Raw genomic sequence first — 72,089 nt, forward strand, 5'->3', positions numbered from 1 at the left:
TGGCCTAGCTTATTTAACCAAGCTTATAGGCTTTTTTTTTTTTTTTTTTTTTTACAAAATAAGCTTAGTTTGGTGTTTGTTTTAACTTTTTAAGCTTATGTTTATAAGCTTATTTAAGCTAATTTGAAGAAGCTTATTTGAAGATGGTTTTTTAGCTTATTTGAAGAAGCTTATTTGTGTTAGGGTGTAAGTTACTCATTTGACCTCAAATGATGGTGGATTAATAATTATTGAAGCAACTTATTACTTTTAACAAATTAAAGAATAAAGAATTTAACAACTTATTACCAACTTGTAGAATATATGTTAATTCAAACATTTAAAAGAAGCTTATCAAATAAGCTAAACATAAGCCAAAAAATAAAAGGCAAACACCCCTAAACTGTTGATGATGACTAGTTGCAATAATAATAATAATAATAATAATAACAACAACAATGAAGACCTCCAAAAGCAAATCCAAACACACACCATTCCATCTTCATCTTCATCTTCATCTTCATCTTCAGTTGAGTTAGCCTTCCTTCCGATCTGCAACCAACAGAGAGTGGTGAAAATGATAAAAATACCGTACATAACCGCTTTAACAACCTACTTCAGTTACGGTTTGCTCTTCGCTTTCGGTCAATTCCGTGATTTCTTCCGTAACCTCTTCGATTGGTGGAACAAGGATAACAATCTCCAGGTACTGAATCAATCACATCTTAATTCTTTTATTTCTCCACTCTTACCTGTTATTATAATGCGTTAATTAACTATATTATATGCCGTGTATTGTTAGGGCTATGCACCGATCTGCCTAGGGCTTGAAGATTTTTATATTCGCCGCCTATATCTTCGTATTCAGGTATAATAATAATAATAATAATAATAATAATAATAATTTCCCGCTGTTTCTGTTCGGTGTGCTTTGTTTATGTAAATGATGTAGAGGTGCAAACAAGCCGAGCCGAGCTTAGCCTGAGCTCGACCAGGCTCGAGCTCGGCTCGTTTAACTTACACAGAGCTAGAGCTCGGCTCGTTTCAACCTCTATTATCAAAGCTCTAGCTCGGCTCGTGTTAGTATCAAAAGTATAAGTCAAAGGGTTATATTGTCATAGTTAGTAAGTCAAGGGACTAAAAGTACAATAGTTGTAATAGTTAGTTAGAACAAGTCAGTTAGCAAAGTCTGTTACGATCGTTGTATAACTACTGAATTGATGAGTAATGAAAACTAGCTATTGATTGTGGTATTCTTCTTCTCTCTTGATTCTTTATCTCAATTTCTAGCTAACAAACTGGTGTCAAAGCAATTCTTTCCTCGGAACCCGCTTGATTTCTTCACCAAATTCGATTCGTCATTCAATCTGTTATTCTTTTTCGTTTCAATTCGTTGAAATTGATCATTGCTCGATCAATTTCAATCTCTGTTACATTCAATTTCATTTCAATTCTTTAAGAATAGATGATTGTTCGATCAATTCATTTTTTCCCCAATTTCAATCAATTTTGCCCTAATTTCAATTCAGTTTCAATCAGTAATGACTACTCGTAATATGTCAATGGATCAGCGAGTACAAGAACACGACGTAGTCTTGAATCGTTTGGAGTTGGCTATCACAAAGAATGCCGAGAACATTGCTTCAATGAAGACACAAAGGAGAATCAAATGAACGAGCTTATCAGCGCTGAGCAACAATAAAACAGCAATCATCATCACCATGGCATAAGTGTGAATGGACCGACTGATAATTCACATCTACATCCTTTCCATAACAGCCGTAATCGTTTGACAAAGATAGATTTTCCAAAATTCAATGGTGATAATATAGAGGGTTGGTTAATTAGAGCAGAGCACTTCTTTGATATTGATGTCACTCCTGAAAATCTCAAGGTTCGTCATGCTGTAGTTCATTTAGAGGATACAACTTTATTTTGGCATCAATCATTTGTTAGATCGAGGGGTGGTAGTATTGATGGCATGATGTGGTATGAGTATAAGGGATTTATAGTTTCAAGATTTGGTTTTGGCCTTAATCAATATGCTATGGGTTCTTTAGCAGATTTGAAACAAACTAATCAATCTCTTGATGAATTTTGTAAAGAGTTTGATATAGCATTGACTAGGGTTGACATTTGTGATGATTATGCTGTGAGCATGTTTCTTAGAGCCATTAAGCCTGAAATTGGAAATCCGGTGAAGTTGATTAGGCCAAGAACTTTACCAGAAGCTTGCATGCTGGCTAGAGTTCAAAATGATAACAATATGTCCCTGGTACAACCCATTAGATCCTTTAAACCATCCTATTCTGCATCTACTTCAAGAACCACCGATTATAGCAATAGAGGTGGTGGTGTGAACCTGCCCTTGTTACCTACTCCATCTTTGAAATCTAAGTCTCTTAATGCTAGAAGATTAAGCCATAAAGAGATAGAAGAAAAAAGGGCCAAGGGTGAATGTTTTGGATGTACTGAAAAGTACACTCCAAACCACATTTGTAAGAATAAACAATTATTCTCTATTGAAATAGTAGAAATAAAGGAAGATTGTAGTGATTCTGTGGAGCTCTTAAGGCAAGAGTTACAAGATCCATGTATTTCTTTGAATGCTATAATGGGAGTGAAATCATTTTCTACCATGATGGTGAAAGGATCAATAGGCACTAAACCCATGCAGATTCTCATCGACTCGGGGTCAACTCATAATTTTCTTAATAAGGATTTGGCTTTGAAGATGAAATGTCCTATTAAACCCATCAGTGAGTTAAGTATTACCATTGCTGATGGTAACAAGTTGGCTTGTACTCACTTATGTGAGCACTTTAAGTGGAGTATGCCAGGTAACTGGTTTACTACTGATGTTATGCTCATTCCATTAAGTAATTACGATATGGTATTAGGAGTGCAATGGTTACAAACTCTCAATGACATTATGTGGAATTTTAAAGAGTTGACTATGAGGTTTAAAGTGGCTAACCAGTTGTTTGAATTGAAGGGAATTGATGCAAAAGATATGCAATTATGTTCTACAGAAAAGTTGGGAAGTTTATTGACACAAGATGTTGCTACTGCACAACTTTATAGCCTGCAAGCTGTGGGGTCAAGTTCCTTTCAACATGATACCAGCATTGTCAATTTTACCCCTAGTCAGCAATTAGATGCATTACTTCACCAATTTCAACACATTTTTGAGGTACCTATTACTTTACCTCCTAAAAGAGACTGTGATCATAGAATCTTGTTAAAAGACGAAAATGTCACAATCAACCAAAGAGCTTATAGGTATCCTGTTGGTCAAAAAGATGTTTTGGAGAAATTGACTCAAGAATTATTAGATGTTGGTACTGTTCGAAATAGCAAAAGTACCTTTGCGTTACCTATAGTTTTAGTAAAAAAAAGGATGGAACTTGGCGATTTTGTGTTGACTATAGACAGTTAAATGAGGCTACTATTAAAAACAGATTTCCCATTCCACTTATTGAAGAATTATTAGATGAGTTGGGGGGTGCTACTGTGTTTTCTAAGCTTGACTTAAGGGTTGGTTACCATCAGATAAGAATGGACGAAAGAGATATTCATAAAACAGCTTTTAGAACCCACCAGGGCTTGTTTGAATTTGTAGTGATGCCCTTTGGTCTCACTAATGCACCTGCTACATTTCAATCTTTAATGAATGAAACATTCAAGGCTTTATTAAGAAAGACCACTCTAGTATTCTTTGATGACATACTAGTTTACAGCCCAACTATGACTCAACATGTGACTGATCTTGAACAAGTGTTGCTACTTATGAGAGAGAATTCACTCATGGCTAAGAAGTCCAAATGCTCTTTTGGAGGGGCTGCTGTAGAATACTTGGGCCATATTATCTCTGGTCAAGGGGTACAAACTGATCCCAAGAAAATCATAGCCATTCAAGAATGGCCAATTCCTCAAAATCTTAAGCAATTAAGGGGTTTTTTGGGATTGGCAGGCTATTATAGAAGGTTCATCAAATCCTTTGGAATTCATGCAAGACTTCTAACAGAATTATTAAAGAAGGAAGAATCTTTTGTTTGGACAAAGTACAGGAAGCATTTGAAAAGTTAAAGGCTGCTCTGACCGTTGCACCAGTGTTGGCTCTCCCTGACTTTACAAAAACATTTATCATCGAGACAGATGCTTCTTCTAAAGGAATGGGTGTAGTTTTGATGCAGGAAAATCATCCTATAGCTTTTATCAGTAAAGCATTTTCTGTAAGACAGCTTACTCTGTTAGTATATGAAAAGGAACTCTTGGCAATCATGATGGTTGTAAAGCAATAGCACCATTATTTGGTTGCTAAGAAGTTTATAATAAAAACGGATCACAAGAGTTTGAAGTTCTTATTAACTCTAGAAAATCACTACTTCTTTACAACAGTCTTGGTTAGCTAAATTGATGGGGTACACTTATGAGATAGTGTACAAGAAGGGCACTGAAAATGTGGTAGCTGATGGGCTGTCTAGAATGCCTGGATTAGCACTATTTGAGATAGGTATGACTGCTATTGATCCTTTGTTACTAAACAGGATTAAAGCTTCATGGGAGCATGATGTTTATCTTCAATCTGCCATACAAAAGTTAGTTCAAGGGCAAAAGATTCCTCATGTTACTTGGAATGATGGTTTGTTGAGGAGAAAAAACAAGTTGTGGATTGGAGATGATAGTCAGTTAAAACAAGACATAATTGAGCTGTTTCATTCTTCTGCAATGGGAGGTCACTCTGGTTATGTGCCCACATTAAAAAAGGTAAAGAATTTTTGCTATTGGAAGGGGTGTGCTAAACAAGTATATAAGTGTGTAAAAGAATGCTCCCAATGTCAGCAGTCAAAGTATGAACCTTTGGCTATTCCTGGCCCATTGCAACCTTTGCCAGTCCCTACTCATATCTTTACCGATATTTCAATGGATTTTATCTCAGGTTTGCCCAAAATTCAAGGTAAAGATACCATCTTGGTTATTGTAGATAGGTTAACCAAGTATGTCCATTTTACCCCTCTAGCCCATCCCTATAATGCCCCTCAAGTTGCACAAGTTTTTCTTGATACAATATTCAAATTACATGGTAATCCTCTTATCATTGTATCTGACCGCGATCCACTCTTTGTGAGTCGATTCTGGAAAGAATTTATGAAACTCCAAGGTATTCAACTGGCATATTCTACTGCATGTCATTCCCAGAGTGATGATGGGCAGACTGAGGTATTAAATAGGTGTTTAGAGACCTATCTGAGGTGTATGTGTATGCAGGCACCTAATCAATGGTTAAAATGGTTAAGTTTGGCAGAGTGGTGGTACAATACTACCTATCATTCCTCTATCAAGACCACCCGTTTTGAAGCATTATATGGGTACCCTCCTCCTTTACATATTCCGTACATACCGAACGATACTAAGGTAGAGGCTGTGGAGATATTGCATAGAAATAGGGAGGCTATGATTACCAGTCTTAAACAAAATCTAAACCAAACCAGGAACCGTATGAAACAGTTTGCTGAGAAGCACAGAAGTGAAAGAAATTTTGATTTAGGGGACTGGGTTTATCTAAAGTTGAGGCCTTTTGTGCAGACTTCGTTAAAAACTCGGAAATATTCAAAGCTTGGTCCTAAATATTATGGGCCTTTTTTAGTTTTGGAAAAGATTGGTTCAGTTGCTTATAAACTGTATTTACCCTCTGATGCCCAACTCCATCCAGTTTTTCATGTCTCCTTATTAAAGAAAGCTCATGGGCAACACTTGCCTGTTATTCCTTTGCCCACGAATCCCAGATTCATGTTTCAACCGCGTGCAATTGTTGATCACGGATTGGTTCGTAAAGGTAGTCGCTCTGTTTCTCAAGTGTTAGTGCATTGGCAAGGTGTTCCTCTTTCGGATGCTACATGGGAATTCGAGGAGGAGTTTAAGATGAGATTTCTGGACTTTAATTCTTGAGGACAAGAATGTTTTTCTACGCGGGGAGTTGTGTTAGTATCAAAAGTATAAGTCAAAGGGTTATATTGTTTTAGCTAGTAAGTCAAGGGACTAAAAGTACAATAGTTGTAATAGTTAGTTAGAACAAGTCAGTTAGCAAAGTCTGTTACGATCGTTGTATAACTACTGAATTGATGAGTAATGAAAACTAGCTATTGATTGTGGTATTCTTCTTCTCCCTTGATTCTTTATCTCAATTTCTAGCTAACAGCTCGTGAGTAGATTTTCAAGCTCGAGCTCGGCTCGTTTACTATTTATCAATTAATTTTATATAATTATAATTATTTTTATATATATTTTTCTATTATAAGTTTATGTATAAAATAATATAAATTATTTAGTTATTTTTATTTATTTTTATAACATTTTATATATTAATTAATAATTATTAAATATATGTTTAAAAAAAATTATATAAATGGCAGGCTCGTTTAGGCTCGCGAGCCAGCTCGAGCTCGACAGTGAGGCTCGGGCTCGGGCTCGTTTAATAAACGAGCTTACTTTTAGGCTCGAGCTCGGGCTCGATTAAGCTTGGCTCGATCAAGCTTTTTAACGAGCCGATCTCGAGTAGCTCGTGAACAGCTCGGCTCGTTTGCACCCCTAGACGCAGGGCTCTAAACGAACTGAACGTTTGGCGAATTGTTAGTGAACGGTTTGGCGGAAATTTGTTTATGTTCCTTCGCTTAATAAATGAACGAATATGAACAAGGAATTTGTTTGGTAATATAATGAACGAACATGAACACATGTTCGTTCAGTTGTGTTTGTGAAGGTTCGATAAAGTGTTCGTTTATGTTCATAAATGTTTGTTTTTCAAAGGTTTTTAATACTTCTTATTGACCTTTTTAATCATATCATATAGACTAAGGAATTTTTTTAGCTATAAAACAAGAATATATATGAGTATTATGTGATTTATATATATGTAAAATTAACATACGAATATGAATGTTAAATAGCCGGGCCGAATCGTTGACACTGACCATTCTCGGTTAGCCAAATCAAATAAAACATTGTTTGTGTTCATTTGTATTCGTGAACTGTTCATGAACAAGTGTGTTTCCTCAAATCCTTAATGAACAAACACAAACAAGAATTTGCATCCGGTTAGCTGTGCATGAACCGTTTGATTGCCTGATAACAGCTTAACGGATAAACATGAACTAGGCCTTGTTCGGTTCGGTTCGGTTCGTTTGCAGCCCTATGTGCACTGAAACTTGCCTCTGTAACTTTTACTCAACCAAGTTCACTGTACATGTAGGATTGTTTTGGACGACCTATATCGAGTCCACCTGATGCTTGGTTTGATGTGCTGGAGCGTGTTTCCAAAGATAATAACAAGACACTCAAGTGAGTGAGTGGATATGCATCCTGAGTTTGCAGTTGAAATTTACCATATTGATTTGGTTCCCCCTTAATATCCAAATGTTAGAACATGTTATGACTTATGATGCATCCCATTTCAGTCTACAAGGTGTCCTCAACATTCGTTTTAAACTAAAAAATTTATATATATTCGCAGGCGGACTACAAAAGTAAACAGGTGCCTTAACTTGGGATCATATAACTACCTTGGATTTGCAGCTGCAGATGAATACTGCACGCCCCGTGTAATTCAGTCTTTGAAGAAATACTTTGCAAGCACGTGCAGTTCTCGTGCTGATGCAGGTAGTTTTCTAGTTCCATATCCTGTCTATAATAGAAAAGATTACACAAATGGTCCCTGTGGTATGTTAAAGTTTCACTTTTGGTCTTCAAGTATGGGAGAGTACACCACTGATCCAAACGTAGGTAAGAGCGTAACACCGATGGCCCCTGGTATGGATGGAGTTAATTACATTTAAAAAGTGTAAGGGAATTTGATAAAAATTAAAGATTATCGAAATGCCTCCAGCGCCACAATCACATGTCACAACGAGATTGCTTTTTCGACTTCTTAGGCTATCTCTACTTTGTTAATGAACCCTCCTCTCTCTCTCTCTCACACACATAAGTTTTGACTAGTGGTATACTTTCACATAGACCAAAACTGAAATTTAAACATACCATAGGGACCGTTCGTGTAATTTTTTTAACGCATGTAAATGGAATTTAAGTTCTGATCTGTTACCTTTATTTGTAATTATAAATTCAGGAACTACAGCACTGCATTCTGAATTAGAGGAGGCGGTGGCTCGTTTTATTGGGAAACCAGCTGCTTTAGTTACTGGAATGGGTTATGTCACTAACTCTGCTATCCTTCCTGTCTTAATTGGAAAAGTATGCACCGCTACTTGAATATTAATACGAATGAGACGTTTTGTTTCTCACTATTTTCATGAATGTTCACAGGGAGGGTTAATAATCAGTGATTCTTTGAATCACAACTCTATTGTCAATGGCGCTCGAGGGTCCGGTGCTACAATTAGAGTATTTCAACATAACAGTAAGTTCATGCGCATTTTTTGTTAAAATTCGTTTAGGCATATTTATTTTGTTATTGACTTGCATACTTTTATATGTAGCACCTTCTCATTTAGAGAGTGTATTGAGAGAAAACATTGCACATGGTCAACCGAGAACACATAGACCTTGGAAGAAAATCATGGTTGTTGTGGAGGGGATATACAGCATGGAAGGAGAAATTTGCAAGCTTCCTGAGATTGTTTCAATATGTAAAAAGTACAAGGTAATTCATTTCAGTGATAAGACTCTTTAACTGTACTTTTGTTGACCACATGTGTTGTATATGTAACAGGCATACGTGTATTTGGATGAAGCTCATAGTATTGGAGCAATTGGGAAAACTGGAAGAGGTGTGTGTGAGCTTTTGGGTGTCGATACTGCTGATGTGGATATTATGATGGGAACTTTCACGAAATCATTCGGTTCATGTGGTGGTTACATAGCAGGATCCGAGGTCTCTTATTATTATTATTATTGTTGTTGTTGTTGTTAAAATTATGATCATCATCGTCATTATCATTTATATGTATTTACATTTCTTTTTGCATGACAGGAACTTATTCAGTATTTAAAATACACTTGTCCGGCTCATCTATACGCCACATCAATATCACCGCCTGCTGCTCAGCAAATTATATCTGCCATAAAGGTTATTCTCGGAGAAGACGGCTCTAGTCGAGGTTCATATTTCTTATTTCTATAAATTTACTCTCTAAACAGCATTTTGACCATGTTGATCATAATTAGCCGATATTTAATTGTTATTCTTACTTTTTCTATATAGGTGCTCAGAAGCTGGCTCAAATTCGTGACAACAGCAATTATTTTAGATCAGAGTTGCTGAAAATGGGATTTGAAGTTTTAGGCGATGATGACTCGCCTATAATGCCTATAATGCTTTATAATCCTGGAAAAATCCCTGCCTTTTCAAGAGAGTGTCTCAAACGGAATGTATGTCTTTTCTAATAATGTCTATTTCTTAAAACATATTTAATATATACATGTTTTTTTTTTAGTTTTTTAATTTGTGACAACAGGTGGCGGTTGTTATGGTTGGTTTTCCAGCTAGCCCTTTACTGTTATCTAGAACGCGTATATGCATTTCTGCTGCTCATACACACGAAGACATGGTTAAAGCGTTAGAGGTTATAAGTACAGTTGGAGACATGGTGGGGATTAAATACTTTCCAGCTGAACCGAATAAGCCACAACTTGAAGGAAACAGAGTAAAGGTGGAGTAGATTTTATCATCATTATTATTCTTTTTAATATTTTGGGTCGGGTAAAAATTCATCGAGTCGTTAAAAAACCACGTATGTTGGTGGTTGGAGAACAAGATACATGTAAATACTTGTATGCTTTTCTTTATAGAATCTTGGTTGGGTTTCTTGTATCATGTTTATATGTATCAAGTTTTTAAGTGGAATTTTGGGCTAGGGCCGGTATTCATGGTCTGTCGGTCTGGTTTGGTCGACAGTCATGATTTAATATGTAGTATGAGGTTGCATTATATGAACATGACTAGAAAACTAGATCATTTGCAATGTACATACCAATTGCAAAGAATTCAAACTCGTGAAGCTCTTACATTCTTGCATCTGGCAACCTAGAGATGAATTTATACGAGGTTAACGTTGTGAATTGTTTTCGTGGTGGTTTCTATGTTTCCGGACTTAGAAGTCGTTGAACGGGTTGGTGTAATAAGTTTGTATTACATAACATTATTCATAAAAATGAGCTGATTCGTGTATATTAGTTTAAATTAAAAAAAAAATTATTAAGCCCCGTATGCGCATTTTTGACTAAATCATTCACATAAAATAAAAATTTAAGTGCTGATTATAAATGGATAAAATAATAGGAAAAAAAAGGGTGGTGGATTTTGATAATTAAAATAATAGAAAAAGGATGATGGATTAAAAATATTGCTAGCAAATATTAAAATCCACTTACCAAAGATACCAATAAACAATTCATTCTTATTTCGGTTCGATTAATGTTTTGGTTGGGCAAATGAACTGGTGATGAAGTGGTATGTGACCCAGATTCGATTCCTATTTCTAACATTTAGTTTCAGACGCATCATAGTGATGACGAGAGACTAGGCGAGTAGATGGTTTTCATTAGTTGGATACTTGAACTGAACGGGTTTTTTTCTCACCGCACTGTCGTGCCTTAGGCGAGTGTTCATCGGCATTGGCCTTAGGTGATGGTTTTTCCTGGATCGAAAGACCAGTGTATCCCGATGTGGTAAATTTAGCCAGTATTCCATTTGGAGTGGATTCGTTAGCCGTTAAAAAAATGTTTTGGTCGGAGAGAGATGTTTTTAATAAATTTACCTTCTAGCCCCTGTAAATCAAGAATCTGCAAGCTGCAACCACCCCCCCTAAAAGTTTCATTTCGAAACAACTTCTCCATTTCCAAGTAACTATTTTAACGTATACTTCTTTTAAAAATAATTTAAAATTTTAAATATAAATTCTCCATTATGGTTTTTAATTCTAACTAACTAATAATTAGTGGTGTTAAAATCGTGTCTAAAACAAGATATTATCAAACTTTTAATTATTGTAATTTTGTTTAAAGTTCAGATTCATTGCATATTTTCTATGTATTGCCTTAGATATGTATTAATTTCAGATTTGGTATTAATTTTCAAACAAGGTGTAGCACTGTAGATAGCCTAAGAAGCTCAAGAAGATTTGTAGGCCATTGATTAAAGAAAGTTGAGGGTAAGAAACTTTTTAGTATTTGAATACTTAAAACCTGTTTACTTAGAAAAAATCAAATAATGAAACCCACCAAAATCATTTTAATATAACTAGATTTATTATGTTACACCCAAAGCTCTAACTTTTTTTTTATATATCATACAAGAACTTCTTAAACAGCTTCATATGCTCAGTTTGTAGCGAAATGACTATTGACAAGCTCCCGTCTTTGATCGGGCTCGGTAACAAGGTGCATACTCCTTCATCGCTGATCATAACGGGGCCCATGAATATCGGTCGACCCCATCCGAAGTCCACATCATGAATTGGAAACCAAGCCCATGTAGTTAGAAAAATATTCGAGCTTTTAAAAGTTTCCACTGTGTCACCAACCAGAGACGTCATATCAGGCTGAAGTTCCAAGTAGTCGATTGCTGACCTTATGTAATTGTTGGTCCTCCTCACTACCGCGTCGTGGATATTACTAGCGGCGTACCAACTAGGTTTTGATAGAATATCACCCACAAGTATTGATGCCATATTTGTGAAGACAACATTCCCAAAATAGCCTGGTGGTAGTGCGGGCTCAAGATGGGCCCGCACATCGGAAGGAAAGTAGAGCTTCGTTTCCTCCTCATCAGGAAGGGAACGAGCTCTACACATGCACTTCCAAATATGACCTGAGATAATCTCAAATGTACTATAGTTGATGGGACTGCCATCCTCACTCGATTTTGCTTTAAGCGCATTGCTTTGGTCTCGTGTTACCTTGAAAATTGAGAATGCTATTTCGCGTGGTTGGGCTTTGAGTGGCAGTTTCGTTGGCGGACCAAGGTGGTATTCGATGTGGTCATATACTGGCTGTGGTGGGACCCGAGCACGAAGGAGGGTTCGATCTATGAAGGGCGGCGTGATGAGGTCAAGGCCATGAGCCATATCGGCCCAAGCGTTCATGAAATGAAGCGCAGAGATCCCGTCACAAACGTAATGGTGCATCCCAACTCCCAGAGAAACTCCTCCACATTTGAAGAATGTGACCTGCTCAAATTTGCATATAAAAGATAAGTTAGAGCATTCTCAACCGATCCTCAGTCTCAACTTTCATATTATGTCTACTCCAAGTTATATTTTTGTTAACATTATAGAAATTAAATATTTTATTACAAGTTAGAATGTCACTAAAGGATAAAGTACTTTGATTAAGTTAGTTAAGTCTATTTATATATTTTAAAATTTTAAATATTTCTAGTTAGCGGAATTCCCACATGTTGTGACGGGAATTCCATGTTGAAACCCATAGTAAAAAATACCGAAAAATACCATGTTGAAAATCAAAACCACAAAAGTTACACGAAAGTTTTGCGTAACACATAAAATAAAGTCGTAATATGCTCAAAATGATAACGACTTAAAAATCATAAAAACGGATACCGATACCGATAATCGATAATGTTGACACCGACATAGATGTTGTTAGGTCAGTTTAAATTAACGAACATAAGTTATTAGAGAAAAATAAAATTATTTAAAAATTAAATGAGTTAAAACTTATGGTTAGCACTTGGCATTGAATTGAAGTTACATAAAATCCATACATAATCATGCATGGAAATGTTTTTAATCACCTGTAACACCAATAACGGATACGATTCAATTCCTCGTGAGTAATCAACGGCTGGGATAAGCTCCTGGAGCTCGGGTGTAGGCGTAAAGTCCCCAAAATCATCAATCACACCATCATATTCCGCCTCCAAGAACAACACGCCTTGTCCTTGACAATCGATCTCAATCCTGCCGTTCTCGCTTTCCTTCAACCTACCCGCCAACGGGTAAAATGCAACCAAAGCTCTGCTCAAAGCTTCCTTTATGAGTTTTGTATCAAAGAAGTTGGCAGTACCGTTGGGACGGTAAATATAGACCGTTTGTGTGTGAGCACATGGGACCATGAGGTCGAGGTTTGAGTTCCATAGGTTTATGTTTGGAGTCTGGTCAACTGGAACCACCGTAGTTGATTCTCGTACCACGATCTTCATGTGTATGTTTGGTTGTTAATGTGTATCTGAAATTAATATTGTATGATGTATTAGGAAAATTTATAATGTATGCAGCGTTGATTTTGTGTTGCGTAGGGCCGGGTATATTTGACATTTGCGACTTTGTGCTGTCAAAACGCATATTGAATATTAAATTCTCATAATTCAAATTCAAGCACAAATATTTAATTTCTTGTGTTTCTCGTTTAATCACTGATCAGTTAAACTAGTGATTTCTCGTGTGTGTTGCATCAAATTCTGTCGGTAAAACTTGAGCGTTGCAGCGGCAAGCTAATGCGAACTCTGTCGGTATCAGCTACGTTCATTACGTTACCGGATTAAAACTAAAACACAGATTCTTCAAATTAATATGTTTAAAAAAACAAAACAATGTAGCTGCACTCATATAACTTATTGTATAAAAATTTAATTAATTTAAAACGTTTTTTCAGTTGGTAAAACCTGAGCGTTGCGAAGGTGACTCGACTTATATTCAGCCGATATCGGCTACGTTTTACGGTACCATAACTAAAAACAAAAGATAAGTTTGTGAAATTAACAAATAAAATGACTATTAGCATATGCATATAAAAGAAATTAAAATATGTAAACCGGCGTTTATTCGGTCGGTAAAACCTGGACGTTGGTAAAACCTGAGTGCTAATCAGGGTGTTGTTAGTGAAGCCTGGGTGTTGGTAAAACTTGAGCTTTAAAACATGGATGTTGATAAAACCCGAGCGTTAGACGGCAAGCAGACGCAAATATAGTTAGTATTTGTTACGTTCGTTGGGTATAAACATAACTTAAAAAACAAACAAACAAAAAATCAAACATATTTTGAAAGGCAAAAAAAAAAAAATCGTTGGGTATAAGCATAACTTAAAAAACAAACAAACATATTTTGAAAGGAAAAAAAAATCAAAATGAGTCTTCTGGCACCGACATGTCACATTTACTTCTATATAGATAATACTTGTCTATATATAATACTAGGTTAAGTACCCATGCCTTATACGAGTTGGACAACTTAAATTCTGTTAGTGATATCTTACAATTCATATATATATATATATATATATATATATATATATATATATATATATACCGCTTCCGTAGGGCCTTCTCCGAGGATTTAAGTACCTTGGCCGAGCCGAAATAAAAAAGCCGTAGACCTTAATGGATAACAAAATATATAAGCTAATTTTTATAAACCACGATTAATGTTATAACAATAAATATAACAAAAATATAATATGAATTCAATACTCATAGTTTCGAAACCCTAAAACTTAATGCTTATACGAGTTATTAATACAAAATTTATTAAAATTAATATAGTTATTTTAATATAAACTCAATTTTTTTTTAAATTTTTTTGAAGGATTTTAAATGATATGGTGTAATAAAAGTTAAGGTGAAGTATAAACAAAACTAAAAGGGGGGAGAGTATGCAAATAATATATTTAATTATGAAATAAAGAGCGGGGGCTATTTTTGCCATTACTTGAAACTTGATTTTGTTGGCATCTTCTCCACCAAGGCTTTCCGGCAAAGTTATCTAGTGAACCTATTTTTCCGGTGACTTTTAAACACCAAAATTAACGACCGATTCAACCAATTGACGATGCCGTTTAACTCAAAATCTTTGATATATCAAACATATGCATGTATAAAAAAGTTTGGGCCCTCGAAACTTACTTGCCCAGGCCGGAGGTGCGGCTCGCATACCTGCGTTTCAGGAAGACTCACATGAGCATTGAAAGTAGTTCCAAACACTATTAGAAAAAAATAAGTTAATAGAATTATATAATATTCTGTCTAGGGTTCTCTTTTTCATTCAGCTTCAACACAGTCATTGACCGAATAAGAGGTTCAACTTTCCATTCATAAGCCATTTTTAAAAGAGCCAAATGCTCTTATGTATGTACGATTTAGATATGCCATATGAATGGAGCCATTCAGTAGCAAACAAACACCCCCTTAGTCTTTTCGGTTCAGACTTTGTAACTATATATTGAGGATTGCTTCGTTTGAGACGTTAAATCAACTCATGTTTTGCAAATGAGAGCATGATTGTTTTTACTTATGTTCTATTTGGTCGTGGTTTAATTATGCATAATTTATTCTCTCTCTCTCTCTCTCTCTAAAATGTATATTCTTATTTTGTAGGTTAGTAGACTTTTAAGTTATTTAATCATGCAAATAAACTTAAAGAGAGAATCATGAAGAATATATGTAGAAATATTTAAAGATAATGGTATAATGATCATGTTGTAGTTGAAATCAAGTGGTGGCCATGTCATTGATCTTATCTTGGCATCCACTAATTAAAGAAGCAATTTCTTTAGGGATCAAATTGGTTTTAAGAGTTGACTAAGTTGGTAAAGTGTTGGGTTTGGCCAGCTTATGATACCCGAATCTACTTTCACTTTAGCTTGTTTATCCAACTCTATCCCGGCTCCACTCGCGGACGACAACGGACGACTTGTTTCACGTTGAAAATCATGTTAAGGGGGACGGAGCACCCTACTCGCCCCCACACAAGTAGTGGTGTTATATGAAACACGAAATTTACATGGCATGTATCACTAAGCTAAAATTTATTCAAAGTGCAAATATTGATGTTTTAGTTTGAATCAAATTGTGGTCATGTCATTGATCTTATCTTTTCACCCACTAAAAGAAGAAATTGGGGGACGAATTGGGCTTAAGAGCTTACTAAAGGAAGTTGGTGAAGAATTAAGTTTAGCTAGCTAGCTTATGTGATAATTTAATGTTGAAATTAATTAGACCAAATGATATCCTCATAAAGGTGTCTAATCGATACAAAGATATAACATACCATAATTTTTTTTTGAACGCCCAAATTTCATTAACGTAAAGAGACTAAGAGAGTAGCAAGTGGCTATCATCCTGCTTACATACACCAAAAAGATAAAAAATAAAAATAAAAAAACCTCACCATACTACATAAACACTTAATTATGTACAGTGGCGGATCCATGAAATTTTCTTATAGAGTTCAGAAATTTTTTTGGATCGGTATCTAGTTATATATATAAAAAATTTTGTTTCCGGTTCGGCCGTTCGAGTCGGGTCAAATTGGTATATAATTTTTTTTGGGCCCGGTTCAACCGTTCCGGGTGGGTCATATAAAATATATATATAATATAATTCCTATTTGTATAAATGTATATAAAATATATATTTTTTTCCTGATTAATATACAACCACTTGGTAATTTTAAGTTAGCTCCAGGCTAGACATATATGCCTATCAATATTTGTTTTTTCTTATGGAAGTAAGCTATACAAATACATATAATCTAATATTTAAAAAAAATGATGAAGTAAAATTAAATAGAATGTAAACAATAGAGAACCAAAAGAATTTATATGGTTTATTAATACTAAATTAAACATAATAATAACTAAGTAAGTTATAGATAGTCATTTATATTAACGTTTCGCATAAGATAGAATTTTGAGGTCTCAAATTTTCTAATAAAACATTCAAGGCTCCATTAAACGTTTACAAGCCCAAAGAAGTTGGCTTTTTTAATTGGGCCAAAAGTAATTATAAAAAACCCATATAACAAAAAAAAAGCAATTAGGGCACCTCCCACTACATGCTTGCTGCATTCTCTTTCACTCTCATCTTTACATTCATGTCATGCTATCTTCTTTCTTCTACTTTTCTTTCGTTACCCATCAGATTTCCAAATTCCCCAGGTAGGGTAGGTGTCAAAAGTTTACAGGGGTCGATCAAAATTTTAACACTATAATAGTACTATTTGTATTTTCTTTTCACAGGGGTCGGCCGACCCTTGTCGTGTAGGAGTAGATCCGCCCCTGATTATTTAACCTTAAAACGAGAATGCACAAGTCTCCCAATCCAAACTGTCCATTTTGCCTCTATTTGATCAATAGGAAAGAGAGACGTTTAATGTCTTCTTCTATACGATTAGCTGATCCTCTCGTCTTGTTGAAGAATGATTCATTTCTCTCTTTCCACAAACACCAGCACGTTATGAATATAACGGCTTGGGGTACCTTCTTTTTTCCTCTGTCGAATCTCTCGTGTTCTTTGAGAAGGTAGCGTACCTCGAAAGCATATATCGGTGGAATTCGACATAAATTACCAATAAATTACCAAATGACAAAAGACGTGTAACAAGAAATTAGAATATATATATGTTCCGCCGATTCTAATTTGTCTTCACATAACGGGCAAATATTTGTTGTTTGTGAAGAAGTCTTTATGACATATTCAAACGTAGAAGATATTGTCCCAAAAATTCAGTTTCAAAAACTTCATTGTAAATCAAGTTTTACCAAGCGTACATGTTACACTCCACATTTAATATGTAGATCAATGGTTTAGAAACATTGTTGCGGGTAAAAATCTCAACTGAACAACGAAAAAATGTTTTACTCATACAATCTATCCCAAAGACTAGATCATCACAACCCATAACAGAGGCTAGCTTGATCCAACGTACCTTCCCCTTGGCGCGAGATGCCTGAAAAAAAATTACTTAAAACATCATATGTGAATGCTTAGCGAGTTCATAAAGTTAAAACACTATATTAGCATTTAGAAATAAATATTAAGGATAAAAATCCCACTATATAGCTTTCTACTCCAATTTGCAAACTTATAGTTTCATTTATCAACATTTCATAATGTTGCAACACTGATAGACCACAGTTAAAAACATTAATGCATTTCTTCATTCAACACAAGTCCTCTTGTCTATGTTGAGCCAGGGGTATTCTTTGGGTGGTACTTTCAGGTTTCATATAATTAATTCTAAAACCAAAACCTGTCCCTATCTTTTCCCAGCGTCTTCGGGTTTGGGTCATTCGGGGTTTTTAGCAGGTCGGGTTAATTAGGTTTCAAGTATTTGACCAGTAAAATAATAAAAAAATAAAACAAAATAAAAAAATAAAAATGCTAAAATTAAAGCGAAATTATCATAATTACGTTAGTAAATAAGCAAATAAACCAACATAACTCGAACACTCAATCTTTAAACAAATTAATTTATATAGTCTAATGATAAAAAAAAACCTAACAAAAAGGAAATCCAAATATATTTGTTATTTTAATTGTTAAATATCATATGAAATACTAGAAACGCCTATCGAGCATCCTTTCGTTTTGAAATGCTGATTATTGAGCATTTTACTATTCATAGTTATTAAATGCGATAGGCGCATACAAAGTGAATGCGCCTCTCCCAGGCGCTAGGCGTACAAAACGCATGGGTCTGAGACAAAAAACACGCACTTAAATAAAAAATTCACAAACAAAATTTATAATGACAAACAATACTTTATTCAAATACCAAAACAATTCAAAAGCATAATCCTCAACCATAGTTTTCAAAATCATATGAAAATCCAAAATAACCAAATTGTTCATACCTAAAAGAAAAAAAAATCATAAATTAATAAATATAAAAACGAAAGCCAAAAGATCTTCATCAATCAGATGCGTCATCAAGTTCATTTACATATTCAGCTTCCTCCACTTTCTCCTCCTCTGAATCTTCATCAATTAAACTTCTTGTGTCACACCCCGACCAAAGGCGGCGGAACATGCCGAGGTGTAACGATTGTCCATAAGCACATGACACTAATTAAAGTGACAGTATTTAATAAACTCATTTCATTTCACAACATCGAAAATGTTACATAACAATTATCCATAAAATAACCATAAACAAGATATCACAAAATATGGCAAATTTGATATTGTTCATTTTTACTAATATCCTAAGGTCTTTGATGTCGTTTTCTTCACAATCATAAATCTACCAAGATGCAAACCTGCAACATTTCATAAAATAAAGTTTGTCAACACAAAGGTTGATGAGCAATTCATAAGTTTAATCATATTAGTATATAATAAAGATAGCCACAAAACTTGCATACGAAAAGATAAATAAAAGTGTTGGTGCATTTTGTGACCGTCGCTATGCAATTCTGTTCAGCGGAAACGAAGTACGAAGTTAGAACAACTTCGCCATAGGCGAAGTTGTAACAACTTCGCCATAGGCGAAGTTGTAACAACTTCTGCCATAGGCGAAGTTAGAACAACTTCGCCTACAGGCCCAAGCCCGTGAAGTTGTTTATATATATATATGTGTCTTGTTTAGGTTTGAGTATCCAGAAAATTAGAGTTTTGTGTTACAGTTCAATTGTCTAGAGAGAAACACAGAGGGAGAGTTGTGTGGGACGGCCCGAGGTAGAGCTCACCTCGGGTCGGCCGTCATTTGTTTTCGTGTTTGGTATGTAACGAGTTATGGTTATTATATAAAATATCTGCAGATGTGTTTATCACATTCGTGTGTTTGTTCGTGTATGTGTTTGTGTGTAATCGTGTTCTTCGTCTTCTACACCATAAACGAGTCTAGGAGGATTCCGCACTCCTAGACATCGTGCGGATCTCGTATCGATCGGCGACGCCCCGCGCGGGGACATACAAGTGGTATCAGAGCCTTAGGCTCTTATGCTATGGTTCGAGATCTGCGTTTTGGTGTTTATGGCAAGTTTCTGATGCGTTTCTAGCCGAACAGCCGCCGCAGGCGAAATTATGGGGTTCAGGCGAAGTTGTCGCTTAAATTTTAGGGTTTAGGCGAAGATATAAGGTTAAGCGAAGTTATTCACAACTTCGCCTACCTCACAAGTTCGCTTATCTCAGGCGAAGTTATGGACAGGCGAAGTTAAGGAGGAGCAAAGTTGACTTTTAGGCGAAGTTGACTTTAGGCGAAGTTAAAAAAAAAAAAAATTGTTTGGAGTTTTCGTCTGTATGGCCAGGTGTACACGATTATTGTGAGACCGAAGACGTTGTTCCGTCAACGAGTGAAACTTGTTATCACTTGGTCTTACGTGTGAACAAATACGTGTCAACTCTGAATATAGAGTTGAGGTTGTGAATGGGATATTGATTGAAACTGGATATTGACACATATTTGGGTGTTTGTGGGCAATGAAATAGTTGTTGTTCGAGGTTGACCAACTGAAGAAAGTCAAATTGAACTGAAGGTTTTTGTCATTACTGGATTGCGGTCAGAGCATATTATTTATGTTATTTTCAAGGCGTTCGAGAATTGGATCCTGAAACGTGATGCTTATTTATTAAAGTGAAAATTCTGGAACAAGTTGGATTTAATCGGGAATTAAAGTGTTTATGTTCTTGATCGTTATCCCTGGTGATTGAAGATGCTTCGGATTAATTAATGGTCATGTGTGTTAGATTCTGTCAATGTGGTTTTGTGATGAAATTGATCACTTGATGTTGAGTAGTTGAAGATTAAACCTTATCGTATGCCGACGTGTTGGTGAAGTTGTGGAGGGAGCCCAACTTCACGTGTTGGTGAAGTTAGAAGAACTTCACGTGTTGGTGAAGTCAGAAGGACTCACGTGATTGGTTGAGATGATCAATTAGGCACGGGGATGAATGCATTTCAAAGACCTCAATCTATATAGTCGGAGAAGCTTACACTGAATGGGAGATCTGATATGGAAGACGCTGGGTGATTGATAGATTTGTGAAGCTACAAGACAGTTTCAGACACGGCTGGTTGAAGAGCAAACAGAAGATCATCAGTTAAGAGGGAGTCTGTTGGTGCATGTTTTGTAACAGATGATATTTTGTGTTTGTTAGAATTGAGAGCAACGGTCAAAGGGGAGTCTGTTGGTGCATTTTGTGACCGTCGCTATGCAATTCTGTTCAGCGGAAACGAAGTACGAAGTTAGAACAACTTCGCCATAGGCGAAGTTATAACAAATTCGCCATAGGCGAAGTTGTAACAACTTCTGCCATAGGCGAAGTTAGAACAACTTCGCCTTAGGCGAAGTTTGTAACAACTTCGCCTACAGGCCCAAGCCCGTGAAGTTGTTTATATATATATATATATATGTGTCTTGTTTAGGTTTGATATCCAGAAAATTAGAGTTTTGTGTTACAGTTCAATTGTCTAGAGAGAAACCCAGAGGGAGAGTCGTGTGGGACGGCCCGAGGTAGAGCTCACCTCGGGTCGGCCGTCATTTGTTTTCGTGTTTGGTATGTAACGAGTTATGGTTATTATATAAAAATATCTGCAGATGTGTTTATCCCATTCGTGTGTTTGTTCGTGTATCTGTTTGTGTGTAATCGTGTTCTTCGTCTTCTACACCATAAACGAGTCTAGGAGGATTCCGCACTCTTAGACATCGTGCGGATTCTCGTATCGATCGGCCGACGCCCCGCGCGGGGACTTACAAAAAGTGGTAATTTGGATAAATAGATATCGCTAAACACATTAGCGACACCTAGCTATAAGGGGATGCCAAATAGTCTAGGATTTTATAGTTATCGTTAATTGCATTACGTTAACGACACCTTGCTATAAGGGGATGCCAAAATAGTCTAGGATTTTATAGTTCCACCAACCAAAAGCAATAAACACATAGGAATATAAGCATAGAACACCAAATCGAGCAATTATTTAGGTAAAGTATACAACTACGTTTGTGGTTTAAGATTCAAATATAAAGCATTTTGTTGAATAAGTATGAAAATGTCACCCCCAAAATAAAAGATGGAAAATGGGGTATGAAGTACTCACATTCAAGTAGTAAACTTGAAAGATGATAATTTGGAGATTTGTCGGAACGACGAGTTTAACGCATAATGCCTAAAAAGAAAAGAAGTCTTGAATTTAGAAAGGTTGTCTTGAAGGTCTTTAAACAAAATAAATGTTGAGAAATGTAAATAATTAAAGTTCAAGGTTTAAAATGTAACTATTTAAGAATTTATAATAATAACCCTTTAAAAATATAAGTTTGCTCGAAACCGGGTTAAAGTATCTAACCTTAATATTTACTCAACCTATGTTAAGTAATAAGGTGGATAAAATGCAAGAATGCAAATCCCTTTGGAATAAAGATACTAAAACGGTTTTTTTATTGTCGGTTCGGGTTGTCGGTTCGGGTCTTGATAATTAGTCAAACCGAAAGTCAACTTTCCAAAATATTGAATGTTATGAGATAACTCAATAAAATTTAATAAGACTTAACCAAGTATGTAGTTCCATTGTTTTAGAACTAACAACGCACGTTAAGCGAGTGTTCGGTTTTGTCGGTCCAAACTTTGTTATGAGATCAAGTTGGATCCAACATTTCCAAGTACTTAAGAAAATATTTAAAAATCAATTTGTAACTATTTTTAATGAAATATACAAGTCTTGATGGCTAAAAAAACACACTTGTGTGTCTTAAGCGAGTAAGAATCGGTTTGGTTTCCACATGTCCAAACACTAAAGAACTTGTATAATAATGTACAAATAAAAAAATACTTTAAGTTTTACAACCAAAAGTTAACAATAAAGTCTTTAAACAAAAGTTTGGTTTTCGGTTCGGATCGTGTTTCGGGTTAAGACCGAGGTAAAATTCTACAAACCCATAACCATAGAATTTGTAAAAATGATTTTAGAAACTTAGGTCTAACAATAAATATGTTTAAACAATTATTTAACAAAACTAGTAACAAAGTTTGGTTTACGGTTTAGAGCAATTTACGGTTAAACCGAAGCATAGACTCTTAAAAACCAATAACCATGGAACTTGTAAACATGACCAACAAACTAAAATAAGCAAGATTAATATGTATGTACAAGTTATATAGATGTATATATATTGGACACAAAGTCCTCCATGAAGCCTTGCCTTATGAGGTCCGAAACCTCACCGACCGGAATCGGAGAAGTAACTACCAAAGGTAAACAAGGGGTATATATTATATATATGTTGCACAACCATAAACAAGTATTAATAAGGCTACATAAACTAATTAAGATGAAAGACTAAAAACCTTCAAGAACACTTAAGAAGATAACCTTGAATCTTTGATGTTTGAGAGAGTTTTTTTTTTGGAGTTGTAGCAAGGGAAAATGAAGAGGAAAGGTGGTGTATACATAGGGTAATGTTGGTGGTCAAATATGGGTGTGAGACACAAGAGTTTACATGCAAAATGGATCAAGACAAAAACACAAAACAACAAAAAAAATAATAATAAAAAAAATAAAATAAATAAATAAATAAAAATAAAAATAAAGGTAGGATGTTTTCAAGACCCAACAAGTGTGAAACAATATTGTAACATAAATCCATCATTTTGATTATAACATAAGCTTCGGTTTACAAATCGGGTCGGTTTACATAATAAATAAATACAAAAACGAATACAAACAAGACCCAAAATTGACGAATGTCACAGTATCCCCTACTTTAGAAAATTTCGTCCCGAAATTAAGACGAAGACGATGCTGCGAACAAATGTGGATACTTCTCTTTCATTTTGTCTTCTCTCTCTCAAGTGAATTCCGCGCCTCGCCGTTATTCCCATCGAACTTTGACTAACCGAATACGGCTACGCTTGGTTCTCTTCTCGTTGCGATCCATGATCTCAACGGGTCGTTCAACCAATACCATCTACTCATCGACATGTAATTCGTCTAGAGGTATATGGAGATTACCCTCGGCTAAGCACTTTTTAAGATTTGAAACATGAAATGTTGGATGAACACCGGTAAGTTCTTCCGGTAGTTTGAGTCGATAAGCTACTTTTCCAACACGCTCAAGGATTTTAAAAGGACCAGCGAAACGAGGAGCGAGTTTACTCTTCTTTTCGAAACGGGCTACCCCCTTCCAAGGAGATACTTTTAGAAGGACAAGATCGCCAACATTAAATTCGATCGGTTTTCGCAGTTTGTCGGCGTAACTCTTTTGATGAATTCTAGCGGCTAGGAGGTTCTTACGGATTCGATCAATAACGTCAGTGGCTTCTTGAACCATTTCGGGTCCCGTGATTTTAGCTTCACCGACTTCGTTCCAACTAATCAGAGAACGACATTTACGACCGTAAAGAGCTTCGAAAGGAGCCATCTCAATGCTCGAATGGTAGCTACTGTTATACGAAAACTCAATGAACGGAATGTGAGAATCCCAATTCCCACCGAAATCAAGAACACATGCTCGTAGCATATCCTCGAGAGTTTGTATTGTACGTTCGGATTGACCGTCCGTTTGAGGATGATAAGCGGTGCTAAGATCGAGATGTGTTCCCAAAACTTCTTAAAGTGAACGCCAAAAATGAGAGGTATAACAAGCATCACGGTCAGAGATAATAGTCAATGGTAAACCGTGTCGGCACACGATTTCTCGAACATAGATTTGAGCAAGCTGCTCGACAGAATACTTCTCGCGGATCGGAATGAAATGAGCAGATTTGGTCAAACGATCGATGATCACCCAAATGCTATCGTTGCCCTTTCGGGTGTTGGGTAATTTAGTTATAAAGTCCATAGCAATGTCTTCCCATTTCCAAACGGGAATCGGTGGTTGCTCGAGTAGACCAAAAGGTCTTTGTTGTTCGGCTTTAACTTTTGAGCAAGTAAGACATTTAGATACGAATAAAGCTACGTCCTTTTTCATACCCGGCCACCAAAAGGTAGCACGAAGATCGTAATACATCTTATCTGCATCGGGATGAACGGAATACCGCGAATTGTGAGCTTCGTCGAGTATACAAGTACGAAGGTCATCGCGATTTGGAACCCACAAACGATTGAGAAAGTACAAAAGACCATCGGGTTTGGTTTCGAGTTGAAGCTCGGCTCCACATGACATTTCGTCGTACATGTTACCTTCTTCAACGGAGGTACATTGAGCTTGGAATATTCGAATTTTGAAGATCGGTTTGAACGATAACGCTTAGAAGTAGAACGGATTTAACATTAACCTTTCGACTTACGGCGTCGGCGACAACATTCGCTTTACCGGGATGGTAACGAATTTCGCAATCGTAATCACTAATTAATTCGGCCCATCGTCGTTGTCTCATATTGAGATCTTTTTGGTCAAAAATGTGTTGAAGGCTTTTATGATCGGTAAAAACCACACATTTCGTACCATAAAGGTAATGTCTCCAGATTTTGAGAGCGAAAACAACGGCACCAAGTTCGAGATCATGAGTCGTGTAGTTCTTCTCGTAGACCTTAAGTTGCCTTGATGCGTAAGCGATGACTTGACCTCGTTGCATGAGGACACAACCAAGACCTTGATGAGAGGCATCGCAAAATACCACGAAATCGTCGTTTCCATCGGGAAGGGTTAAAATGGGAGCATTGCAAAGCATGTCCTTGAGAGTACAAAAGGCTTTTTCTTGCTTTGAACCCCAATCAAATGGTTTTCCTTTATGAGTGAGGGAGGTAAGAGGCAAAGAGATCTTGGAAAAGTTTCGAATGAAACGTCGATGATATCCGGCTAAACCGAGGAATGATCGAATTTCTGTGGGAGTCGTTGGAGTTTTCCAATCCTTAATGGCCTCAATTTTAGCGGGATCAACATGAATACCTTTGTTGTTTACGATATGTCCCAAAAATTGAACTTGCTCTAGCCAAAATTTGTATTTGGAGAACTTGGCATAAAGTCGTTCGTTTCTAAGAAGTTCGAGAATGGAACTTGGAGAACGCATTTGGAGAACGCAAATGATTAATTAAAATTAATCACATAACTAAGAAATTAAAACTGGTTGTATTGTTGTGATGACATGACAAAATTTTATTGGCCCAACTAATATTAAGATTATTAATATATAAAGAAGTATTATGGATACAAAATATTATGTGCCACCTTGGTTAAGGAACCTCCACCCGAAAGTTTGGAGGTAATTAACAAATAACTACTTTCTGTTTTTAATTAAAGTTGTTGTTAGCCTCAAAATGTGCTAGTATATTTGGAAGGCAATATGGGAGGTCATAAGCATGTTTATATTTTAATCATAGGGTTGTAATAACAATAGTTCTCTACGTAGGATTCTCAAAATGAATGAGCATGCAAGTATGTTTAAAACTAATATTTAGGGCTGAGCATGGTTTGGTTCAGTTTGGTTTTTAGGTGAACCGAAACTGAAACTGAAAAGTCGGTTTTTCAAATACACAAACGTTCGGTTTTTGGTTTTTCGGTTTCGGTTCGGTTATAATCGGTTTTTTTTGGTGTGTGTAGTCATTGCAAAAAAATGAAGATACATATTAGATTCAAAACACAAAAATAGACATTTGTTACGTGGAACCAAAAGAATAGAAATTTGCAAGAGTACTAGAGTTTAAAATTTAATAAAATTCTTAATCAGAAAACAATAAAAGTTTAGTTCTAATTTTCATTCTTCATCTTATTCATCTTCAATGTTTACTCCCAATCTTCATCATCTTCATAATCTTCATCACCATCAACGGTAGATCCTTTTGGTGTTTTGTTTCCGGTCATAAAATCTAAAAACACATATAATTGTATTAATATTTAAGTAAAAACACATATCGATCGATTCGGTTTTTTTCGGTTTTTTTAAAATGGAAAACCGAACCAAAACCGAAAATTTGGCTTTTCAAAAAAACAAAAAATTAACCATCGGTTAATGCTTCAGTTATATTTTTTCGGTTCGATTTATTCAGTTAATTCGGTTTCTTGCTCACTCCTACTAATAATTTCATGTTTATTTTAATTTTTATAAATATACAAAGCGTATATGTGTGTTTTACAAATTAGGGTTTAGGATTAAATTTCCATACGAAGGTTATTCATGTTTTTTGGTAGCGTTCTTTAGTACGATGTATTACGTTTCATAGTAAATTTTTAGACGTATTAGCTAGTTTCCGTTTGGTTTATATGATGTTATCATTCATGAAAATTTCAATTATCATGTATGAAATTTACTAGTAAAATTAATAATTTTTGTAGATCATTTGATATAGACAGGTACATGTTAAACTTTCATAGTTGAGTACAAGTATTTATATATTTAAATTAATATAAACATTACCATGTAGATTTCTTTTTTTCAATGTGTATTTATGATAACCAAGACAAAAGAGTTGTTTTACTATATACATAGACTTTCATCTACTAATCATTTAGAATTTCTCGATGAAGGTAGGAGTCATCATTAATTCGACGATGAAGGTAGTCCAAACATTAACAACGGACAAAAATTAATGTCTCTTTGTTGATATATTAAATATAACTTTTAAACTTATTTTTACCTAAATAATGAGTCAATATGAAAATCAATGAACTTAAATGTGCTCAGAACTTTGTATTTAAATAAAGTAATAATCCAATTTGTCTTTAGGGGATTTTCCTTTGTCGTAGTATCCTTGTACTTAGTACTTTTTCTAAAACAACTAGTAAATTTTTTTTGGGACACAAAAATATAAAATAATGTGTACAAGAGTGTGATACGTATAAACATAAAAAGTTGCAAGTTAGTCATTCCCACTCCCGTCAGGTCGGATGGTAAGCTGGTTAAGATGTAAAATACGAGGTTATGGTTTTAACTTTTAAACGTTGTCAAGTGCTAAAATTTAGTCGTTAAAAAAAAAAAATTTCGAAGTTACAAAATTGCATGGTACCGCATAGTAAAACAGCAAAAGGCCGATAAATAACAAAAAAGACTCGTAACAAAACCAAAAAGCATAAAAATGAATACTGGTACGGGTACAATGTTCTACGGGCATTATCGGTTTGATAAAAAATATCTGTGTATTACAAAAGGTTGTTCCTCGTAATTAAAAAATAAAGTCATTGTCATATGCCTAAAAGGATATTAGCACGTGTTATAATGATTGAAAATAAAAAAAAACGAATACCGATATCGGTTCCGATAATACCAATGTTGTTGGTATAGCGTTTTGGTTTCTTACGGTACCGGTATCGTAGCGACGCTCAATATATTTATGATACAAAAAGTCATTTTTTTAATACAATTCCGTTTTAGTAAAATTTATTTCAATGCGTTAGAAAAAGAAAATCACAACCGCATTTTTAGTTTTTTTTTTTAATTTATCGAGCGCAAGTAATTTAAGAAATAAAACATGCCCATAAAAGAAATTGGCCACATACTTTGTATCGATCGAAAACCATAAAACGAATACTGATTTTGATAATACCAACACCAATACTGATGTTGTTCGGTCGATATCACAGTTTATCCGATACTCATATGGTACCGCCATTTGGTGTAGTTCATGATACTAAACAATGCTTTATTTTGAATACAACCTCACTTTCAATAAAATTTATATCGAAACGTAGGGTTGTGCAAAGGTTCAGAACAAAACCGAAACAGAATCGTTAAATGTTAAATATAAGAATTAGAACTGAACCGTATTTTAACGATTCATGTTCGGTTAAGAACCATGCTAAGTGGTTCTTGTGTAAACAGTTCTTGATGGAACTAGTTTTCAATTAAATTGTAAATATGAATTACGAGAAGGTATTTATGAAACCAGTGACAATTTATAAAATAAAACACCATTTTATCAGCACACTATATTTTAATGGATGGGATTAAGAAATGGATTATAATGCCTTAAGATATTATAGAAAATAGTTATATTTTTAAACAGATTTAGGGTAGTGAAAGATGACTATCGCTTATGATATTGTAAAGGGATTGTATATAACCGGGAAAGTGAGAATGTGAATGGTTGTTGGTACCTGAAAGTTGGAAAGGCCACTATATAAATAAGGGTTTAAATATAGTACTTACCCGACTCGGTTTTAGCGATTCTTTAACTAGCAGCTCGGTTTCGGTTTCCCTGTTTTGGCGGGTTGGAACTCTGAATTGCTCACCCCTCTCAAAATGCTCTGAAAAAAATTAATTACAACCACGTTTATAGTTTAAAAAAATAGATTAACAAATGTAAGATGGTTAAGGTGTGAAACCCGATGTAATGGATTAAAACCTTATAAAGTACAAAAGTTTAATCATTAAAAAAAAAGAATTTTATTTTAATTTGTAGTGTGTATAATCAATATTAAAAATGTTGTCAAAAAGTTAATAAAATAAGGACACAATTACACAGTAGTCGATATCTGAATTGGACACTAAGGTTTAAAAGTCATATATATGGGTATTCAACTTTCAGTTTTGTAACAATGTTAGGACTAAGCCTAACGTTTTTTAGAAGTTAATTAACAGAAAATATAGGCGTGCACAAAATAGCTTAAGGCAATATTGTCATATTATACCTTTTCAATCAAGTTGCATTCATTAAATATCTAAAGTGTACAGATGTAATTAATTCAAGGAATAGTTAACGAATACAACAATATACCTTAAGGGATTGACTAGAAACTATTTCAACAGGTTATAGTAATAATACGACCTGTAAACATCCTAGCAAAGTTGTTAAATTGGATCCCCTTTCTTATCCCCTTTCATGCAAAATGGATCAAGACAAAAACACAAAACAACAAAAAAGTAATAATAAAAAAAATAAAAAAAAAAATAAATAAAAATAAAAATAAAGGTAGGATGTTTTCAAGACCCAACAAGTGTGAAACAATATTGTAACATAAATCCATCATTTTGATTATAACATAAGCTTCGGTTTACAAATCAAGAACCCTAGCTGATCAGCCACCATTATGACCTCTACTGGAAAATAGTTACCGGTGACCGGCTGCCGGAAAACCGGTCACTGGGTATCGGACGCCGGAGCTCGCTTTCCGGCCACCACAGCCGCTACTACCGACCGTTTCATGCTAACTTCAGCCATACCTCGTTCACCACTGCCACAGCCGCTACCATCTCTTAGATCACCGCCGGAAATCATATTCCGGCCACCACATATCTGCCGCCGCCACGTGCACGGTTACACTCCATAGCCAAACGGTCAAGCCCTTCACAGTTATAACATTCTCGACCGCCGCAGCCGCCACTCCGGTACCCACCACCGAATACCCTTCTTTCTTGTCGATTTAAAGCATAACCAGCATATCTGACTTTTATCAATATCGACTCTTTCAAACACACCCGCTATTCTTCATCCAACAGTTGCTCATCGTCGGAAAAGAACCGTAGGCTTGCCGGAATTTCGGCGTATGGCGGAACGGTTCCCGAAACGCCCGGATCTGGAACTTGTAGATCCCAAACATCCGGATCTACAAGGAGAAGCTTCAAACATGCTTATTTTCCATTTTATTTCCAACTTTATTTTCAAGATATTCAAACTTTATTTTCAAACTTCAACGGGTCTTTAACGTCTCGGTTCAGGTAATCGCGGAAATAGAACCCGAATATCAAGAGCGAAGTTGAATCATAAGATTCGACCCGCTCTGATACCATTTGTAGGTCCTCTAGATGGATTTCACAACTTGACTCAGATCAATCCGTGTTGTTGGTTAGCGGAAATCACCAACGACGCTCGGATTTTAGTTTTGGTTATGTAAAAGATAGAAAAAGAGAGAAGTGGGTGAGAGAAAACTTTATTTCCCAAAAAGTTGTCTTGAATGAGAGTTGTTGAAGTGTTTGGAGAAATGGTAAAGTGTCCCTTTTATAGGGTCCCCATTTCTCCAATGCATACAAAATAAACGTACAAAATAACGTACCGAGTACGTAATACACCGACTAAAGCAAGCTAAACGACATACACAATCCTAAAAACAATATAGAATATTGGCCCTACAGTGCTCAAGCCAATTCCGTTTCTTTAAATGAATCTGTTAAAAATGAAAAGTGTTAGATAATAATAATCAAACTTATTAAATAAATTACAAGAGTTTGATCTTTTACATGCTCAGATGTGCTCCATTTCCTTTCACACCCAGATGCACTACATGTTAGGCTTAGCACCCTAATAGCTAATTGCTGCAAATTAGAGAAAATCGGACACAAAACGAGAACTTCAGCACGCGCGTCTAGCTTTAATGGGATAAGGCTTCTAGAATATGTTGTGTTAGGCTATAAATAGGACTTTTGTATGTTTTTATTAGTGTGTGTTTCAAAGGTGTAAATCACCCACCCAAGGGGAGCTCACCTTAGGTAGGGTCGGTTTGTGTTTAATATATTAAAATTTTGAACCGATAACGAGATCGTTCCTATACTTTTATATTATCTTTATATTATGTTTGGTCGTTTGATTTACAGCACCCGTCTCGAGCACTTATCAAGAACAAAGCCGTTCGTTGTCGGATCCGATTTCGGGACCTACAATTTTCGGGACCTAAAATTAAGTTTGGTCGGTTTACGGTTGACCTTCCTGAGACAAAAGTATCCTGGGAACCCATGTCTATTTAAACGCTTAGTGCATGCAGGGTCAACCAAGGAGGACTATCAATAGTATTAGGTACCTAGATAGTGATTGCACCCGGCATATGATGGGAGACGAACCCTTGCTATTTGATGCTAAACCATTCGATGGGGTGTTTGAGTCTTTCATAAGTGACACGGGATGACAAACTTCATGGAAGGGAAGCCTTGCTTAAATGGTTCAACAACAACTTATCGAGCGTTTCTCAAACTAGCCTCGTCCAACTGCTTCTCTCAAGTGATGGATCCAGCATCAGCTGTTGGGTCTCGGTTTGAATCTCTTCAACTTTGTTATACAATGTGATAATGCATGCTTAAGATAGTCCATCTGACAACAACTTTGCTGACCTTTTCACTAAAATCATCGATCATGCTCGATTTGAATTTTGGTTTGAATAGAACGGCATGATCAATTTTGATTAAAACAACCTATCTATCCTTTTTGTTATAAAATTATAAATATTTTTAAAATATGTCACAATTTTAGAGTGAGAAAATTGAGTTAACTTTAACTCACCAAAATGATTTTAAATTTGTTAAAAAAAAAAACTAAAATGAGTCATTTGACTTACCAAAAAGATTTTATATTACTTTTAAGAAAATCTAAAAGGAATTGTCCGTTTAGAGGGAACTCCTGCTTAGAGGGAGTCGGATAATTAACATTTTCAAATTTTGAGAAATTGATCCAACCCTTGGAAAATGATAAGAAATTATCTCTAATGATTCTAGCACATGAAAAGAGTAGATCAAAACCCAACAAGATCATTGCTTGATGTGTAGATAGGCTTGACAAATGAGTAAATGTCAGGTGATATAAACTTAAACACTCGCCTATGCTATTGGTTGTACGTTTATGAAGCAGTTGCATGATTCCGTTGAATTCATATCAAGGAAGGTTCAAATGTAATTAAACATGCCATACCCAAGCCTCTCTTTACCTGATCACAGTTGTCTTATGAAAATCTGTGTCATTTTTAAATTTTATTGAGTCAAGAAAAGTGTCAAGAAAAGAAAAACAAAAAGAGTCAGAAAACTCAGAAAAATCAAGAAAAGAGTCAAGAAAAAGAGTCAGTCTAGGGATTTTTAACTTCTGCTTTATTTCTTAATTTATTTTTGATTCAAGCCTTGGACTTTCTATGTTTGTAGTCATACAAGATCTGATTGTTAAGGCCCTGAATCTTCTGCTTTGTTTTGTTTTCTTTCTTTTGTTCAAGCCTTGGACTATCTCTGCGCGATAATATGGTATTATCCGACCTGATCGTTAAGGCCCTGAACTTCTGCTTTATTTCAATTTTTCTAGATCTAGTCAAGTGTACAAAAATAAAGTGTCAAGTGTGTTAATAAGTCTATTGTGATCAAATAAGAAAGGTTTAAGTCAAGTTGAGATGATATGTTAACACAAAGTAAGCCCGAGGTATGATGGAATCAGTAACATGTCTGACTAAGTGACCACATAAGCATCGTGCCTAATTGTACCTTAACGTATCATGTTGGCATCTAAATACTTGTTAAGTTTAAAGTGGACAAATTATATCTACAATCGACTTTGGGTTCTTGTCATAATAATGTCCAAATAGAAGTGTGATCTAGAACGTTAACAGATAATGTGATTCCATGCGTGATCTTTCTCACTAAAATAATTTAGTAAACTCCTTTGTAAATATTATTGATATATAATATTAATTTCATCTTTACTCCTATATTTTATTGTTTTATTTTCTTTTGTTTTATTTTATGTTTCAACTTCATAAATTATGTATATATTTTCGTAATTTTAAAATATATGAAAATGCCAAAAAGATTTTAAGTTTTTATTATGTTCGTACATGTTTTGTTAAACTTTGTTTCATTCAAAATCATGTGTTTTGTTGTCAAGGTCGTTCATGCAAAGTTCGTTGGAAATCTGGGACTTAAACAAATCATTTACAAGTTGAGGGACTGAAATTGGGAGGGCCTATGAACGATTTCTTCTTGACCCTCAAGAGGGTCTGTGAACGAATCTTATTCGTTTTAGCTTTTGTGCAGTTGTACATGGACAGGTGGATCAAGATCAAGTCTGCTTGGAGTTGCAGATGCTGAAGCGCTTAAAAGAAAACGAGAGCGTGAAAGTCGGTGATTGAATCTAAAAATGAACTGACTTTACCTGAAGACAAGGAAAGAAAGCAATCGGCACAAGAAAGTCAACAAGAGAAAATTAGATTTCGAGCCTCCCGCATCTGATGTTTCTAAATTTGCTGTTGCCGATCATTCCTAGAAAATAAGATTGAAATTCAAGTCTACAAGACCAGAAAATAAAGATTTGTCCAAAATCCAATCTAGTTCAAGATCCTGGATCAAGACAAGTACTAAGTTTCAAGAAATAAAGACGAAGCAAAGAACTTGACGAAGGTTTCTCGACATACTCAATCCTAGAGGGAGATTGTAGGGCCAATATTCTATATTGTTTTTAGGATTGTGTATGTCGTTTAGCTTGCTTTAGTCGGTGTATTACGTACTCGGTACGTTTATTTTGTACGTTTATTGGAGAAATGGGGACCCCATAAAAAGTACACTTTACCATTTCTCCAAACACTTCAACAACTCTCATTCAAGACAACTTTTTAGGAAATAAAGTTTTCTCTCACCCACTTGTCTCTTTTTCTATCTTTTACATAACCATAACTAAGATCCGAGATCCGAGTGTCGTTGTGATTTCCGCTAACCAACAACACGGATTGATCCGAGTCAAGTTGTGAGCACCATCTAGAGGACCTACAAACACCAAAAATTGCATGATCTTGTGTACGTTAAGTACAACATCATGCTCAAGAATCGTAGTGATTCGGATGTTGTCTATGATGCAATATCATTGAATGGTATCGATGATAGCAGTGAGTGGCTAACGGGGAAGATAGATGATGACCAGGTGTTCGATGATGATGGAAATTTGACATGGAATCTAGTATGAGATGCAAGTGGAGCGGGCAAGGTTAGGGCAACGAGATCTTCACAGCCTTCAACTTCAAAGGCTTCTATTTTAAAAAGTTTAATTGATGAAGATTAAGAGGAGGAGCAAGTGGAGGTAGCTGAATATGTAACTGAACTTGATGACGCATCTAATTGATGAAGATCTTTTGGCTTTCGTTTTTATATTTATTACTTTATGATTTTTTTTTGCTTTTGGGTATTAACAATTTGGTTATTTTGGATTTTCATATGATTTTGAAAACTATGGTTAAAGATTATGCTTTTGAATTGTTTTGGTATTTGAATAATGCCATCATAAATTTTGTTTGTGAATTTTTTTATTTAAGTGCGTTTTTCTTGTCTTAGGCCCACGCTTTTTTTCGCGCCGAGCACCTAGCGCCTGGGAGAGGCGTGTTCGCCTTGTGTGCACCTATCGCGTTTAATAACTATGATTTTGGGTAAGTTGTTTTAAGTATATATATCACATAAAATCAAGGTAAATAAAAGAAATAAAAAAAATATGCACACGCCGCTTTTATTCCTAAAATTTCGACTTTAGTCAACCAAGTCGGTTCAATAGCGCCGCCTCGCCCTAAAAAGTCGCCTAGGTAGCCAGGCGCACCGTTTTTAATGACTATGCTACTATTAATTACGCCATACTTGGTTAAACGGGTTTTTCATGTTTACCCAAAACCCAAAAAAAGGTAATCGATACTCGACTATAAATAGTACGGGTCGGGTTCAGGTTTATTAAATTAAGGTTTAGGTTTCATGAGTGCGAGTACTTTCGGGTTCAGGTTAACAGTTGTCAGGCTTGGGTTGCGATTAAACGTGACAGGCTTATGTTGAGCCACTGCATCTAAAACACACAAATTCCTGTTAAGAGGTGACTTTAAAATAAAATACAAAAGTAGCTAAAATGAAATTTTACATTTATTTATTAATGGGTTAATTTAAGTCCAATTTTATCTCTAGCAGGCCAATAGATGAAACTAAAGCCGTTCGAATGAATCTAAAAAGTACTTAGTTAAATGAAACCTCCCATACATTTTATTCAAATAATCGTATGATTTCAATATAACTAATACAACTTTTGTAAAGTATAATGTAACAAGTTGACTTTGACTTTACCAGGTGTAGCTCATTCAACGTTATGAGTTTGATCGTGCTCGATGAAATCCAATGCTTCATCCATGGTGATAACATTTACATGACTAACATGGTTTTTGTGAGTCACACTATATATCTTGTCAGCAACTTTCACAAGCTCGGGTCGAAATGTTGTCGCAATGAACTGTGTACTTTGCATATCTGCCACGCTACGAACCATATCTAGAAAAGAGTTGTCAAAGATGCAAAACTAAATAATAAAAGTTGAAATTTCAACCCATTTACTTTTAAATGAATCAATCCGGGTTATGGTTATCTCAAACGGGTCAACAAAAGAGTAGAAAATCACCAAAGTCTTGATTAATTTTATGCAAAAGGTTTTGATCATTATCATTCAAGTCAAATATTATTTAAATGAATCAATCCGGGTTATGGTTATCTCAAACGGGTCAACAAAAAGAGTTGAAAATCACCAAAGTCTTGAGTAATTTTATGCAAGAGGTTTTGATCATTATCATTTAAGGCAAATATTATAAAAAAAATCAGCATACATTCTGTTTTTCTCATAAAAGTTCTTTTAACAATGTTTACAGTTACACATCAAAATCTCTCCATATGTTAGACTTTGTTAAATTGTTAGGGACTTTTACGAGAAAAACATAATATGTTGGTTTTTGTATGGTATTTGCTCTATTATCAAAATAAGATGATTTTTGTAATCAAAAAAACATTTTAATAACTTTAAACGGTGTTTTGAGCCGAGACGTAAAAAAAAATCAGTTTTGACCAGTCAACCAACCCACTCAACCCACCCGTATTGTCACCTCTAAAAAACCATCAACAAAACTTCAAATATTAGGCAGGATACTTCCAACTGCAGTTCGATACAGAGGGTCTAGTGTTGTGTCTATCTCATCGAACAGGAAAAACGGAGCAGGATCATGTCCTTGAATGGCAAATATCAGTGCCAATGCAACCATAGTCCTTTGCCCATTGACAATTGCTTCATTGGTTGTGTCTCCTCTTGTCCCGTAAAAGAACCTGCAATATTAACCTTCAATCAAAATGAACCTTTGCACATCACAAGTTCAAATCATACATGCTACCTCTAACTATGATTAGGGTCGTAAACGAGCCCAATCCGGCTCATGAGCTAATCAAGTTCAACTCGTTAAAAGCTCGAATCAAGCCAAACTGAAACGAGCTCAAGCTTGAGACTTAAAGTAAATTTGTTTAACAAACAATCAAAGCTTGAGCTTCACTTATCAAGCTCAAGTTGACTGCAAGCCTAAACGAGCCTATTATTTATATAATTTATATTTAGTAAGTTAAATATTTATTTATGTGAAAATAATTAGTATGCAAAAAATTATAATAATATAACTAAACAATACACATTATGTTATATATAAAACTATAGCTTAAAAACTATTAAAAAAACACAAATGTATATAAATTAATTAATGAATACTCAACAAGCCGAGCTCGGGCTTTTTACACCCCTAAGTCCTATGATAAAAGAAAGGTTATGTAGAGAACACTTGCCTTTACTTTTACACCAATGTATTTTTCAATAGACTTGTTGACATCAACCAGAGGCACATCATCGTCATAATCGTTATCAGTGGGTTCACCATCCTGACTTGTTGGAAGACATGTATATGAAGTAAGTTAGATTCGCACAAAGATAGACAGTGCATAAAAAAATAAAATAAACGCTAAAAAACCGACCTTTTTCTTCATCATGATCAAAAATCCATGGCCACCTTGCACAAGTTCAGAAAATACATCTCGAAAATGCTTAGCCACACCTTCCAAAGTACGCTCGATGTATTCATCATTGCATTGATCCATTATTGATACAAGCTCTTTGATTTTCTGTAATAAAATTTTGAAATGGTTTTATCGATGGAATAAACTACCAGCAACCTAAACTAACATAATTTACAATGTAAAAGATATTTTCAACAAAAACTGTTAACTTCTTTCCTCTTCTTCTCAAAGTAAAACATACGAAGAAAAAAAAAATATAAGTTAATGTACATTTTTTTAGACTTCTAAATGAATTAGGCGTTAAATGAACAGTTTGTGAACCATTCAATGGGGAGTTTATTTATGTCCATCAATTTTAAATTCGTTTATCTTCGTTCGTTTACATTCAATTATGTTCGGTAGCTTATGTTGTTTGTATATATTTGTTAATATATTCATTTAATTATTATTTGTGTCATTACAACTTAGTGTAGTTTTGATAACTTCTTAGGCCTAAGACATTGTTCTTTTGTTCTTCACATTACTTTTACTAACAAACACAAACAAGAAAATCCCGTTCGTTTGATTGTGTGTGCTCAATTGATTGTATGTTTACAAGCCTACTTTCATATTCCTTTTCATATTTCTTTCTCAAAACTTAAAATAAGTAAAAGTTATAATAAATATGATTAAGGTTACCTCATTACCAGCATCAAGGTCTTGTAGTCGCCTCTGGGGTCTTCTCTTTGATCCAAAAAGTATGCATACTGATCAAGTGCTTTCTTGTTTACATGACTAAACTGTTTTAACTGCCCGTTGCACTTGTGCAGCATTTTATATAATTCTTCTAAGCTTTTCTGTTTATGCCTGCATTTGATATGATAAACAAGAACAAATAAGATAGTTCATTTCCCCTATAATTTCCATTTACTTACTAATGGATCGATTTGAATCTATATTTTTTCTACAGCGGGCTAAAACGGGAAAATACAAAGATAGCTAAAAAGAGGGCATATGAGCCAAGCGATCAAACGGATTGATACCCACCAAAAGTGTATTCAAATATTACCTAATAATATTAGTTTCATAATCATATTTTACAGACTAACAAAAACCGAAAGTTTATTTATGCATTTTAGGTTTTTGTAAAAACCAAACTGAAGTTATAGAGTTTCATTTTTAAATCTGAATTTTAAAAATATATAAAAACATATCATCTAATAACTGTAACCCAAACGTATAATAATCAATAAATTACTAAACAAAATGATGTAGGTGAAAGATTTAAGCCAAAACTCATTATGTTGGGCCAATTTTTTTTTAGCCCAAATGGTAAGACCAGAAGTTTGGAACCCAACCATTTTCAAAAACTCAAAAACCAAAACGTTTTGTTTTTTGTTTTGTTTGTGCCCAAAATGACACAAACTGACTCATGCACACCCCACTTTTACCACGTACAAAGAATGATCCATACCCAACCTGACCGACCAACTCATTTTGCAAGCTCTACTGGCAGATATATCAACCAATAATAACGAAAATTCAGTTAAGTCAAATAGAATAGAGGTCAAGAGACTATGATTACGTTTCAAATGTGTCTGATGATAATGGACCCAACTCTCTGATTTTCTTGGTGAGCTCTTCTTGCTTGTTTTTCCTACTAATAAGTTGCTCTGCTCGGTTATCTTCATTTTGACGGGTCTTTTCGCACTCAACTAAACGAGCCTGCATTACAAGAAATGCATTACTATCAACAATCACAGATTAGTAAGGAATTCTTTCTTATAAAAATGGCGATGGAAACTTAATTGAGCAAAAACTTTGAAACTTATATAGATAAAGTTACCTCTGCCAATTCCCAACGAGCATCATTAACTTCTTTATCATAAATAGTATATGCTAAAGACTTCCTCTGGTTATCAAGCTGCTGATACTTATTTAACTCGGCCTTTTGTTCATCTAACTCTCTTAATCTCTCATCCAAGTATTGCAGGATTTGAATTATCTGGTTTCTCTTATTTCCTGATCTTATAATAAAAGTAATAAAGTATATAAGAAAAGATTCACCAAGTGCAATAAATACCAATCTTAGCAATCACTTGCCATTTTCTTGCAAAATTTTCAAGGTTTCAAGACGATTCTCTTCATAAAAACGAATACCACCTATTTCCATCAGTAGATCCAGCCGTTCTGAATCTTTCATCAAGGCCATTGATGCTATCTGCAAAAAATGCATGATTATTAAAAATATAGACTTCACCTGTGATCAAAATATTCAAACGGAAGGGATGCCATACGTTGTCTTGTTGCGCAACATAATATGGATTGGAAAGAGAGAACCGGGCACCCAACATATTCTTAACTTCAGTTTTCCTACAATGATGTGTTTGCTTCTTTTACATAACATTCAAAAAAGAAGATAAGAGAATTCAAATTATCAATTACTTGGTACTCACGCTATATGCTTCCCATCCAAATAATATTCATCTTTTTTAGTACCGATTGTTCTTCGCAGCCGCACCTCCTTGTTATCAACCTTCAAATCACATAAATTAAATTCAGAAACCATTCATACTAATTAAATTCAGAAACCGTTCATACTAATTAAATTCAGCAACATCCAAATAATATTCTCTTTTATTGTGGAACATAAAAGGATATGACTGGACACTTTTAAACTTAATTGTAACAAATGTTTCATGATGAATCACTCACAAAAGTTACACATTTACATCTCCTCATCCCATCGGGTCACTATAGTTTTATGTGTCTAGTCTGCTATTTATTGTAGCGCGCATCTTAATGTCATATCCTTTGTTTCTTTCTACTTCATTTGCAATCTTGTAAGCATGTGTGTGCAATATCAACATTGTGAGTAACCATCATAGCAAAATGTGAGAATGGATCATAATTTACACGTATACAAAGTAAGGATTATGCACTAATAAATGATGAACATTACTGGAATACAATTGTCGGTGTTATCAAAAACAATCTCAACGAACGCTGGTAGAACTGTGTGTCCTGCTCCTTCCTGTGCAATGTTCACATAAAACTTACTATTTAATATGGCAAACAAGTTTGATATGACCATTTTATAAGACCATAAAAACATAAGCAACATACATGGAGGAAGGCAAGCCTATCTTCAGCACACGGGTTATGAAAAGGGTCACTTATAACAAAACGAATCGCTGCAAACATAAATCAGGTAGGTTGAGATGCAACAAAACGAGCGAATAAATAGTTAGTTAAAAGTTAGTGAGCTACACGTACCATGATAAATATTGGACTTCCCAGATCCATTTGCACCAACTGCAGTTTAAATTTGAAAAAATTATAATCATAGTGCAAAGATTATCGTGAATAGAATACATAGTGTTTACTTAGTTGAATCTTTTCAAGAACGAATTGATAATCAAAACACTAACAAACACACAATTTTAGAATGAACTTTCGTCTTATTATAATCAAGAAACTAGCTAACTCAAAACTCGATTACAATAATCCCTCATACGATAGCCTTTATCATGGTTATATATTTATAAAGGTGACTCGGCTTGGCCAACAACTAATATCAAATATAATAAAACCCTACTTGCAGACTATAAACTCATTACAACATTAATGAATCTCATGGTCCATGATAGGTCCAACCCGCTCACCTCTATGTGGCGGGCCTATTATAAAAATATAGCAAACATTATTTACAAGCCACGATAACAGATAAAGATAAAAACGAGAAAGCATTACCCGAGAATAAAAGAGTATTATTGGTAAAGGAAACATGAAAAAGTATATCATACCAAGACAGTTAACTTTCGGACTGAAATCTTCGATAGCAATTTGTTCTTCATAGCTCTTAAACCCCTCGATAATGACCTGCAGCACAGCCCCACAAACAAATGCAGATGTTATAATTAGATGAATTATGAATAATTAAAGACAAGAAGAAGCTAATTAAAAGGTAGAAGTTTTTAGAAGCAAAAAAAGGAAAGGAGCTAAAGTAATTACCTGTTTTATGTACATTCTGATATACTTAGCTTGCTCAAACCTACAGGTAATAATATCGAAAATGTGTCAACATAACATAGCTAATGTGTAAAAAACAACATGATAATAAAAAAAATCTACAAAACTACCAGACTTGTAACAAAATGTGTTCACAAGTACATAAACTACCTAAAATAAATAGTGAAGATTACTAACTATGACACAAATACACTAAACAAACCCATACATAAGGCACAAATATTTGCAAATCAGCATAAAATGATTAATATATGCAACACTTCTAAGCATATTGGCATATAAAAGTACCAAAACAATTTGAATCTTCCAATGAGAATAAGCAACTACACACAAGTTGTACACACAAGACCGAAAAAATCACACTTAACGCAGCAAACACAATTAAACTGTTCCAGTTTAATAGCTAGCTCAACAAATTTATGCACAAACACGTAAACAACATTTATTGTTATACAACGCCAAATTGCCACAAACAATTTCACATATACGACCAAAATACACTAGTTTAAGCAAACCATACTCGGAAGGAGCTAAACTGTTTGGATCAAGTAAACAAATAATTCTTTGTTTTGCCCTAACTTCACCCTAGAAAATAATTTTCGAGTTCATGGTTGTAAAAATCAAGCCTAGGCGTTGATTACCCGCTAGTCGATACCCTACCATGGCTATTTTGTCAAAATCGGTATAAAATTTGGTGTGAGTATATATGTATATTTGAAATACTACATATAAAATTCTATCCGATTAATCTCGACTAAACCCTATTAATCATGATTAATCCCTACTCAATACCCGGGCCGACTAGCGCCTAGCGTGTTCCACAACACTAAATGTATGATAATCAGTTGTAATGAGCAAGGAATAACTTACTTCCGGAGAATAAACCTGTAGGTCCCAAGTCGGGTGGATCAAACAACGTCTTTGGATCAACCTAACTTGGTGCTAGCGGAAATCACACTAAGCAACCAAGAGGTCTCGGATCTTGAGTTTATTTTCGGTTAAAGAAAGGAGAGGTTAGAGAGAGAGAAAGTAATAGAGATCTTGCAAAAGATTTTCTTATGTATATCAAACTTTTAAAAACCAACAACCTTTACTTCTCATGGCATGCTCCCTATTTATAGGGAAGCATGCATGAGAAGTATGATATATCAATTGCCCAATGGGCTTCTTTACAATGGACCGTGGCCCAACAATATACAAAATGACCCGTAGGCCCAAACATATAACTTAAACAATACAAAAGACTAAATATACAAAATGGGACTAACAATCTCCCTCTAGTCTTTAGTATTGAAACCCGTCGGTGTCGTAAATCAGGCATTCGTCCTCGGTCAGTGGAAGTTCAACAAGTCTATGCACAAACTTGTTGAAGGCTTCCACTATCCGGTCGGTATTCTGACGGCCTATATCCTCGATGGTTCCCAGCAGCTTCTTGTAGAGCTTCTTTACATCTTCAATGTGGAGTCCCATAAGCTCATACTCGTCAAACACTCTGATCTCGTGCATACCACGGCAGTGAATAACGGCCTTGCTGGTTTTGTTGTCAAATTCCCAAGCAATGAAATCTCGGAGAGTGTTGGGAAGATAAGGCTCGCCATGATAGATCTCGTGACATTCTTTGGGCGCCTTGTATCTCCACATCTTGCGAGGCTCTCCGGTAGCCGGGTCTATCTCTCTTGGGTTCCGGTATCTGCGACCCTTATTTGGCTCGAAGTCCTTGTAGTTGACTTTCGATTGACGCTGCAGGTAAGTCGGGACCCAACTTTCCAGGGTACTCCCAGTAGCACCAGGACCTAAAGCTTTCTGAAAGTAATTTAGATCAAGCTCAGGTAGAGTTTTCAGCTCGTGATGAGTAAGATAAATCAGATCCCCGCTGTAGCGTCTGATGGCCCAAACCTTATTTCTTTGATCATATCTAGCATATATGATCAGTGAGTCATCGTGATATGGATAGTTAAGCACGCGGGCAGACGCACAGTCCGTGACGATATGTGTCTTACGCTTCTTCTTTGGTGGTGGTGCAGGGACAGGAGCTGTTGCAGGAGCCTCCGAAGCTTGAGCAGGAGGAGTATCTGGATTTGGCGAGTAATTGATGTCATCTTCTTGTTCATTCACCGCCATTTCCTTTTTAGTTCCCTCTATGAACTCCTCAAAGCTTATACCTGCATTAATAAAGTCAACGAGCACACCTGTATTGTCTGTCGGAGAGATGAGATATTTGTATAAGCTGTCAAGTATTGAATCATCCTCTCTGACTTTACTGGCTGAGCCGGTGTTAGCAGGGTTTTGAGTATCATGTTGAGATTGTGGAGGTGTTTGAGTGTTAGCTCCACCTCCACCTCCTGCTGTCCCGGCTCCTCCATCTCCTCCACCACCGTTGCCACCATCGTCATCATCATCAAAACTGTCATGTACGTCATCGATGTCGTCATCTTCTTCCTCATCATCATCCTCTTCGTCTCCATCATATCCACCACCAGCGCCGCTAGATTGGCCGCCCTGTTGTACTAACCGACTAACAGTCGCCTCTCCCTCTGACACAGCAACCAATGCGGCTGGTTGCGATCCACCAACTTGAGAAGTCTCACTAGACCTTCTCCAAGTTATAAAAACAGCATCAAGCCTATCCTCCAGACCATGAAATTCGTCTTCCTGAATGCCCATCAGGTCTGAGGCCGCTTGGTATTTGCTCACCATCTCTTCATTTGTTTTGAGCTGTAGCTCATTCAGACGCTCTTGATCTTTTACTCTTTCCTTGATGGCTTCCATGTCTGATCTGAGCAATTCAAGAGAGGTGGAGAAAGCGAGTTGATTTTTCAAATCAACAACTCGTGAGTTTGTAGCTTCTTTCTCAATATCCCACCTTCTTGTGGCATCTTCAATTTTCTTGTTAATGCTTGTTCTGAGAGCACTAGCACTTGGTAAATTTCTTTCAAGTGTGCCCAATCGATCTCCAAGTCTAGCGTGATCGGCTCTCAGATTAGCATTCTCGGACGCCTTATGATTCATCAAAGTTTGAAGATTTTGGATGCGGGTGTGGAAGGTATTGGTCAATAACGTTGATTTTCAGCAACTTCATCACTTGTTGCTTTTTGCTCTTCCAACACCCGTATCCTTTCCTTTAGGGCCACCTTCTCTTTTTCGTCCTCTAGACCCCTTTACTTCATCTCCTTGATAAGCTTGAGGAGGGCAATCTCTCGTTCTGCCCTTTTGACGTTTGATTCCTCCAGTGCGACGATCCTATCTAGGATAGGATCAGCGTATACTGGAGGTGTCGCAGACATCCCTCGTGAGATCGGTTTGGGAGAGATAATGGTGGATGGTGGGGTTGTGGTTGTTATGGGTGGTGAGGTGGTTGGTAGGGGTAGGGTGATGGCTTGGGTAGGTGAAGTAAGGACGGTTTTGCTCCATATGCTTGTAGTTTGAATTGGGGAGCTGAAAACTGTGGAAGTGAATATGGATGATGTTGGCTGTGAAGGTGGTGTTGAGGCTTGGGTAGGTTCAGGGTGAGGTTGTTGTTGAGGTGGTGAGTGTGGTGAGGAAGGTATTTGGGGTAGGAAAGTTGGAATTGGTTGGTCTGTAGGTGAGGGTTCAGGTGAGGAATCGGGTGAGTCATGGAGTAGGGTTTTGGTTTTCTTGGCTTTGGATTTCTTTCTGGTTTTAGTTGGTTTGAGGGCAGGGATTTGTATTTTGGTCACATCTAAGGATTTGAGAGCTTGATCTAGGGCTTCTTTGGTAATTTTTGGTTGGTCTGTGGGCTTGTCTTGTGAGGGAGACATGACATGAGACTTGGTTGACTTCTGGGAGTCTCCATGTCTCCTCAAACGCTTTAGGGGCGGCTGGTTTTCCTCCTCCTCCTCAAGCTCTATTGTTTTGCCCTTCTCTGCTATCTTTCTCTTCAAATCGTATTTGGCCTTTGTTCGATCTTCGGCCGGCTCATCGGACAAATCTTGACCTCCTTCAGCTATCGGTTCTGCATCACCTTCTCCTTCTTCAGATGCCTCATCCCCAGCAGGCTCTGTGTCTTCAAACAATCCAAACTTGGGGCCCAGGTCGTGGTCCGGCGTATTGATGACCTCTGCCCTTGGTGCTCAACAGCACGCCAAATACTGACATCTTGATCTCGTGAACGTGAAATGGCTCGGGGTAGGACTTCTTGTCTTTTGCCTTCTTGTCTCCCGGCCGTTGAATGTCTGGGATCATATCATCCAATAATAACTGCACAAATCTTGGGTACATCAATCATGTGGCCCCACTCTTGATATTTGCGAGCATGCGCAAAAATATACGTCGTGAGTAATTAAACTTCTCTTTGTTGGTCAGTGCTTGCATGACTCGAACCCAATCTGTGCTCATGCTGTCAAAACCGCCTCGAATATCTGTGAAGCAGTGTGTAATGATGTGGAAGAGGAATCTCCAATACGGTGACAGATGGCTCTTCTCTAAACTTTTCCATTCCGTATCATACCCCGTTTGCGTAACGAATTCTTCCAACATCTTCTTATTTCCTCTCTCATATTTGTAATCAGACCGGTCGTCAATCTTTAGCACCCTTCTAATATCCTTCTCTGTGATAGTTAATTCTTGTCTGGCAACTGTCGTGGTGAAAGACATAAAATCATCAGCAATTTTGGCGAATGCCCAGAAATCTAAGATCCACTTGTAGTAGATTGCTGGATCTGCGGTGATGGCATATGAAAGGGGCGATTACCTGAGCCCTTTGACCATAGGAGTAAAAACCTTGTCACCCTTTGCTTTAGGTAACGCTAGAGTACAAAAGTTGTTATGACCCTAAAATGTAAAAACAAAAGATCATGAGAATCATCATTAAGACAGACCAAGACAAAATAGATATTTACATGGATATTAATAATTTATACATTAGATAAGTTAGATTTTGCATTATGTACATTCTAGATATAATAAGTTAATAAGTTAACTGTAGTCAAATTACAAGTTAATAGGAACAAAAGGTATAAAGATCAAGTTCAGATCAGTCAACAATTTCAAACAGTGTGTTTGAGATAACAGATCAGTTGCATTGTGTTTGAATTTCTGAAAAAATTTCTAAGTATGAGTTTTTCGCATGAGAAAGAGTTTCGCTTCGCATGGTCAAGCGAAGCGAAACAGAAAGTGTTTTCGCTTCGCATGGTCAAGCGAAGCGAAACAGAAAGTGTTTCGCTTCGCATGGGCAAGCGAAACAGAGAAGTGTTTCGCTTCGCATGGTCAAGCGAAGCGAAACAGAAAGTGTTTCGCTTCGCATGGGCAAGCGAAGCGAAAGACCCTTCAAGCGAAAAACCTGTACTTGGTCCCTTTTAGCCACTTCTCACTTTACTCAAGATCGCCTTTAAGCGAATTGGGTTTCTGGAGGGTTTGAACTTGAAGCCCTTATGATTTCTAGGTCAATTTGTCCTATGAACTGATGAACAAAAACTTAAATCTACAAACTTTGTACAAATAACCCTAACACTAATAAATAATGATGATACTCAAGTTTTACAAGTCCAAAACAGATTAATCTTTAACAGATGAACCAGTTTCATATGAAGATCAATTATGAATTGATCCGACGTCTCATTTGAACCGTCGTTTCAATCCATAAGAACCCAGAAAATATGAAGATGAATTATTTATGAAGTTTTGATGTTATACCGAAGGTGGATACACTGGATTCAACGGCATAATTGTAATATTGAGGACCAGATGCTTTGAAGATTTGAAGAAAATCTGGGTTTGTGTTTGAAGATTAGAAAGAGAGAGGAGAGTGAAAAGTTAAAATCTTTTGGTGAATAGTAAAGAGATTTTAGGTTTCCCTTATATATAGGGTCAGCCTATCTCGCGATAAGGTCAAAACATCGTGAGTATTCACAGAAAATGCACTCTCAGTCCTCGGTTTTTAACAATATTTGCATTTTCAAACCCGAAAAACATTTACCCACCGAATCCAAGCACTAAATTGTTTATAAAATTTTTTTTTGTTGGTCCATAACTGTTATCATTTGCACGATCGATCTCTTTTGTCAAAACACAACATAATAATAATTTTTTTTTAAATAAAAATTAAAAATTTAAAAAAATTTAAAAACAAACATAATAATAATATTAAATTAATTTACATAGTACTTTCTTTGATTAATTTTCAAAGAATGATCGCGATATGGAATCATATTAATTTGCAAAGCTCTATATCGCGTTTCCATTATGAAGTTATTGTGACACAAGTTCATCATTGACTGTAGATATTGTCCTTCTTTTCAACTTGACAAGTGTTTTGATGTCAAAAGTGATACAATTTAGGTACAATTAGGCACGGTGCTTATGTGGTCCCCACTCAATCTGACATGTTACTGATTCCGTCATATCTCAGGCCTACTTTGTGTTAACATATCACCTCAACTTGACTTAAACCTTTCTTAGTTGATCACAGTACACTTATTAACAGACTGACTTACTGTACATTGAACACAATACACATGACACTTTGTGCTTTGCACACTTGACTAAATCTAGAAAGATTAAAATAAAGCATAAGTTCAGGCCATAACAATCAGGTCGGATAATACCATATTATCGCGCAGAGAAAGTCCAAGGCTTGAACAAAAGAAAGAAAATAAAACAAAGCAGAAGACTCAGGGCCTTAACGATCAGATCTTGTATGACTACAAACATAGAAAGTCCAAGGCTTGAGTCGAAAATAAATGAAGAAACAAAGCAGAAGTTAAAATTCCTAGGACTGACTCTTTTTCTGACTCTTTTTCTTGATTTTTCCTTTTATTTTCTGACTCTTTTGTTTTCTTTTTCTTGCAATTCTTGACGCTTTACTTGACTCAAAGAAAATTTACACTGACTTTCATAAGATGACTGTGATCATGTAAAGAGAGACTTGGGTATGACATGTGTAGTTACATTTTTTCCTTCATAAATATGACTACACGGAATCATGCAACCGCTTCATACTCGTATATCCACTAGCACCGGCAAGAATTTAAGTTTATATCACTTGACACTTACTTATTTGTCAAGCCTACCTACACATCAATGAATGACCTTGGAGCCTTTTGTTCTTTTCTTTTAACGCGCTAGAGTTATTACAAACCAATGTACTATCACGTTCCATATAGTCGGATCAAATTCTCTATTCTTTTAATTTTCGACTCCCTCTAAGCAGGAGCTCCCTCTAAATGGGACAATCCTTTTTGAATTTTCTTTAAATTATAAAAATAAAATCTTTTTGTTAAGTCAAATGACTTGGTTTTGTTTTACTGAAAGTAAATTTAAAATCTTTTTGGTGAGTTAAAGTTAACTCATTTTCTCCCTCTAAAAGTGTGACATATTTGAAAAATATTTACAGTTTTAAACTAAAAGATAGACAATAAAGATTTACTGAAAGGAGATCATGCCCAATGACTCAACAAGAAACAAAAATCGCGCGGAAGGCTTTTGTAAAGAGATCAGCAAAGTAAAAATCAGTATGGACTCGTTTTATGTCGACAAGCTTACGATCATAACAATCATGAATAAAATGTATTCGGATGTCTATGTGCTTAGTCTTTGAGTGCTGGACCGGGTTTTTGACAATAGCAACGGCCGCCTCATTATCACATTTGATCGTTGATCCGTAGAAATTCAAACCGTAATCCAGCAGCTGATGTTGGATCCAAATCACTTGAGAGCAGCAGCTGGATGCGGCGATGTACTCGGCTTCGGCGGTGGATGTAGACACAGTAAGTTGTTTCTTGCACTGCCATGAGATCAGCCGATCTCCCAGGAATTGACATCCACCAGATGTGGATTTTCTGTCTAAGTGGCATCCTCCATAATCACTGTCGGTGTAAGCATGAAGTTCCAAGGGATAATTCTTTGGGTCCCAAAGACCCAAACGTGGTCTCCCTTTCAAGTATCTGAAAATACGTTTGACAGCAATCATGTGGGATTCTTTTGGGTCAGATTGATATCTGGCACACTGGCAAACAGGGAACATGATGTCCGGTCTGCTTGCAGTGAGATACATCAGGGAACCAATCATTGACCTATAAAGATGTTGATCGACTGGCTTTCCTGATGGATCAGGAGCGAGAACAGGACGAGTAGCGATTGGTGTCATAAAAGCAGTTGAGTCCTTGAATCCAAATTTCTGAACAATGTCATGAACGTACTTTTCTTGGTGAATTAAAGTCCCGTCCGTCTTTTGCTCAACCTGTAAGCCCAGGAAGAAAGTCATCTCCCCTAAGGAACTCATTTCAAATCGCTTTTGCATGATCTCAGAAAACTCCTTGCACAGAGTCTCATTCGTGGACCCGAAGATAATATCATCAACATACACTTGAACAAGAATCAAATCATCCTTCACTTTCTTGACAAAGAGAGTTTGATCAACAATGCCTCTCTTGTATCCATTCTTTACTAAATGATCAGCCAGTGTGGCATACCAGGCACGAGGAGCCTGGTGAAGACCATAAAGTGCTTTGTCAAGACGGTAAACGTGGTCAGGATAATTTGGGTCTACAAAACCTGGAGGTTGGCTTACATAAATTTCTTCTTTTACTTTCTCGTATAAGAAAGCAGTCTTCACATCCATTTGATATACTTTAAAATTCATATACGACGCATAGGCCAAAAAGATATGAATTGCTTCCAATCTGGCCACAGGTGCATAAACTTCACCGTAATCAAGTCCTTCTCGTTGCCAAAAGCCTTGTACGACCAATCGGGCTTTATTTCTGATGATCACCCCCTTGTCATCTTTCTTGTTACAGAACACCCATTTTGTTCCGATTGGTTTCTTGTGAATGGTTTCTTCACCAGCTTCCAAACGTTTAGCTTCTTGAACTGCAACAGTTCTTCTTGCATTGCTTCAACCCAAGAGTTCTCCTTCAAAGCAACTCTGTAGTCCTTGGGCTCTACCTGCGAAATGAAACAGGCAAAAAGACATCTGTTTATGTTACCAGAAGAGCTGCGTGTTTGGATGCCAGCGGATGGATCTCCAATGATGTTCTCAGTCGGATGTCGGCGATGAATTGGTAACTGTGGAATTTGTTCGACACTCTCGACTGGCGTTGCCTCAAGTTCAATGGTCAGGCTCTCTATGGGAAGAAAGACCGTGGTCACATCGACAGCGGCATTTGGTTGGGGGTCTCTTGCATCTTCTTCTTGATCAACCAAATGTTCCTGAGCGATGGCGCCTTCCCATAGATTGTCGTAGAAATGTGCGACGACAGCAGGTACCGATGATGAGTCAGTGGTGCGAGAAGTTCCAACAGGAACGGTGTCATTTTGCACATTCTCTTGAATAGCTTCCTCAGCAGATCCATGAACGTCTTCTTCATAGGAAGGTGTAGGAACTGATTCAACTATACTTAGGTCATGAACTGGGGAAGTTTCTATTTGGTGGGTTTGTTGATCCGCCGCTTGAATGGTCTGGTCATTTCCCACATTGTCAGCTGACATAAATAAGTCGGTGTCTGAATCGTCTGCGTCTTCGACAGCGGGCATTTCGGTAGATTCTGCAGAAGTTTGCACATTGACTTCCAGGACATGTTGATTAACCCCGCGTGGACCATTGAGTGCGGGTGCGGGTGCAGCAATCTGAATATCTGTCAAACCTTTCATAACGGCGTGCATCAAGATTGATTGATCAACAGTTGACGGAGATGGTGCAGAAACAACAGGAGACATCACTGGTGCAGACGGGGGTACATACATTCCTCGAAACTGCCTGAACAAGCCTTCATAATCAAATATCCAATCAGGACCATTGTGTGCATCGGTAGGGTTTAGTTCTTGCCAATCGATGTTGTAGGACTCCAAAATCACTTGGGATTTCTTGTTGAACACATGATAAGCGCTTTTGTTAGCGGAATAACCTACAAAGTAGCACTCATCCGCATTTTCAGCAAACTTTGAAGTTGTAGCAACATTAGATTGAAGCACTGTGCAAGGACAACCTAATGTCTCGAAGAAATTAACCCTTGGCTTGTTTCCATAAAAGACTTCATAAGGTGTCTTATTCAGTCTTTTATTCAGCAACACGCGATTCTGAGTGTAGCACGCAGTGTTAATGGCTTCCCCCCAGAAGAATAAAGGGAGTTTGGAGTATGACAGCATGGTTCTTGCAGCTTCAACTAGTGTACGATTCCGTCGTTCAGCCACCCCATTTTGTTTAGGAGTGTAGGGTGCACTGAACTAATGAAGAATCCCCTTGTTGTGACAGAATTCGTTGACAGCCCTGTTGCAGAATTCCGTTCCATTGTCACTTCTGATGCACTTTACTCGTTTGTCCGTCTGATTCTCAACCAACACAATGAATTTAATAATAAACTGAGATGTCTCATCCTTGTGACCTAGCAGAAAAGTCCAACTGAAACGCGAGTAATCATCAGTAATAACCAGACAATAGGCTTTTCGACCTATTTCCATTAGTTGAACAGGACCGAAAAGATCCATATGCAACAGTTGAAGAGTGGAGTTCATGGAATTGACCATCTTAGGGCGGTAAGGGAGTTTGTGCTGTTTGAACTTAGAGCAAGATAAACATTTTTCAACACAATGAAATGATTTTACAGGCAAGCCCCTCACATGATCACCTTTAACCAACTTATTCAAGTTCTTAAAGTTTACATGCCCTAGACGTCGATGCCATAAGGATGAGTCGTTTTCCGAGGCCTTGGACATCAAACAAGAAGCAGTACGCAAGTAAAAATTGCTTCTCATGTCCAGAATGTATGCATCATTGTGTCTTGGAGTACGTAACATGATCCACTCTTCAGGGACATTAAAACCTGGTTTAAGAATAAGACATTCATTTTCAGTGAAAAGAGTTGAAAATTTCTTATCGCAGATCTGAGAGACACTAAGTAAGTTGTGATTGAGTTGTTCCACAAGATTGACTTCGTCGAAGGTCAATGTGCCATTGGAGACCTTGCCTTGTTTCGTGATTTCTCCTCCTATGTCACCAGCAAAGGAAACATGTCCACCATCGAAGGGCTTTATATCGAACAATAGGGACTCATCTCCTGTCATATGTCGGGTACAACCACTGTCCAAGTACCAAATACTGTTGACAGGCCTTCCGGGCTGACCCTACATACATGAGCAGCTAGTTAGTAGAAAGGTCCCGATAAGAACTTGTCTCGGGAAAAACAAACAGAAAATCACCCAATTTAATTTTATGATTCTTGAAAATGTAATCTTTTGGAGAATCCGAATCTGAAGTGCAATCACTCGAGGAACTGGTGTTGGGATTCCCTCGGTTTTAAAAGATTTTCTTGATTGCCTTCGTTTTGACTTGGGTTTGATTGTCAAATCTTCTTTGTTTGCTTTTGAAAATGGTTTAGAGGGGTTTTTAGAGTTTTTAGCTTCTAACCCTTTGGCTAACCGCTTCCTTTCTCTTTGTGTAAGCCAAAAAGGTTTCTTGGGTTTGTCGGTTCTTTTAATTGTTGAATCCGTCTTACTGGCTGAGGTACAAGTTTGATTAGACATTTTCTTAGTTTGAATATTTAACTCAGTAAATGTCTAACCAAACTTGCTTGTGGCGTCTCTTTGTTGCTTATGCCAGTTCTTGCAGTGTCTCGCAAGATGAGACGGATTACCACACACAAAACAACATTTTCTTTTGTTACAATCATAGACATATTGATCACTGAAATATGTGGGGTGAGGTGATGTGTGAGAGTTAATGGCTTGAAAACCTCTACCTATGAACACATTTGAATGATTCGATGCAAAGTAATTTGACTGCCGAGGTTTATGACCAGTATAGTAGTAGGAGCTATCAAATTGATCATAAGTTTGAGAACTATTTCTATTAGTAGTATTATGTGAAAATGAAGTTTTCTTTGAAGGCATATATTTACACGACGTGCTTTTTTTTCATTTTCAAAGACAATTTCTTGTTTTCGTAAGTCCTCAAAATCATGATCAGTTGACAGGCAACTAGACCTTGTTTGTTCATTAACTTCAGTCACATTTGATTCATCAAAGATTGTTTTATACTCAAAATCAGATGAAGAACATTTACTTTCATTACATACTTCTTTACAATTTTCTTCATAAGTGGTTTCACAAAATACAGACTTTGATTCTGACATTAAACAATCCAACATTGATTCACAAACTTTGTTACAGACAGGGTTATTAATGCTTTTGGTTAGACCCACACATGACTCAAAACGTGGTTCTAATCCCCCATGTTGCTTAAGACCCTGATTAACTTTCCCACAATCACCATTGTTTATATTTCCTGCTTCACAAGACACATTGACGTTAGTATTATCAAATGATTGAATTGGAGCAACAGTTTGAGATGCTGCGGGAATAAATGTCACAGGTTTTGGTATCCTACCAACACCGTATGCCATTTCCTCATCAGGAGAAGTATTATAGCTAAAGTGGGGCAAACTGGTGTAGTTATCATTGAATGGTGGTGGTACGGCCGTGTAGTCGTACCCCAACCCCGTTTTAACTTTAGTACTTCTCTGGGCTCCAATAAGATCATCTAATTTCTCAGATGATACCTCAAACCTTTCGACTTGTTTTTCCATTTCTTTCTTATTAGTAACTTCGAGTCTTAATTTCTTAATATCTTATTTTAAATCATTGATTATGTCCTTATAGTAAGTGACATTATGTTTTTCTCGAAAAATTTCAAGTCTAAGATTAGCGACATCATCGTGATGAGTTTTGATCTTTTCAATGTAGATCTTATCAGCCTTTACATATTCAGTGTTCAGCTGACGAAGTTTTGCATTTTATTTCAAAACTTCGTCTTGCAAGTATCTATAGTATGTAACTTTGTTGACACATGCTTCTGTGCAAAGATTTCATTTTACCTCATCAAGGTGTGATGCACAAGAGTCGGCAGCAGAAGATGAAGAGGGTTCATCGTTTGAAGTGAAAGCCATGCTAGCCATATTTAGAGGATTCTGCAACTCTTGAAACTGTTCGTCCCAATTCATATTGGTGTGGATTTCTGTTTGAGAAACAAGGGCTCTTGAATTTGAGCTTGAGCTGCCCTTGTGCGAACGATTCCCGATCCTTTGAGCTGAGTTGTTTGCTCTTTGATCCTCAGGCCTCTTTCCAGCAGCTTTTGCGTCCGCTTCTTCAGTTACTTCTGTCACCTGTATATCGTTAGCTGGTTTGGGAGGATTTGTGCATTCTCTAGCAAAATGACCCATCTCTGCACAGTTGTAGCATCGAAGCTTGCTCTTGTCAAAACCAATTCGCTTTCGATCCGAATCATTGAAGCTGTCTTTTCCGTAGGTTTTGATGAAGTTGGTGGCCCTTTGCACAGCCATGGCCATCTGATACTTGATGTCCATTTTCTCAAGATCCTTTTGATTTATGTCTTTTAGATCACCTATTTCAAACTGAGCAGGTAACAAATTCCCTTGCAACAGCTCTTCATGACAAGACAGAAAAGCTTTAACGATTGTCACATTTGAATCATTTAGCATAGGAATTGCTTCACAATAGCTGGATGACTTGTTTGCTTGAGGTTTTGTTGAAGAAATTCCATGTGCTTTCAGAGCTTGAGCAACTGCACTGTCAACTGCTTTTTGAAATGAACTTGCACTGGATGGAGTTGATGGGTTGCTGGTGGAGATGAAAGCGGTTGATTGTGAAGGGACTGTTGGTGAGTATTTGGGATTGTTCACGGGATATACATTCGGTTGGGGTTTGCTGACAAAGGCTGTTGGCACACTTGAGGATGTAGAACTTACTCCGGCTTGATTCAGAGAATTCATGTGATTTTTCATCCTCATCTGTTCATCCATTTCGAATGATTTGATGTGGAAATTAGTTCACCATTTGTCATCCCATTCAGATTTGTGGTTCTCTTGATAGTTATTGTGTTTACACTCCAGCTGTAAGGCAAAGAGTTCATCAACTTGTGATTTACCTCAGTGTTGGGAATGTTAACACCTGCAGCTCTTGCTTTGACCATGAGCTTCTCAAACCTTTTCACTAAGTCAAGCACAGCTTTACCTTGACGATGGTTGAACATATTGAATTCTTCCTTCAACAGTGGCTTCTTGTTTTCTCTAATTTCGGCATTTCCTTCAACCATCTCAACAAGAGCTTCCTATAATCCTTTGGCACTTCTGTGTTCTCGTAGTGTTTCTGTGATTTCATTTGACAGACAGACTGTCAACAACAGAAATGCTTTCTTATCTTGTGCTAACTTATCCAAATCATCTTGATCATAATTCTCCGGTGCCTTTGGTTGTTCTCCAGCATCAGTGCGAGTTGTTGGAACATGAGGACCAACTTCAAAACATCTCATTAAATCAGTTTCAGTTAATGAAATGAAGTTCATGAACCTCCATTTAAAATCAATGAAGTTATCATCTAAGGTCATAAACTTAGGAGGTTTCTGAGGATTTCCAACTTGATTTTCTAACAGCAAATAGCCCTTCAATAATTCTGAATCAGTACTGGCCATGGTGTAAAACTTTAAAAGAACTTAATCTTCCAAACAGTGAACTTTTTCGCTTAAATAGCTTCAAGAGAAGCGAAAGACACTCAAGCCCAAGCGAAAGAAATTCAAGCGAAGCGAAAGACTCTCAAGCGAAGCGAAAGACTTTCAAGCGAAGCGAAAGATTTTTTTTTTAAGCGAAGCGAAATTGTCCAGAAAGCAAATCTTCCTTAAGATTTGTTTCACCCACTTTTGTCAGTTCAAGTATGATGTTTGGTACAATGTCTGAGCGAAGCGAAAAATTTTCTTATCAACCCAACAAACTTGGTGTAACATCTGCCCGAATCCGACCCGACCCAGATACCCGTTTTCTGATCCGATTCTTTTTATGATTTAAAAATTAATTATAATCTTTATAAATCTAACCTTTAATAAATCTTTATGTATATATATATTTAAAATGTTTCTTCCGCCTCTCCTTCCTCTTCTTCTCTTTTCTTTCCGCCGTCCCGCCTCCTTTTCTCTTGCCTTCCCCCCCCCCCCCCCTTTTTGTTTAACCCTTGAGCCATGAACCCCTTTTTCTCTTAACTCCTTGCTTGTCTTTTGGCTCTTCCCGCCTAAGGATGTCTGCGCATCTCCACGCGCTAAAAGGAAGCCTGCGTGAAGATTGACTGTTCCGGCGCTACGCGCTAGGAACTATAGTTCTTCCCGCGGCGCGCTAAGAATGATACTTCTCCGCGCGACGCGCTAGGAATTGTAGATCCTCCCGCGACACGCTGTAAATTTGTAGTTCTCGCAGCGCGCTAAGAATTGTAATTCTTCCCGCGACACGCTGTAAATTTGTAGTTCTCGCAGCGCGCTAAGAATTGTAATTCTTCCCGCGACGCGCTAAGGATTTATGTTCTTCCCGCGACGCGCTAAGGATTTCAGTTCGTTCCGCGACGCGCTAAGGATTTGTGGTTCTTCCCGCAGCACGCTAAGGTTTGTCTGTGACAGCCTTCTGTGTGTGCCTTCGCGCTCACGCACTCAGCTTTCTCGCGCTAAGTCTTGTGTCTTATCTTGATTTATCCAGCCGTTTACCTTTGGTGATATCGTACCTTTTGTGCTGTTGACCTAACTTGCTTTGTCTGAAAAGTTGCTTTCGGCGCAGCATGCGCATCAATCCTATTGGTTGACAGAAAAAGGTGACTGACAATATCTTTTGAGATCTTCTTTTCCTTACCTTGAACAGTGTTTGCCTGACATATCCCATGTGCTGTGAACAGTAACCTGACAGCTTTTTCCCCCTTTTTCCTGCTGTCATATCTTTTGCTTAGATTTGGTGTGATATTTTTCCCCTTTTTCCAGGATTGTGTTCCCTAGGGTTTGCCTATTTATACCCAGCCTTTTCTTTAACATTTCACATACAGACACTTAATCTCTTCTCCTTCTCCCTGCTGAAGACCTTCGCAGCGTAGCCGTCAACATAACTCCAGCTCTCCTTGCCTCTGTTTTTCTTTCTTTTCTTTTCTGCCCAGATCTCGGTTAGTAAATGTTTATAATTTGTTTAAGTAACTCGATGCATATTACCTATGGTTAGTTATAATCTAGACACTAAAACCAATCGTTAAACCAATAATCTTTACTTATAGGTTAACTTGCTTGTTTGGTTCTTGCTTTATTTATCTTCATCGCACCGTTTATCAAGTGAGTTATCTCGTATCTAATCCCTTTTTATTTTTAATGTTTTGGGATGTTCATGTGTTTATACATACTTAGAGTCTTAAACTGTTTATGAACTTTAGTCGCGCAGTGTCCCATGTGTTGAGGATGTTTACTTGGCTGTTATTTGTATGTGTGTATCATTAACCGCTTTGTTCGGCCTATTCCGAAGTTTTCATGGATCCATTGGATGAACACGGGAGACCTATCGTTTACGGTTTTCTTTGTTTACACTTGCACTGTATGTTTTCTCGTTTTTGTGCTCAATTGGGAGCACGGATTGAACTATGAGCTATGATCTATCTTAGGCTTGATCACAATCTGATTACACCCTTGTTAAACTCTAGACATACACGTGTTGCGCGCAGATTTACTGTATTGCATTAAACTTGATTTCTCACCAACACGCAAGTGTTTGACGTTTATTTTAACACATGTTCAGGTTTGCAGTAGCTGTTTTGGAGCTTGTGGACACGTAGGAAGTTTTCTTTTATTTTGGACCTAGATTAAAATGTATCAAGACAAGTTTATGTTGATCGAATACTTTGCTTTATAATATAATGATTTATGTTCTTTGTTTTCCTCGCTGCGCGTGCGCGATAAAATGTGTATTAATAAATATTGACACCAATAGTGTCACGGGTAATGAAACAATATGTGACGCCCCGATGTATAATCCGCCTTTGGTCGGGGTGTGACAGATTGGTATCAGAGCTCGTTGACTTTAGGATAGGTGGTTAGACGTAACGACCTAGAAAACTTAAGTCCCCTCTCGCGCATGAGAGAAATCTCGTGTTTGCGCGCTTATTGTTAATTACTCGTTATTTATAAATATACTCGCGCCTGCGCAGTATATGATTTTATGTTTTATTCCGCGATCTTTCGATTTTTGTTTATGTTCGTTTGTTGGAATTGAAAATCCGAGAAGTCATGGTGATACATGAATAGTTGACTTTCAATTCCCATTTACTTTATATTTTTAAGTTGAAGATTGAAAGGTCATGGTGATACATGAATTGTCAATCTCCAATGCTTATTTACTTATATTTTATATTGAGGATTGAAAAGTCATGGTGATACATGAATCGTCAATCTCCAATACCCGTTTGCTCGTATATTTTGTTTAAATTGAGAATTCGGAAGGTCATGGTGATACATGAATGGTCGATTCTCGATTCGAATTTATTACCTTTATTAAGTCTGCATATAAAGTCATTTACTTTACCTTAACTTTTGTTAGCAACTAGCTTCGCGAAACAAGCTTTAACAAGGTTATACTTTGCGCTAAAACGGTTTCTCAACATGATAAACTAAAACTAGAACTTTTATAGAATGCCTCCACTATCAGCTCGTCATCAGAGGAGAGAAGCCGCGCGCAGACGTAGGCAGCAACGTTCCCAGGAAATGGCCGCCGCGATAGCACAAGCCTTAAACCAAAACAATATCAACCGCTCTGGTTACAATATTAAATCCTTTCATGCGGGTAAACCTCCAAAGTTCACAGGACTTGAAGGAGCCACCATAATGCTCCAGTGGCTCGAGAAAATTGAAAACACTTTTCTCCATACCCATTGCCCTCCAAACCAGCGAACCTTATACGCCTCAAGTGTCCTGGAATCTAGAGCGCTTACTTGGTGGAACGGAGTAGCTCATGCGCGTGGCGCAGAGGTTGCTTCTAGCATGCTCTGGGAGGAATTCAAGGAACTTCTGACGCGAGAATTCTGCCCTCCCAACGAAGTCAAGCGCCTCGAAGAGGAATTCTGGAACTTGAAGCAGTACAGTGGCGAAGCGCGCGAGTACGCGACGCGCTTCCACGAACTAAGTTTGCTTGTCCCTCACCTTGTTACCCCTTCCCGCCGAGCCATCGAAAAATTTCTTGGGGGTCTTCCCATGGAAATTCAAGATTCGGTATGGGCGAGAAACCCAGTAACCCTCTCTGACGCCATCGAGTTGGCCGCTGTGCTCAGCGACAACCATGTCAGAGCAGGAACCCTGTTCCTGCGGGGAACTGAAGAGACCAAACCCACCAAGACTGACCCAGAACCAACAGAAACCAAGCCAGAACCCTCAAACCATAAACGAAGGCGCAAAACCAATCATCAAGCTTACGCGCTTGCTAACCCACTCGTCCAGCAACCCCTTTACCAACCTCCAGTTTATGCGCCTAACCCACTGTCTACCTACCCAACTCCCCCTGTAGTCCATAACTATGCCCTAACTAATCCTGCACTCCCTACCCCGCCAACTAAGAAACCTTACACAGGAAATCAGCCCTTCTGCCCAACCTGTAAATTTCATCACCCAACTCAAGCCCCGTGTAGGCAATGTAACCAATGTGGCCGCGCTGGTCACTCTGCTGAGTACTGTAGAGTCCCTCCCGCCAACCCAATTGTGCAAACACCACCAACCTACCCGCAGAACCCACAACCAACATACCAGAATCCCCAACCAAGATCGTGCTTTAACTGCGGTGATCCCAGTCATTTCCGGAACGCGTGCCCGAGGCTACAAGTCCAGATTACTCAAGCGAATCCGGTGAACCAAATTTTGAACCAAGTGACGCGCTAACAAACTTATAACCGCGCACCGAGCGCAAGCGATTTATTGACGTAGTTAATGGTACATTTTTTTTTTTTTTTTTTTTTTTTTTTTTTTTTTTTATGCATCTATACTTTTTGTTACTGGTGCCGATAGTTTTATTTCTCGCGCGTTTGAGCAGAAGCTCGCGCGACCGCGCACTTTGCTTAAGGAAAACTTGTTGAATTGGCTAATGGCGAAACTATTTTAATAAACTTTATAATCATGAACTGCACGCTTAATCTTAATGAAAACGATTTTTGATCGACCTTATCCCCGTACCTTTTCTTTGCGCATCCTACTTAGAGATAAATTTCGGGACGAAATTTCTTAAAGTAGGGGAGACTGTAACATCTGCCCGAATCCGACCCGACCCAGATACCCGTTTTCTGATCCGATTCTTTTTATGATTTAAAAATTAATTATAATCTTTATAAATCTAACCTTTAATAAATCTTTATGTATATATATATTTAAAATGTTTCTTCCGCCTCTCCTTCCTCTTCTTCTCTTTTCTTTCCGCCGTCCCGCCTCCTTTTCTCTTGCCTTCCCCCCCCCCCCCTTTTTGTTTAACCCTTGAGCCATGAACCCCTTTTTCTCTTAACTCCTTGCTTGTCTTTTGGCTCTTCCCGCCTAAGGATGTCTGCGCAGCTCCACGCGCTAAAAGGAAGCCTGCGTGAAGATTGACTGTTCCGGCGCTACGCGCTAGGAACTATAGTTCTTCCCGCGGCGCGCTAAGAATGATACTTCTCCGCGCGACGCGCTAGGAATTGTAGATCCTCCCGCGACACGCTGTAAATTTGTAGTTCTCGCAGCGCGCTAAGAATTGTAATTCTTCCCGCGACACGCTGTAAATTTGTAGTTCTCGCAGCGCGCTAAGAATTGTAATTCTTCCCGCGACGCGCTAAGGATTTATGTTCTTCCCGCGACGCGCTAAGGATTTCAGTTCGTTCCGCGACGCGCTAAGGATTTGTGGTTCTTCCCGCAGCACGCTAAGGTTTGTCTGTGACAGCCTTCTGTGTGTGCCTTCGCGCTCACGCACTCAGCTTTCTCGCGCTAAGTCTTGTGTCTTATCTTGATTTATCCAGCCGTTTACCTTTGGTGATATCGTACCTTTTGTGCTGTTGACCTAACTTGCTTTGTCTGAAAAGTTGCTTTCGGCGCAGCATGCGCATCAATCCTATTGGTTGACAGAAAAAGGTGACTGACAATATCTTTTGAGATCTTCTTTTCCTTACCTTGAACAGTGTTTGCCTGACATATCCCATGTGCTGTGAACAGTAACCTGACAGCTTTTTCCCCCTTTTTCCTGCTGTCATATCTTTTGCTTAGATTTGGTGTGATATTTTTCCCCTTTTTCCAGGATTGTGTTCCCTAGGGTTTGCCTATTTATACCCAGCCTTTTCTTTAACATTTCACATACAGACACTTAATCTCTTCTCCTTCTCCCTGCTGAAGACCTTCGCAGCGTAGCCGTCAACATAACTCCAGCTCTCCTTGCCTCTGTTTTTCTTTCTTTTCTTTTCTGCCCAGATCTCGGTTAGTAAATGTTTATAATTTGTTTAAGTAACTCGATGCATATTACCTATGGTTAGTTATAATCTAGACACTAAAACCAATCGTTAAACCAATAATCTTTACTTATAGGTTAACTTGCTTGTTTGGTTCTTGCTTTATTTATCTTCATCGCACCGTTTATCAAGTGAGTTATCTCGTATCTAATCCCTTTTTATTTTTAATGTTTTGGGATGTTCATGTGTTTATACATACTTAGAGTCTTAAACTGTTTATGAACTTTAGTCGCGCAGTGTCCCATGTGTTGAGGATGTTTACTTGGCTGTTATTTGTATGTGTGTATCATTAACCGCTTTGTTCGGCCTATTCCGAAGTTTTCATGGATCCATTGGATGAACACGGGAGACCTATCGTTTACGGTTTTCTTTGTTTACACTTGCACTGTATGTTTTCTCGTTTTTGTGCTCAATTGGGAGCACGGATTGAACTATGAGCTATGATCTATCTTAGGCTTGATCACAATCTGATTACACCCTTGTTAAACTCTAGACATACACGTGTTGCGCGCAGATTTACTGTATTGCATTAAACTTGATTTCTCACCAACACGCAAGTGTTTGACGTTTATTTTAACACATGTTCAGGTTTGCAGTAGCTGTTTTGGAGCTTGTGGACACGTAGGAAGTTTTCTTTTATTTTGGACCTAGATTAAAATGTATCAAGACAAGTTTATGTTGATCGAATACTTTGCTTTATAATATAATGATTTATGTTCTTTGTTTTCCTCGCTGCGCGTGCGCGATAAAATGTGTATTAATAAATATTGACACCAATAGTGTCACGGGTAATGAAACAATATGTGACGCCCCGATGTATAATCCGCCTTTGGTCGGGGTGTGACACTTGGAATCCGTAAGTACCACCTTATGAAGTTGTTGCCAATTCTTTTTGTGTTTTTGATAATTTTCTTTGTCAAGAACACTTGAACACTTATCTTCTTATTTTCAAGATCAAAACCCAAGGTTGTGATCCAAAAACCCTCAACTAGTGAGCCTACGCTCTGATACCAATTGTAGGTCCCAAGTCGGGTGGATCAAACAACGTCTTTGGATCAACCTAACTTAGTGCTAGCGGAAATCACACTGAGCAACCAAGAGGTCTCAGATCTTGAGTTTATTTTCGGTTAAAGAAAGGAGAGGTTAGAGAGAGAGAAAGTAATAGAGATCTTGCAAAAGATTTTCTTATGTATATCAAACTTTTAAAAACCAACAACCTTTACTTCTCATGGCATGCTCCCTATTTATAGGGAAGCATGCATGAGAAGTATGATATATCAATTGCCCAATGGGCTTCTTTACAATGGACCGTGGCCCAACAATATACAAAATGACCCGTAGGCCCAAACATATAACTTAAACAATACAAAAGACTAAATATACAAAATGGGACCAACAAAACCTAGGACTGCTGAGTGGAAGATAGTGCGAATTATATAGTCGACATTTAACTTCTTGAATCTGGTTTTATGGGAGGTGTAGGGTTGTTTGCATGGCTCATGGGCCCATTTTCTGTTTTTCGGCGGGATCTTCTGCCCTAATGTATTTTATTAGAGTTTTTTTTCCCAAACTAGCGTCGGTGGATAAACTATTTATCAAAATAGTGTTTCTTGCAATGTTTTCAGACCCGGACCGGATATCGACCCGGATGCCTTAATTGTCAAAGGTCGGATTGGCCCAGAAGGTCAGGCCGGACGTTAACCCAAATGACGTCATTAATGATGGTATAAATTACATGTAATTGACTTATAGGAGCTGTTATGAAATAGCCCAGTTCAAAGGAGGCCCAACAACAAATATACTATTATAAACCAGCCCATCTATGAATGTATCTAGGGTTTGGTTAGATGGTTACTATATACAAAAGAGAAAGAAAGATAGCGCAGTTCATAATTTAGAATTAGCTTCCCACCTTTCTTTTATGTTACAAATATTAAATGTGTGTGACCATCTTCTTCATCTCGTTTGTAACTCTAAATTCTCACCCCCTTCTTATATGGTATTTGATTTGATTTGATTTTGAGTGTAAGTGTTTTCCTCAAGCAATAGAATCATCGCCATTGAAGGAATTCAGAAGATAAGCAGACGACGAAGATAACCCAAGTTTAGATATATTTTGATTTTTTAAACTAAAAACTTAAAAAAAAAAAAGAAAAGAAAACATTGTGTTTGCCGGTTCAACCGGCAGGTCATGGGGTCCGGTCCGGCCGCCAACCGCCAAAACCGGCCGGGTTTATAGAAAACGAGCCAACTACTGCAAACCGGACCAGTATGCTTAGCGGGTCCGGTCGGACCGGTCCAGGTTTCAAAGCACTGGTTTCTTGAAACTATTTACTAAACTACTGTTTTCATTTATTATTGAATTTATCTTTTATTACTTTCACCGAACTTTTTTTTTTAATAAATATAAATTTATTTGATTATTACTCTATCATTTTTCGTTTTTAAGTTGTTCCATTATATAAATTAGGGGCATTTACATAAATCTCTTGCTAAGTTATCTTATTACATATTTACCCATCCTTTAAAAATCAATTACATATTTCCCTTCCCTAAACAACACATATTACATATCTCTCCATTTCATTAAAATTTACTAATTAAATGACTGTTTTACTCTTAATGATATAATTAAATAAGTATTTATATATATCCCCTTTCTTAAAACATCAATTACATATCTTCTAAAGTTCAATCCAAACCGAGTCGATGCAAAAACGAACATATCAAACACTAATAAACCTATTGGCATCGAACTTTTTAATCAATAGTTAATATAACAAAGTTTTGGATTTAAAATATTTTTACCAACAAAAAAAACTCAAAGTATAATAAAAAAGTGTACATGAGACGGTAGGATTCAGAGGGAAAAAAGTGGTGGTAGTCATTTATGACAGTGATAAGATAGCCTGAAGCTTGTCGGAAGTAGGTTGGAGAGATGATTTGATGGTGTGTGTTTAACTCTATAATTACTAATACAACTTGTTTTTTAATTAATTTATTAATGGTAAGATATACAGGCAACGTGGTAATTTGAAATGAAAAGGGAAATATGTAATTGTTTGTTTAGGTGTAGGGAAATATGTAATTAAAGGTGTTAAGAGCATTCCTAACCCATTCCCTACCATATATCCATATATATCATATAATTACACTAAAAATCACTGTTTTCTCTCTCTCTTGTTTATTAAATAATACTTTTATACCTTTATTATTATCTTTTCTCTTTCCTCCACTCACAACCATTTTTAGAAAATATTAAAAAATTATACGGTATGAACAGTAAATCTCCAAATTTAACTTTCCCCTATAACATTTTCTCTCTCCTCTACTCACAACCACTCATAACCATACCATATAATTTACAATCTTTCTCACAAAAATATAGGGAATGGGCTGAGAATGCTCTAAGTAAGAAGAAATATGTAAAAATCCCTATAAATTAATTATGGGATTTTTACATATTTCCCCTTCCTAAATCTTTAAAATTACATATTTCCCCAAAATACAAGTTTTTAATGCAAAATATACAATGTTCTTTAAGCATGGTTTAAGAAAATATGTAATTTCAAAGTTTAGGAAAGGAAAATATGTAAATGCCCCATTAATTATAGTGTCATTTTTTTCTAAACTTTTTACCAGCTAATTACAAATCTTTTCTCTCTCTTTTTTTTAAATACATAAGAATCATTTGATATAAATTTAAATAATAAAGTAGGAAACATAAAAGACTAAGCGAACATCAAAACTCGCCCGGCTACCGATCTCGAGTTGAGTTATATATATATGTGTGTCTTTTATGAAAGTTTTATGCTTTCAGCAAGTAGAGTTCGAGCTCAACTTTTCCACTAGTTAAAACTAGATTTTTACCCTGAGCATTACGTTAGTGGTTGACGCGAATTCAGTTAGTATCATTCACACTCTTTACGATATAAACAACATTGGTAAAACCTTAGCGTCCAAAAAATATATATTCGTCAAATTCACATATAAAAAAAGATAAATTATGTAAAACGAAGTTTGTTTGGTTAGTAAGCTTGGGCGGTGGTAAAACCCACGCGTTGTCAGTCCCGGGCATTGAGAATGTAGCTGGATACGAATTCGGTAGGTTTCAGCTACGTTCGTTACGATACCTGAGCTAAAAAGGGAAAAACATATATAAGTATTGAGTGGACCAGTGGGGTGGTGTCGGTCGGTAAACTCGGACGCTGGTAAAACCGTGCGTTGTCGATCCTGGACGATGAAACGTTGCGAATTAGGTCGGTTTTCGTCACGTTCGTTATGATATTGGAATTAAAACAAACAAAAGAAAAAAACAAAATTATCATTAGGCCTGCTTCCGTTATGTTCGTTATGATACCAAAACAAAAAAAATTGTATGGACAAGTAAGTGCCGCCAAGTGGCCCGATGACGGCTTAGCGGCACCAAACTTATAATTTATATTTATTAGATAATAAATGAGGCGAGCCAACCCGGCTCACTTTTTGAGCGTTCACCTCTGGCTTAGCTCATAAAGAACTCTAATCGGATCAACTTTTCCACTGGTTAAACTTCACAAAGTACAAAAAAATGTAAATTGCTTATTATGTATATTATATAATAAATGTTAGTTGGGGTTTCAAATTTTATTTGGATTGAAAGATGACACGCATATATGACATGCGCACTTATTTTTTTTTAATTTATGACACTAGTTTCGTGACATACAAATATAAATGTCATAAATCATCTAATTTTTAAAAACTATGCCTTTTTAATGACACAAACATTTGCGCGTCATGAATCACTGCGTGTCATTGTGTGCATGCCATTAAAGGTTTTTTTTTTATTGTAGTGTTATTTACTTATTTATTTGTGAATCTTAATTTAAAATGTTCTAGCAACACAAGAAAGTAAATCTAAAAACCGAAATTACACCAATTTTTCTATTTGGGTAATTGAATCTTCGTATAGTTTTTGATCCTAAGAAAATATTTTGCTTTACAAGGCATAGGTCAAATCGAGAGTGGGAAGTTGATATGCTTTGTTTCCCCGCCGGTGAACACCAACACATCCATTTGGGAACCGACAAAGAAGAGGGAAAGCTATGGGAAGATAAGCCAAGAAAACAGAAAAAGATGATGGCACAATTTGGCAAGCATAATGTAACACCTCGAAAATTTCCAACATAAGATTTTGCCAAAAATGCCAATATTCTAAATTCAGGGACTTAAAATGAAATTTTCTAATTTTTAATCCTTCACGCGACGCAAAGCGTTAACAAAAATGTCTTTACGCTATGCGAAGTACTCATCACAGAAATCGAGATAGAAATGGTTCACGCTACACGAAGGATTCCTTCGTGCTACGCGAAACCTCGTTAAATAATTGGGTACACGTGTCCAACCACGTGTCAACACGTGGTACGTTTATACAGGCCATGTGCCAACAGGTGGCATAATGTTGCTTCGCACGACGCGAACGGCTAAATGCTTCGTCCTTCGCGCTACGCGAAGAAGCCAAATTTTGTCTATAAAAGGGGAGTGATGGGTTTGAGCCATTTCATCCCAAAACTCACCATCATTCACACATACCTAGCCTAAGGAAGCGTGCCCAATCACTACGACTTGCCGACACCATGTTTTCTTGGAGTTCGTGCAAGTATAGAAGTTTCGACGCTTTGTTGATCATTTAAGCGAGCTAGTACTAAGACCCTGCCAATCAAGCTGTCACTCTTTTCATATTGTTAGCATTCTCGAGTGCCCGCTAAGGTATGATCTACGTTTAAGTTATTTCGAGTATATTATGAAAAGCTTATACTTAGTCAAGGCTATGGCCTTTTAACCTTAAAAAGATTATTAAAGCATTCACAAAGATTCTCAATAAATGTTATTTCTATAAGAAGTAATGTTACACAAAATTATATTTTAGCGGGCATGTAATAATTAATTAGAAGGGAGATATCATTAGTAGTGGGTTTCTTGCCTAAGGAAAGTTATTCGTAAAAATCTCAATCAACCGCGGGACCCATTTACTTACCTGGAGAAACTCACCAACATTTAGAACCTATTAGGCCAAAGCATGCTATATCAAACGCTACACAAATACAGATATAATTTCAAAGATAATATTCACAAACCTTATCAAGGTTAAAACCAGACTTTAGGTCTGCAGTCTAATCAAGAAATACCATCAAGGTAATCATACAAACTTATTCATTTATAGGTTAATATCATTCACATTCATATCAAGAAGGTTTATCAACAACAAACCGATGGTACAGGTGAATACGTTAAACCTTTACAAACAGTCAAAACAGATTTATACTCTATAAGATAAACGGGTTGTTTGTCTTAGAGAGTCAATCAAACGTTTACATGAGATTACGTGATCTCTAAAACGTTATAATACACATTAGAGAATAAAAAGCAACTCAGACCGATTACACATGTGTATGGATCCAGACACACGTTTCACCAGCACATATCTGACGTATTTTATTCCCACATTGCAGGTAACTAAGTTCAATAGCATAGCAAGGATTAGAGTCATCGAAGGGAATAAAAAGCTTGCGTTACAAGATGGATTGATTTTGATTAGAAAAATCCTTGTAATATATAACAACATTTTGTAAACCGAATACTTGGGTATTTAATTCCCGAGTTAAATTTTCAATGTAAATTAATATTATAATAACCTAAATTCTTCTGCTAAAAGTAATCCATAAACTCTGATATATTTACAAAACAGGTACCAACTGAGAGTCACACGCCTAGGCTCTGAGTTGGGGTGTGACACATAATGTACAAATTTATATTTTAAATAATTATATATGTTTCAAACTTATGTAGGATTATTTCATAATTTGAATTTTTATTTTTATCTTTTATTAGTTTCATTTTATCTTGTTTTCAATTTTTCTCTTTTTTATTTTAGTATAAGTTAAGGTTGAAAGTTATGTTTTTGAGTTTTTGGTTGAATATTAAATCAAAGAACATTGTTCTAGGAACCTATGGTTCATTTTATCGGTCTTTGATTTAAAGTGTCATGAGCCATTTATATGCTTCCAAATCCGCATCATTTGGTATCAGAACTTTTGGTTCTAAAATTGCTCGACATGGAGATGAATACTTTCTTGCTTGTATATACGCCGACAAAGGCAGCGAAAGTAGGGTTTCTATTCATGTGCTTGTGGAGAAGATCAACGTCCTACTTCGTCAATTGAGGCAGCGATGGAGTATGTTCCGACCCACGGAATCTTAGGAAGATCAAATGACTTCGACAGCGAGTCCGCGATCTTGAAGAGATCAAACGGCTCCTAAAACGAGTCCGTGATCTCGAGTTACAACGGGAGATGCGTAACGCGGAAACCGAGTCGAGCACCGTCATCTGCGATGAAGGAGAGGAGCATTCGTTTTACTATCACCCACCCTGGCTCTTTGAACCAGTTTATTCAGGAGTGTCGGAAGACAAGCCCGTGTTTAATGAAGACGAGCCCATGTTTGATGAAGATGAGATTGATTTCGATAAAGAAGATTGTTTGTTTGTGAAAAATATTCTTAACGGAGTTACTCGTGGTGAATCCGTTTCCAATAATTGTAATGTTGAAGGTGGTGATTCTATGGCGACTACCGGTGAAAAACTAAATGGCAATGGAAATCACAGTGTTTGTTTGGAAGTTCCGTTATTCAAGGCTCCTGATTTAGACTTCATTCAGCCATAAATTGTGGGAGAATCACAAATCTTGGGATCTCTTGGGAAATTGAAAATTCGAAGTGAAGATAATATCGAAGTTACCAACCATATGGGTAAACTTTCTGATATTAATATGATATTTCCAAATGTTGGGTTTTTAAAAGTCCACCTATACTAATAAACAAAAATAATGATGATGTGTTCTTACCACATTCAATCTTAACTTTAATTTTCCTCCTATTTTCTAATATCCACTCTCATTAATATGCTATCCATGAGTCATGCGTTTAATTGGTATGACCTGTTAGTTGTAACTCATATGAAAAAAAGTATTTAATGTAATTTAAATAAGGGAAAATCTCATAGAATAGTAACCAACTTTCAAAAGTGTTCCAATTAGGTCATTGGTGTATATTTTCTCCAAATCGAGTCACTAAATTTTCAAATCAAATCTCATTGGTTTTTTTGTGTGTCAGAAATAAATGGAGGATAAGATGTAGGGGTTGGAATTTTCAATATATGTAGTAATACTTAAAAAAATTTTAAAAACGTTAATTATATTAAAATTTAAAATGAAAAAATAAGATTCACGTCGCCATACAGCGTCAACTTCAAAAAAAAAGATTAAAAGATTTCCTATGTGAAACAAAAAAGAAAAAGGCTAAAAAAACATGTTAAAGCCTTTAATTTAATCAAACATGAAAGTTGAGTGACTTAATTGGAACACTTTTTAAAGTTGAGTGACCTAATTGTAACACTTTTGAAAGTTGGTTACTGTTCTATGAAGTTGCCCCCTAATTATTATATGATAATGGTTCGAAAATCATTATTTAATTAATTGAATAAGTCACTGTTTGATTTTAAACTTATTATAGATACTAAATAGTTTATATGTTTTTTAGAAATTATGTCAAATTTTCTATATCTAATAGTAAAATTAGATGCAATGGGTTAGTAAAAGTTATTGTTATTTAAAGGGAAAACTTCATAATAAGTTTAAAATCAAACGATGATTAATCAATTAGTTAAATAATGATTTACGAACAATTATCGTATAATAATTAGGGACTATGTTTGTAATAGATATTTAGTTATGTGTGTACTTCAAATTTCGTTGCATAATACAATATTTATAATCTTACAATTTGTAAAACACTATTTAAAACATTATTATTTCAATCTTAAGAAAATGTAAAATTTAAATATGTAACATGTGAAGCGTGTGTGATTATATTAAAATTAATCTACAAATTCAAAAGAAAATCCCTAAATTGTGTATGATTAAATACCTAAATTTCAGTTATTTGGCAAATCCCGTGTAAAAGAACCGATCAAATTTGGAGTTTGCACAAGTCAAATGCATTGTACTGTGTTATTAAATGAAAGTATAAATGTTCTAGGATTCATATATTAAAGTCATATATGAGATATGCAACTAGTAAATGCAGAAAATAAGCTACGATTACTGCTTTAAAGGGTAAAGGGTTTGACCCTTGAACCCCTTATTTATACCCGACTCTTTTATTGTTTAGAGGGTAGGGTCTCGGGTCCACATTTCTTCCTAAAAGGGTAAAGGGTCCGGGTAAGGTATTAGATAAAAAGGTAGGGTCTTACCCTTTGAACAATCCTAATTGTACAAGTGGAATCCATGATCAAATCAGTAAGCCGATTAATGATGATGGATCAAAATTTGGTTAATTTGAGCGTGTGGCATCAAATGAAGGTAGTCATGGCCCAATTAATTCGTCAAGCGCAACAAGGAAAGCAGTATTTGAATGGGTTTTGTTAATAACAAAGAAACAACTCAACACTCCTGGTGGTATAGGTTCAGACTTGGGCAAGATGACCCGCAAAGTTGAATTGTTTATTTGGGTTGTTATAATAACAACCGAAATCGGGTTGATGTTCCGTTTGATCCACGTGGCTATGATCGAAAGGGAAAACTCGAGGACGAGTTTTTTTGAAGAATGGAAGAATGATGCATGATTATTTCATAATTTGAATTTTTTTTAATATCTTTTATTAGTTTAAGTTTATCTTGGTTCCAATTTTATCTCGTTTTTATTTTAGTATAAGTTAGGGTTGAAACTTAAAAGTTATGTTTTTGAGTTTTTAGTTGAATATTAAATCGAAGGAAATTGTTCTTGAAACCTATGATTCATTTTAATGGTCTTTGATTAACTAATTGTCATGAGCCAACTATATGCTTTCGAATCCGCATCACAAACTCTATTTTCATATAATGTACAAATAAATACATATTTTTATCTTTATTTAAATAAACTTTTTGTCTTATTAACTAATATCTAAAATTTGTTATTCAGTTTAACGGTATGTTTACAACACACAGATTTTAAATATTAGAGCATTCTTAATGGATTCTCCAAATTATATGAAGGGGTTCTTTATTTTTTAGAGATGGTTAAAAGTGGTTATGAAAGGAGTAGAGAGAAAATGTTACTGTTCATGGTTAAATTTGGGGATTCACACTATTCATCTCTATAATTTTTTAATGTTTTTGAAAGTGATTGTGAATGAATGAGAGAGAAAATGTAATGATAAAAATATAAAAAAAATATTATTTAATTGAAATAAAAGAGAAAAGATGATGTTTTTAACGTAACTATAGAGATGAAAATGGAGAATTAATTGGGAATGCTCTTAGTTATGTTCAAAAGAACAAGCTGAAATCACATGTAGTTTCAAAGCAGCTCAAAAAGTTTTTAAAAAATTTACAACTATATATATGGATGATGAATCCACTAATCTTTATTTATTCCCTTGGGTGCTTTGCCTAAAAATACACACCACACATACTGCCACATAGCTAAATGTATGAATAGAAGAATTAAAACATGGATTGTTGACATCCCATAGAAAAGATTATTCGGTATTGTAGTTAGGTTCAAGCATTGCATGCTTTTGAAAAGTAATTGAATTAATTTTATTAGTAAAAATTCTCAGGAGCAGTGACTCTTAAGTGGACTTTTTATCAAATTTGTAGTTGACAAA

At 36.5% G+C, this 72,089-nt stretch overlaps 2 protein-coding genes and 1 pseudogene across 2 annotated transcripts; 1 reads left to right on the forward strand and 2 right to left on the reverse strand.

The window, feature by feature from the left end:
- The first annotated feature begins 505 nt into the window (after nt 1-505).
- Nucleotides 506-9,874, forward strand: LOC143531186 (long chain base biosynthesis protein 2a-like). Its single transcript, XM_077026533.1, has 11 exons — nt 506-685; nt 782-847; nt 7,232-7,320; nt 7,493-7,638; nt 8,105-8,229; nt 8,302-8,395; nt 8,475-8,638; nt 8,708-8,869; nt 8,969-9,095; nt 9,200-9,366; nt 9,453-9,874. The coding sequence occupies exons 1-11, from the start codon at nt 557-559 to the stop codon at nt 9,654-9,656; spliced, it is 1,473 nt and encodes a 490-aa protein (XP_076882648.1). The 5' UTR covers nt 506-556; the 3' UTR covers nt 9,657-9,874.
- A 1,393-nt stretch (nt 9,875-11,267) lies between these two features.
- On the reverse strand, nt 11,268-13,167 carry LOC143531204 (shikimate O-hydroxycinnamoyltransferase-like). Its single transcript, XM_077026549.1, has 2 exons — nt 12,752-13,167; nt 11,268-12,164 (listed from the first exon to the last, which is right to left on the reverse strand). Exons 1-2 carry the CDS (start codon nt 13,157-13,159, stop codon nt 11,277-11,279), a joined length of 1,296 nt encoding a protein of 431 aa, XP_076882664.1. The 5' UTR covers nt 13,160-13,167; the 3' UTR covers nt 11,268-11,276.
- A 22,220-nt stretch (nt 13,168-35,387) lies between these two features.
- Nucleotides 35,388-41,137, reverse strand: LOC143531163 (structural maintenance of chromosomes protein 3-like; annotated as a pseudogene).
- Between the last annotated feature and the right edge of the window lie 30,952 nt (nt 41,138-72,089).

This window comes from Bidens hawaiensis, unplaced genomic scaffold (assembly GCF_021521415.1).
Source record: "Bidens hawaiensis isolate Kalapana, Puna unplaced genomic scaffold, B.hawaiensis_p1.1 tig00009086_1, whole genome shotgun sequence".
Taxonomy (NCBI): Eukaryota; Viridiplantae; Streptophyta; class Magnoliopsida; order Asterales; family Asteraceae; genus Bidens; species Bidens hawaiensis.

Coding starts and splice junctions, on each gene's coding strand:
- LOC143531186 (XM_077026533.1), top strand. CDS start 557: ATGATAAAAATACCGTACATAACCGCTTTAACAACCTACTTCAGTTAC. Junction 8,639..8,707: donor CAATATGTAAAAAGTACAAG/GTAATTCATTTC, acceptor TATATGTAACAG/GCATACGTGTATTTGGATGA. Junction 8,870..8,968: donor GTTACATAGCAGGATCCGAG/GTCTCTTATTAT, acceptor TTTGCATGACAG/GAACTTATTCAGTATTTAAA.
- LOC143531204 (XM_077026549.1), bottom strand. CDS start 13,159: ATGAAGATCGTGGTACGAGAATCAACTACGGTGGTTCCAGTTGACCAG. Junction 12,165..12,751: donor ATCCGTTATTGGTGTTACAG/GTGATTAAAAAC, acceptor AAATTTGAGCAG/GTCACATTCTTCAAATGTGG.